The sequence below is a fragment of the Hippocampus guttulatus genome, chromosome 13 (assembly GCF_054856545.1).
Source record: "Hippocampus guttulatus isolate MCC_2025c chromosome 13, RoL_Hgut_1.0, whole genome shotgun sequence".
NCBI lineage: Eukaryota > Metazoa > Chordata > Actinopteri > Syngnathiformes > Syngnathidae > Hippocampus > Hippocampus guttulatus.
In genome coordinates, this window is record NC_141273.1 from 5,412,492 (window position 1) to 5,477,448 (window position 64,957).

At 43.5% G+C, this 64,957-nt stretch overlaps 1 protein-coding gene across 1 annotated transcript; it reads left to right on the plus strand.

Moving 5' to 3' along the window:
* The first annotated feature begins 28,817 nt into the window (after window positions 1-28,817).
* runx3 (RUNX family transcription factor 3) lies at window positions 28,818-58,780 on the plus strand. The gene is made up of 6 exons (XM_086127204.1): window positions 28,818-29,749; window positions 30,189-30,345; window positions 31,587-31,691; window positions 44,627-44,770; window positions 51,655-51,729; window positions 56,000-58,780. Exons 1-6 carry the CDS (start codon window positions 29,492-29,494, stop codon window positions 56,467-56,469), a joined length of 1,209 nt encoding a protein of 402 aa, XP_085983330.1. The 5' UTR covers window positions 28,818-29,491; the 3' UTR covers window positions 56,470-58,780.
* The last annotated feature ends 6,177 nt before the right edge of the window (window positions 58,781-64,957 follow it).

Here is a 64,957-nt window from a genome sequence, read left to right on the forward strand (position 1 = left end):
CCTGCACCTCTGCACTGTGAGCCCAACGTGCTAACCACTCAACCAACGGGCATTTTCAATTAGTCAAATACTCTCAAAGGCCTTGAGTTGTGAACGTGAATTATTGAGTTTATATGTGCCCCGTGATCCCTGAACAGGATAAATATAAATAGATGGATGAGTGCTGTTTTACTGAAGCAAATGGCAATAAAATGTTGACAAAATTAACCAAGTACATTGACTGAAAATCTACTTTCTAACATATTAAAATGATGTGCCCATCAAACAACAGCAACAAATTACATCGGGCTTCAGCACTTGTTGCAGTTGAACAGCTATCTGTTTCCCGAGCAGCCTCTTCGACTTGCGACTCACAAACGCTCATCCAACAAGACAAACCACAGTTCATTCCAATCTGTCATCTTAACTAATTATGATAAATATGTGAACCTCCATGTGTACGGTAGTTACATAAACCGTTGGCAGATCTCGGCGGCGCACGCCCCGGGGGCCACATCAGGCCCGCCCACAGTTTCTCGCCGGCCTTCGCAGTGACCATTTAGTCAAAATGAAATGTAAAATATGCAGTGCTTTTATTTTGAAAGTTGTTTTGTAATTGTGTTTCCTAATAACATCTAGAAAGGTAGCCATTCAATGAAACAAGACAATGTTCTTTTTCTGAATACACTCAAAATATTAGTTCGCTTGTGGGCTTCTTGGTCATCGGCAAGTGTTCCGGCTTCTCATGTATCCCCTTTAAAAATTTATTGCCCACCGTATACCTATGGTGAGATTGACACGGAGATAAAAAATAAATTGACGGCAAGGAAAAGAAACCCCGATGTCTTAGAAGTAACAAGCCTTGTTCGCTCCTCTATTAAAGGCTTTGGTTTAAGTCACTGGTTTGTCAGACTCAATTGGACCTGGAAACGCCACTATAGACGTGGTCATCCGAGACAAAGGAAACCCACATCCGCCAACCTCAAATAATGTTAAATAAAAATGGTAGCTTGCCATTGAATGAATTAAACGCATGCATAGTTTACAGATTAAATCGACTCAGTATCTTCTTCAAGAAACAAACACTTGGCCAGAGTCGCCAATTTTTTTAAACCTAAAATCTGATAAACATACTATGATAGCATATTATTCTTCATGAATGTTGCTGTTCATGTGAAGACATTGATCATGTCATGATTTCTCACGATCTGTGGTTCTTAACCTGGTTTCGATCGAACCGCAGGGGTTCGGTGAATCGGTCTCAGGGGTTCGGACTCAACGTGGGAATTAGTTATGACACGCCTGCTTGGTCATCACTGGCTACAGATGATCACAATACATTGCCTGTCCAATTAGTGCTGCGGGAAATTTTGTTTTTTTAGAATGTTTTAATCCATGCCAAATATGTCGAGCAAAAAAAGAAAGTGGTCAGACGAATATGAACAACATGCATCACAGAACAGGATGGGACTCAGCGTCCTATCTGCATGATTTATCATGCCGAGTTGAGCAACTCTAGTCTCGCACCGGCAAAACAGAAGGAACACTTCTTGAATCCGATTTTTATTCGGTGAATGTGCATATGAACTGGTTGGGTTTGGTACCTCTCACAAGGTTAAGAACCACTGCTCACGATACACATCCGCAACTTTAGTCAAGATAAGTGACATGTAAAATGGATAGATGGAGGTATTTAATGAAATTGGGAACAGATAGAAAACAATATGACGTTCTCACGGCATTAAATTGATCGCAATTGGACTTCTCTATTTTGTCTTAGATCCAAGTAGGCTTCATCAGTTCAGGCAACCTCCGGCCGATGCCTTGCCCAACTCCGACTGATTGGATGTCATCGCAATTAAATGGCCTGTATGAATGACAATACCCACAAGTATGAATATGCAATCCTTTATTTCGATACATTTCGGCCAGTTTTTAGATTTTGAACCGACCACGTCTACAACGGTCTTGAGAAATGTCCCATTTTTTAGAGAAGGTCCGCAGGCCTCTCAGGTGGTCCTTGAGAGTTACCTCGTGTCTGTCGGCACCATGTGAGTGACCCCTCCCCTCGACTCAAAAGTCTAAGTAGTAGTCTAAGTAAAATGCCCACAGGTGTGAATGTGACTCAAAGTCAACTGGCTCCTCGTCACCTTTGACCATGAACAGAATGAACATCCATCCATCCATCCATTTCCCGAACCGCTTGATCCTCACTAGGGTCGCGGGGGGTGCTGGAGCCTATCCCAGCCGTCTTCGGGCAGTAGGCGGGGACACCCTGAATCAGTTGCCAGCCAATCGCAGGGCACACAGAGACGAACAACCATTCACGCCCACACTCACACCTAGGGTCAATTTAGAGCGTCCAATCAGCCTGCCATGCATGTTTTTGGAATGTGGGAGGAAACCGGAGCACCCGGAGAAAACCCACGCAGGCCCGGGGAGAACATGCAAACTCCACACAGGGAGGCCGGAGCTGGAATTGAACCCGGTACCTCTGCACTGTGAAGCCGACGTGCTAACCACTGGACTACCGGGCCGCCAGAATGAACATTAGATACTGTAATAGATGAATGTATGCGAACACTCAAATATTTTCATTCTGAGTGGAAGCGTCATAATCTGACGGCTACTGTATCTTCTAATTTGACAATTACGAAACCATCAAGTGGTAAGTGAGGGTGGAGGTTCTGCAGGCCCCAAACCACTGGATGTTTCAAACACAGCTGCGCCGTTAGTCAGAAACACATAAAACTTGTTCAAGAGCTACAGTATATGCGCAGCCAAGAGCAACATTCAGCCTATTTCCTTTATCATTTGCTTTTGTTGTGCATTTACCCTCAAACATTTCAAAGTTCCCCCAACCTGTGGCGCACTGATCAGGGTGCTCTGTACAAACCTCAGTGCAACCACAATGGCCGCCTGATTTGTACTGAAGAGAAATGTTTCCAAAAACTTGGATGCCGGATGAAAAGTGAGGGTGCGCAGTGCAAGAATGATGCAAAGGCCGAAGTGAAAATGACAAATGATAGAGAAGAAAAAAAAATCTAGCAAAAGATGATAGGAAAGGAAGCGAGTGAGGGAAGAAGGGGAGGGAGAGGCCCGGTGACCTCACGTCACATGTGACGCGGGCTCCTCCACTCACAGAGGGGGAGAGTTTGTGCCTGTGTGTGTGTGTGTGTGTGTGGAGGATGGCGAGAAGGATGCAGATGCATTGTGGCTTTTAGCTTTTTACTAGCACTGACGCCTTTGTCAGGATACCAACATCGGGCGAGAGAAACAAGGACCACGCGATCAGGGTTCCTTGCTAACCTCAGACTTCGCAGCCCGTTGTCTGAAAGAGGACCACAAACCCAACACTCGCCGCCCCTTGAGGTCAGTTTGGAGGGCCTGCCTTCATCTCCAGCTCAGGTGAGCCCACCTGAACACTTGGCCTCAAATAGTTTCTGTTGCTTCCTGCCATTTCTTTCACTTTCTTCATAACTTTTCCCATCGCTGACGTCCACCGTCTTTCTCCAATGCGTGCTGGTACTAACACATGCTGCTGCTCTGTGCTGGCTTGTGGCTTTTCAGATTCCTGCGGTAGCCACAACCCCCAAATTCTTGCTTGCAAACAGGCAAAGGAGCTGAATGACTGCTGTCCTCCCGGGCTGACATCCGTCTCTTCCCAAAGGTTGGTGGAGGCCAAGTGCTGAGAGACATTCGCTCTCATGGCATCCAACAGCATCTTTGACTCCTTCTCCAACTACAGCAGCAGTCTGCTCAGAGGTGAGTGCTGATCCGCCCCCAATCTGCAAACCCCCACCCCTAACTCCTCAAACCCCCTCCCCTGCAAGAATTCCCCTCACTGTCTTCTTGCTCTGATCGTTGCATTTCTTTTTGACAAGAATGCATGAGATACAAAAGTCGAAGGTTGTGTCCATTCGTGCACCGTTGGATACGAGAATATCATTTGCTCACTTGGCCCCGTCTAGCTGTGGTCGCGACAGAGCCTCTCCTCCTTAAGTTTTACTGCACACTTGATGGAGTAGCACCATTATGGTATTCTCGCCACAGAGAATACAAACTCCATGCGATTGGTCTCTTTACCGGAACACAGCAATACAATAAAAGAGAGAGTGGGGGGGGTGGGGGGGGGGGACAACATAGCAGGCTGCTTTACTTCCAGGAGGTACTTTTGGTCTGTGTGGTGAGGTGAGTGCACTACTACACTTGGCACTAGCCTTAATGAACAAACCATTTGTTGCCATGGTAATTCCAATCACTTACAAACAAGATAGCATTTGATTGTGAGTCGAAAACAAAGAGGTTCAAAGTATGTGAGTATTTTTTTTTTATAGATGCAATTTCATGATACGTTGTTTTTTGTTTTTGTTTTTTTAAACAACATGTAGCTGGTACAGGGTTCAGCCAGTTTGTCAAGTCGATAAATGGAGGCAGGAGGAGAAATCAAAATCACCATCCAATTAAGGCCTCGCTGCAGTGTTAATTACAGACAGCCACAAGAGCTCCTAATGGTTTGCAGAGTGTATGTTCAAATCTGCAGAGCCTCGCACGGTCTGTAAATCAGTAAACAGTACATCTGTGGCTCACATGAGATCAGTCCGTGTAGTCTCGGTGGAACCACAGTGACAAGGGATGATGTTCTAATGTCCGCTTAAGTTTCTCCAGAAACTTTTAGAACCTCCTCATGACAAGTTCCTGTCTATTTTCACTCTTTGTAATCTAAAAGCAATGCATCTGTGCTTCCTTGACACTGTTTTCTGCCCACTGACTTCAGGCTTCACATACAATCTATCAGGATGTTGTAACTTTGACAATATTGTGCTCTGCTGGCGCCTGATTTTGGTTTTCAGGCGTTCCAGACGGGATATGAGACCGTAAATACAGTAAATGGTGGCCGGGGAATGAGCGGAGCATGTAAAACTGTAATCACCAGTGGAAATCATTAGCGAATATGCAATATCCTTTTACAATTCACAATGGCAGTCGTCTGAAACTGAACTGTGTGAGAACAAAGGCCAAGAGTGATTAAATCCTCCAGCTCAATCTGAAACCATTTCAAACGGGAGGGACCTCGTGTAAGGAGAATACTCTGGTGGTTAGCTTAACAACTTGCATTACACTGGCGGTGCAATTTGGCAAAAGTTCTATGTTTACAGGCTTCAATTAAACTGAAAGTAAGAGAAATGCCTGGCCTCCCAAACTTTGATTTTAATAAGGAGCAACATGCAGCATGCATGGAAATCAAGCCATCATCCAATAAGGCATCAGGAAATACCGAGGTACGGAACATTTCTCGGATTTGGGCCATGACACGAGTTATTAATGAAGACTGTTTCGACTAAGTAATGCCACCTCGTCTAGTATTGGCGGCAACCATTGCACATCTCACAGAGCAGACATGCCTGCATGTGATAGGCAACATCAGATGCGCTTTGCGTGAGAAGCCAGAGGACGCCTCACCTCAGAAACCTCAGACCTTTACTAAAACTCACACGCGTTAACTGGCGCACGTAAAACAGATGACACAGGCGCATCAAGGCACTCACAAGCCAGACAGTGCAGCTGTTGTTCTCGTGGCATTGTGCCGCAAGACAAAGTGACCAGTCTAACCGTTGGGATGTTATGAGGAGATGGAGAGATTTGAGCCAACAGGGCGCTAATCTCATTCAGTCTTCCAATGCTGCTGCTGCAGCTCACTGATAATAACCACAATGAGGTTACACCTGCGATGATGAAGCGTACCCAACATTTCATTTAAAAAATAAAAAAAAATAAAATGTTGCAAACACGAGACGCATGTTCCCTTTGTTCAGCATAACAGTAGAATTCTCATTAGTCCAGTCGTCAATCACAGTTTGAGATGGCCCCGCACAATCGAATTAAACCGATTAAGTAAAATCCCGTCTGATTCCCAAAAAGTGTTCAGATCTCGGGTCACCAAATAGTGAAGGGCCCCAAAATCGAGAGAGCAGTTTTAATGGAACTTGACGTGGAACGTTGAGAAAATCTCAATGTGTGAAAGGGTGTGTAACGATTTATCGTTCACTCAGTGATTCTGTAGCATTTGTCAGCACGTTTTGTTTTTGTCTTAAAATTGCCGTCCAAATTGCAATTTTGCATTTCAATGGCATCTTTTGAGGGACAATATCCATAAATTACGTCTCAAACAGAAATGCAAAATCGCTCGTTTCGAGCTGTTGTGTATAGAGGGACCTGAGGCTTAAATCTCTCTCTTGATATCCAGCATTGTATATCCATCCATGCATTTTCTAATCCACTTATCCTCACAAGTGTCGCGGCACGTGTAGTAGCCTATCCCAGCCATCTTCGGGCAGTAGGCGGGGGACACCCTGAACCGGTTGCCAGCCAATTGCAGGGCACACAGAGACGAACAACCATCCGTGCTCACACTCGCACCGATGGACGATTTTGAGTGTTCCATTAACCTTCCACGAATGCTTTTGGAATGTGGGAGGAAACCGGAGTACCCGGAGAAAACCCACGCAGGCAAACTCCACACAGGAAGGCTGGGGACTACAATCTATTCCTCTGTACTTTGAGGCGAACGTGCTAACCAGTGCCCGGGTCAAGTCCGACTTCTTTTAGGATCTCCCTTCATTCTGATATTTTTTAAAGATTATTTGTCCTTTTTTTTTTTCATCCAGAAGTTCACTGTTGAGTGTGACACTCGTGGGAGCCAGCTCTCTTTGTGGCAGATAAAAAGAAGGAGGTTGAAAGGGTGGTAAAAGTTGTATGCATTTGCCTTATTGCGCTGTATGAATAGCAGAGTGAGAAATACACACGAAATGTGTAAAATGGTTATTTTTAAATGATTTTGAGAGGTGCCCCGGTTAGGTTTGGAGAGTTTAAAAACGAGTAGACACATAGAGTGCGATAAAAGGATAGTTTAAATGCATGTCGATCATGAGCAGTGGAAACATTTCAAATCATAAACCTAAACAAAGCAGTGACACATTGAAACTGTACTGGGAAAAAAAACGGACTACATTTTCAACATGTTATAGCTGGCAAATGGCAAAAAAAAAAAAAAAGCAATAACAATTTGATTAAGATTATTTCTCTGACATAAATAAATGGGCTTGATTGGAGGTGCTTGAAAGTCTTGCTGAGCGTGAGGCCCCCGCTAGATGCCAAGCTGAGCAAGCCGAAATCTGTAACTAGATATTAACAGTTTCAATATTTTAAAGTGAAAGCAAATAATAGAAAACTCATGTCAGCTCGAGACAAGCAAAATTCTGTCTCCAATTTAGCTGGGTATAATATCTATTTATAAAACTCTGAAGGCATATTGGATAGAAGAAACATTCTGGACTTGATTATGTCTGTAAACGTTTTGGAGGTACTTATTTACTTTTTTTGGTCTGTCTCGCCGTTTTCACTGTCTGTCAACACAACTTTACGGGGAGCACTTTTAAGGTTTGCTCGTACGATGGTTTTATGTAGGGAGTACAGAGGGGCGCTCTGATTATGTGGTTGACTAATGTTAAAGCCGCCTCCACCCCTCTACACTTTTGGCTCAAACCACCATGGTGAGCCTCGAGTGGGTCAAGGTTCGAGTCGTGCTAAGTGTAGTAGTAAATACAATTTTCTGGTGGTCTGCAAAGCAACCACGGGGCAAAATTCCTTTATGCCAATCTGATAAAGATTTATGCTCTCAAGATTTTTCCCAATGAGAATGATGTGTTTTTGGAAACGCAAAAATCACTAGGCATTCCTGCGTAGTGTAAAGCCAAGGTAAGGTCATTTTAATGGGAGTGTGCCACATCTAGTCAGGGGTCAAACTGCTACAGCTTCGTGCACGGACATACTGGGACCAAAATTCAGCCCGGGAATATTTGTGGATGTCAGACGTCATGGGAGTACGGTGTCATCAAATGCTGAAATGTAATCGTTGACAGCGGGTGGGATGGGGCGGCGGACGCAGATGGGAATTAATTGTCGATGGGTGCAGACGGCGGATGTCACGCTCAGAAAGTTAATTGTCGATGGAGGTGGTGGTGGTGGTGGGGGGGGGGGGGGGTGTCAATCGTCACGCTCTTTGACCAGCCGTGATACAGAACGCCCGTTGGGGAAAATCCAGACATTTTTCCAAAATTCCTGATGGCCACCACACCCGATGCCTGCAGTCAGAAGGTTTATCGACACAATACAGTACATTAAAAAATACATGCGGCCTAGTACAGTACGTACATGCTGGAGTCAATTTTCTTTCATCATAGCATGTTGGTAGCCATCTTTAAGGCGGGGGAGCTAATGTTGCTAATATTGCAGGAATTTAGTCGGATTTTTGAACACTTCACTTTTTCAAATAAATATTATTTTTCATTTAAGGGATAGGCGAAGACCACTTTGAGAAAATGTGTTTTTACAACAAATGCATGGGAGGTCAATCCCCCGACATTACAAGTGTTACAAGTTATTACAGCATTTACGGCACTATGTATTTTTTGTGATGTCTTTAAATTATACATACTTACACTCACAACAATGATGATGATGAAGCTGCTGTAAACGACTAAAATAATAAATTAATAACAGTTACCCCAAAAAAAAAAAATGCACAAAATACCAGGACCGTGAACCAGAAACCAGCGATGAAGGCGGAGGGAATTTTACGGTAGCAGTGGACCAGATAATGGATGGATGGTTGGAAATTTAAAAAAATCTGCGTAGCATTTCCCCCGCAAATAGTTACAGCCGGATTCACTGTTGATTGCAGCAATGCTTATGCTGCACCAGTTAAATGATTTATAATTTCAATCTTATATCTTAACATTAATGTTTGACTGAAATTTAAGCCCTACACAAAAGCTTAATTGGAAAAAATGTACACTAATTACAGTAAGTATATGACAAAATGTAACAATATTTGGTGTTTTCGTTGATTTTCTTTTTGCACTGATATGAACTGATATAATTTGAGTACCAAGCAGAACCATTTCTTTTTTCTTTTTTTTTGGGGGGGGGGGTTCACTACTCCTACTAATAATAGATTTATACCGTGCCTTTCAAGGGAGTCCGTTGCTTAATACTGTAAAGTGCCTTCGACATCGTCATTTTTGTGAAGGGTCTTGCAGCATGGCATTGTTTTGGAATGTGTCACTGTGGGGTTGTATTAACTGGAATATATTCTAGTAAAGAAGGTTATAGTTGTGGAATTTTATTTATGTATTTTTTGTGTGCAAAATTCCCCATGAGTGGATGTTGAAGGGAAGGGAAATGGTGCTCAGACAGAGTTTGTTATATTTTCCAATGAAGAACACATTTTTACATTTGGAGTTTTAGATGTGACTTTTTAATGTCTCAAAATTTTTCTAAAATGAAAGATTCAGGGACTTGTAAAAGAGAATTGCATTATTCGACTGCTATATGAAAATCCTCACATCATCATTTGATTTGTAAAGCACAACCACTGGACGAGATGAGTCATCTCTTTGTGGTCGATTTGACTCATTTACAAGTTGTTAATCTTTCCTAAACCCTCAAGATGATGAAGTAGTCAGGACTTTTCTCGAACTTGCTCCTTGTGCAATCGAATCCACCAAATCAAGGAGCAGCCTTTTGTTTTTGAACCCTGTCACACATCTCGACAAAATATTGTCAAGAAACATCCATTTCAAATGAAAATGTAGTTCGTCTTAAGTAAAGTACAGTCTCGCTTATCGTTTTATATGGAAAATGCAACCTGAAATGGTGATTTGCTTCGGGGGACATTTTCACCAACCACGGCCTCTGAGTAATGGCCTTATCATGACACACAACCTCAAGAGCGGGACAGGCAAAACCTCCTTGTGACTCGGCTCAAATCTAACAGCATATGCTTTGCAATAATGTACTTTGTATTTCAGTAAACCTGCAGTTGTGTTACTTGGGTTGTTGCAGGATTTTTAAAGATTCAGCTGTCTGTGGGACCTCGGAGGTGTCTTTTGAGTGATTTGTGATTGGATGCCTAAGTCAGTGGGTGGAGCAACTTAAAAGAGGAAGAGATGTGTGTGTGTTTGTTTGGCATTCAAGGCTTGAATGGAAAAACTAGTTTGTTCGTGATAATAACCGTTCATTATCACAGAATTGTCATCGTTTTGTCATCTAAGCAGACACTACACTGTATCGTCTGTCTTTTCTCTGTGACGTGAGGATTTTTGGTCAAGATAATAATAAGATATCCTTTATTTGGCCCACACTGGGGAAATTTACAATTTGCTAGCGTTTGCGGATACCTTTTCAGTGGACTTGTGTTTTGTCATATTTGAGGGAAGACCTATATAATTCGAAAGCTACCGGTCTTATTTTTAGTCAAATATTTCCACACCTGTGAGGAATTGCTGCAAATTTGTTGCAACGACCGACCGACCACCTGTTGATTTCAGCAAGGCTGTGTCGTAAATGCTAAAGCATGTGACCATCGACTACAAGCTATAACCGTCATTGCGCCATGGTAGTTGTCATGACGATAAGTCGATTCAAGGAAGGGAAGAAACAATTTTTTTACTCACAAGAGGAAATTTGAAAAGAACCACATCACAGGATTCAATTAACCTTTGTCACAGACAAAAATTTGTCTATCACCCTTGATCATGATTTCATAATTATAATCTTTAATTATGCCTAAAACACTATCACAGGCAGGCATTGGTCCTGTAACCAGTAAAGAAAAATGTAATTACAGTTGCAGAAGAATGCAGATAATTATAGGATGTGAGAAGCTGCAGACTGTGAAATCATTTCATACTCTTCACTCAGTTTTTCCCCAACTTGTTTACACAGTGTTAACTGTTATTCTGCAATAAAAATGTTTTGGGATTCCAGCACTCTTCCCCTCATGCACAATACTTCCACAGTAACTCTTTTGTTGCTCTTTAGAAATGTCCTTGTTTTTGACCTTTACATTAAGGGACGGGCGGCCCAGTGGTCCAGTGGTTAGCGCGTCGACCTCACAATGCAGAGGTTGTGGGTTCGATCCCGGCTCAAAACTTCCTGTGTGGAGTTTGCATGTTCTACCCAGGCCTGTGTGGGTTTTCTCCAGGTGCTCTGGTTTCCTCCCACATTCCAAAAACATGCATGGCAGGTTGATTGAACACTCCAAATTGTCCGTGGGTGAGAGTGTGAGCGCGGATGGTTGTTCGTCTCTGTGTGCCCTGCGATTGGCTGGCAACCAGTTCAGGGTGTCCCCCGCCTACTGCCCGAAGACAGCTGGGATAGGCTCCAGCACTACCCACCCTTGTGAGGATAAAGCGGTTCAGAAAATGGATGGATGGATACATTAAGGATAATCTGTAATACTACATCACCACAACGCAATCGATAATCATCATCAAAATACCACGAAACAAAATGCCCAAGGTAGCAATGGCTAAGGGCAGCCGACCAGTCCGGAGTGTACCCTTCTTCTTTTCCAAAATCATCCGGGTTAGGCTACAGCTTCCAGCTCAGCTGTGACCCTAATGAAGATAATCACTACAGAACATGGATGGATGGGTGGATGGATAGGTTATTCTACTTTGTAGATCAGGGGTATCAAACTCATTTTTGTCGTGGGCCACTTTGGAGTTCCGTCTTCCCTCGGAGGGCCGTTACGAATAAATGTTTACATAATCATCTCATTGCATTTTTACTTGCACATAACAAATTGATGGACTACTGGTTTTGTAATCACTCAAGTCAACTATCTGTTTGTTAAATCAAGTTTAAAGTTTCTTTTTTTCAAGACATTGGTCTCGTTTGGTGAAAAGAAAGTTTCGGCTGTCACTTTAGCCTTCGTTGATCCTGTCACTGCTTCCTTGTGACGCATCTTAACTAAAAAACAGCTGTTTGTTTGTTGTTTGTTCGATTATTGCTCCAGTGAGTGTAAACAGGGTAACAAAATGATTGCAAAATTTTACATTATTTATTACACAATGACAATTTGACATTTCGGTACAGACTTTAGCAAGGATCATGGAAGTTGACACATGAATTGCTTTTGCGGGCCACATTAAATTATGCGACGGGCCGGATCTGGCCCCCGGGCCTTAAATTTGATTATTATATTGAACTTGCTTGACATATTTAATACACTGGATGGATTTTGTTCTTTGACGGATGAAGGGAACATGTTCCAAATTTCCTGATGACAAGAAAAACTGAATGTCTGGTGAATGTTTTTGTGAATGTTTGCGACCTTGAATGAATCTTGAAGAAAACTCAACATTCGCTACCTTACCATAGGCCTTTGTTACTCATTGGGATTTGGGCTTTATTTTTCAAAATTCCTGGCGATGCTCATCAACTAAATGTTTCCACAACTATCTGCTGATGGTGGTGACTACCTTTTTTAGTTGTCAGGGGATTTCTTGATGAGCATCTGCCGTTAGGTGTTTCTGCCAGTGGTCTGCAACGTCACGACTGAGACATATAGAGCAAGGCGTATGCATTTCCACTTTCTGCAATCCTGGATGAGCTGAAAATTTGTGCTACTGAAGCAGTACGCATAATCATGAACAGAGACAGACAGTTGCATCGATATTTGCAGGGTAATCAAAGGGGTGCACGTCGGGCGTTTTCCATCTTCTACCCTTTACCGCATGAAAATGTATGAAATAATGCATCTGTCGAGAGAAAGTGTGAGTGAATATTCCAATGAAGTTACATCTTGTATCTGTTTAAAATCAGCTAGTGTTCTGTGGGCATTGTGTATGTTATTAACATTAGCCATGTTAACTTAATTGTTCAATTAAGTTATAAATAAAACATTTAATTAATTATTTTTTTAATTGTTTCCTTTTTTTTACATTAATTGTAATTAATTAACTAATTTAAAAATTCCCGACTGAATTCATTGTACGTTTTGTTTTTTTTAGTTGTTTTTATTTATTTATTTATTGTTATTTTTATGTCAGCGCATTATCATCACTGATTAGCAGTTTGCTGCAGTGTTGTACTTATTATCTTTTAGGTTTGTATCTGATCTATTTTAAACTAGCGTAATCGGTTTGCCCTGGATGTTTTGCCCCAAAGTAAACTCGAGCTTGCTGGTACTTTCTCTGTTGTTCATTTGTTGTTGTTCAGTCAAAGATACTATGACGGGACTTCCCGTCAGCTGTGCAGACCAAGTGTCCCCTCCTTGTCCACTCCAATGTATGTCTAGTAGTGTGAGGTCACGTCGTCTGCTGTCTGTGCTCGTCTCATGGTCAGAGTAGTCACAAGCACCTTTATGCTATACGTCCTCATAAACTGAAAATATTGTTACACCCACACATGGCTTCACCATCAGTTTTTTTATTTTTCCTCATGCTGACTCAGGGAGACGCATGTCAACATGATGACTGTGATGTTTTTGCCGCTTTCTAAATCCTGCCTGACCAAATCGTAATGGCTAGTCAGGACAAACATATGGTCTGCTCATGTGTCAGTCCGTCGGCATTACCCACAAAAAAACATCAGAGGTCTTAACCCAAAACTATGAGGGACTTCCCTCTTAATGTTACAAATCTGAGTCTTCAGTTTTGATCCAAGTTACTGTATATGACTGCTGTCCAGTATGCAGTCATTCTTCAAGAAACAAAAGTTTTGAGTTCATCAGGAGGTTCAACAATTCACTCCTTGTCAATGAAGACTAATCTAGATCCGCTCTCCGATCGCAATTTTTAAACATAATATTAATTCTGCTCTCGGTTGTTTGTTCACAAGTTATTTATTTGCATTCGACTTAAGATGGTAATTTCAACAATGCTCAGTCAACACATTGATCAAAATGACAAATGACTTGACTCCGTTATGTAGCGACAGTTGAATGTGCCATTCTTTTCCTGAATGGGTATTACACATTGGACAACACAAAACATGTGTTGTTCTGTTTTGTTTTTTTTGTCGTTGCTTTGTTTTGTTTTGTTTTTGTATTCTTAATCTAACAAAAATTATATTACACATTGGACAACACAAAACATGTGTTGTTCTTTTTTTTTTTTTTGCTTTGTTTTGTTTGGTTTTTGTATTCTTAATCTAACAAAAATTCCTCAGTCATTGTTTGTTTCATAATTTACTCAACATGCCCAAAACTGATTACAGTCAAAAAATAAATTGTTTTCACACACTTCATTTAACCATGAACCCATACATTTTTATACCCATTGGACGTGTTGCTTTATTTTGTGATTGAAAAAAAAATTAACGGCATTTCAGGTTAAATGATCATTTTAAAAGTCTCTTACTTTTAACCCTTTGAAGTACACATGTAGGTGCAGAATGTTGCATTTTGTGTCTACATTGCCACTCGCCTATGTCAAGTAAGCAAGGGAAGCTCCAACTCAAGTGGTATTAAAATTGGATGGAAGTCGCGTGGCTATATTGCTGAGCAGAAAGGGGCATTTTGAGATTAGTTAGTTATTCACTGATTTCTCCAAAATAAATTGATGAAATGGAAAATCCAAGCTTGTATCATTTTCCTGATCAAAAAATACATAAAGGGGGCTTTGGAGTGAAAATCTTTGCTGGATCGTTCCTTAAACGGCAATGACAAGTACTATTTTTCTAATACTTCGAAACATCACAGTGATCCATGGACACTGCCAAGCTGGCAGAAAGACGTTTGTGTGAGAGTGACTGACGGGCTCTTTAATCACTGTGATGACATAAGAGGCGCAGAGCGGGCCAGTCGTTCAGTCAGGACAGAGTTTGATCAACCTAATCACCAGGCAGTCAGCCTCCATGCTACTGATTGGATTTTGTAAACGCTCCTTGTCATCGTCGTGTCATTAGCTTGTCGTTAGCTGTGGCCGCCTTGACGTGGACCAGGAGGGAGTGGGGCCTAAACACTGCAATCAGAGGATTAGTGAGCAGTCACAGAGAAGCCTCATGTGGACGCCTCAGGCTCTGAGTCAAAGAGGGAAAGTCCTGCCCTCACCATGTTCGAGCTCCATGTGGCCTGGGTGCTAACGGTACACAGGGAACGCCACGGCTGATTAGCGACAGAGATGATGAGAGGAAACATTTAGTCACTTCGGACACATGGGTGGTTTCCTGGAATCCAATGAAGTCCGGTCCAAAGCTATTGCAGTTTTAAAAGGAGGTATTCCATTGGGTGGGTGCAGATTTGGGAATGGAGCCCAGAGTTGTAAATTTAACTACTGCATCATGGGCTGTCGCTCTTTGTTCTCACTGCAGAAAAAAAAAATTCTCTGACATGTGGAGATGGTTCATTTTCCTTATGAGGTTTCATATAGAAGTCGATTGGAATAACCGACAATCATCGTTTGCTGCCAAATATTGCTTTTGCGAGGCATGACAGTATCATGTGTTTGAGTAGGCTCTGGAGCTCCTTGACATGCAGGCTGAGAGTCGCCACGCCTTTGTTTCCTTACAATTAAAAGCCCAGAGGGCCTGCCAAGTACTTTCCAAGAGTTGTCTTGGGCCCGCAGAGAAAAGTGGCATGGACGTTTGTCAGGAAACCAGCATCGGGCTTGCTGCTGAAATCTGGATGGATTCTGCGGTGAGTCAGATGGCGCTAGGGAAGCTCGGGAAATTAATGCAAATTCAACATTTAGTGAGCCCTTTGAAGTCCTTGTGCACTTCAATGAATATGACAGAACCTGGAATGACCCTGGAACAGTAATGTAAGGATCTGAAAGAGACAAACGCTGATGACGATAGGTGAAATGCGGGAAATACTCAAAAAACATCCAACACAAGAAAAGTATCCAATTCTGCCTTTACAAATATAACACTGAAAAGAGTTTCTGGGTTGGTTACGAGAGTGGCAAAATACTGGAGCATAACAACAACAACAACAACAAAAATCAACTCAATACCTCTTTGATAGTGGCAATCAAAATGTGTTTTTGGATTGGATTGGATTGGATTGGGTAAAACGTTATTGTCAAATGTACTTTATGTGTAACATGTAACATACAGCACAGATGAAAGGGTGCAGGTGGACCTTCACGACTTTTCATGCCAACCTCAAAAAACACGGTACTTTTTCCTCAAAGAGGAAGTTCATGAGCAGTCATCCATCTACAAGTGCCAAAAGGAAAATGCAGTCCAAAGATGCCTCAACTGACATCCACTCCATTGACCCATACTAAATACCGCCACTCATTTTCATTCATCCGACACCATCCATCTTCCTTTCACTTCTCTGGACATCTTCCCTCTCTTATCTCGATACTTATTAAAGCTTTTCCAAGCACAAAAAGGCATTGTCTGCTGGTAGAAATGTGGTTTACAGCCTCCGTTTTAATGACTTGGTGGTTGCAGGAAGCCAAGCATGCTTCCTAATATTTGGCTCACATGCGATTTCATTCGAGGAAAGACCGAGTTGTGACGGCCTTGTCTTTGTGCCCCCCCCCCCGCCCCCACGCCCCCCATATTCTCCTTTCTAGTGGCATAACTACATTTGTGTGGAATCTCGAGCGTTAGCAGAGTAGAGGCCGGCTGCGTTGCCAGTCAAATGTGTTTGGGTTGTCAGACTGAATGGCTTCCAGCACTGCGATCTGTCTCCTCTCCTCGTCAGTGAGAGCTGTTTGATCTGACAGAAAGACTCCATTAGAGACAGGAAAGTTCAACTGCTGGGAGGTTGGATGGCTACAGCAGCCCAGAGAGGAAAAGCTTTGCACACACAGTCTGGTTGCAATCTTGGTGTCTATGACTGTGTTTCTATAAATGTCGCTGAGCATTACTGATCAGTTGGCTAGGTTGTGTGTGTGTATCTGTGTCTTGATAAAAGTTATAGTTTATTTCCATACACAGTATAGTTTATGGACAAATTGCCAAGACACTCCTCTTAATTGATGAACTATGACATTTTGGACATTTGCTTTTATGTGCTTTCAGCTCTGTGGGAAAAGTTGATGAAGGCCCATTTCTCCAGCATGACTATTAGTAGTCAGCTAAAGGTATGGTTGAATGAGTAGGGCACGGTAGAACTTGACAGTCATGACATAAAAATGAGGAAACAATCACCTTTATGATGAAGTACAACCCCTGGTTTAAAAAAAATGGAATTACCGTTCTCAGAGGATCTTCATTCGGTTTTTTAAATTTGTGAGATGCAGCAGATCAGAGACATGACACAAAACGAAAATCATGTCAAATGGCAACTTTTTGGCTCAACATTTAAAGTGAAAATGTGTGAAAATCACTCATTTCTGAGGAGGAAAAAATATAAGTCCTCTTATAAATTTACATTCCCAAAACCAACACAAATTAGATCTCCTTGCGAGTCTGCAGTTAAACAGGAGTGTTCACACCTTGGAGAGCTGTTGCACCAAGTGGACTGACATGAACCATGGCTCCAACACGAGAGATGTCAATTGAAACAAAAGAGAGGATGATAAAACTTCTTGAAGAAGGGAAATCACCACGCAATGTTGGTTTACAGGCAGCTGTCTCCAAAATCTGGACCAAGTACAAACAATGTGGGAAGGTTGTTAAAGGCAAGCATGCTGGTAGACATCAAAGCGGTCAATACGGTAAACCTAAAGTGTCTTGAAAGCAGAAATTGCACAGCAAAACCAATACAGGAACACATGGGAGGAAACCGGAACCAACATCAATGACAAAGGGCTTCATTAACACCTGGGAAAAAAAATTAACTGAGCCCTTAGTAACTGTGGCAAAATGGCCGCCTCCTGAGATGATTAAACAGAGCTGGATTTTGTTGCTAAATTCATACTCCACAAATGTAATATCAAGAATGTCATGTTTAGACAATTCATTGTAAAGAAACATTTGGAGTTGACTTCTCAGTTAAGTCCATGCCTTTCAGATTGTGAGCTGTTAAGAAACCCAGAGGTGGTGTGTTGAAGTGTTATTTTGTTGATGTTTTTTTTCATGATTATATAGTTTTTCCTCAAAATTGCATGATTCCATATTTTTTTCCCCTCTGCTTGGTCTAAAAAAGTAACATTTACTGACCACGTTAATATTTCTTTCTTGATTTCTTTTAGTATTTCTTAATGCCAGAAAGTTGGCACTTGAAATGACACTAGTTTTGTGTCACGTCAGTGATCTGCATATTCTACAAAATTAAACAATTGAATGAACGTCCTACGAGACTGGTGGTTGTATAATTGAGGCATTGAGCCAGTCCTTTCTTTCGTTCAACTGATAAACTCCAAAATCTTATAGAGAGTGTTCTTTGAAAATTTGCAACTATTCTGGCTAGATGTATAACAACCCAAGATTTACTTGGCTTTCCACTTCCTGATCTTGTAATGACGTAATGACCAGTTGTACTGTTATCGCTACGTGTTAGACACTACGTCTGGTGAAACATGGCGTCTGCTACCCACAATGCACCACGATAACTAAATGAATATTCTAAACAGAATTACTATTAATGAAATGGCCCGAAACTTTTACTGTGGGCAGAACACCAGTTGTTCTAAAACTTCCTCCAGAGTGATATTATTGTGTGGGTTTCAACCCGCATTTCTGTCCCCCTTGCCACCACAGAACGCAATCATATATTCAAGTCAGTAATCCCCTCACATATAAAACACATTCACATGTGTCAAAAGCGGTCTTAAAGACGTTTACTGCATGCGTTCTATTTCATTTGGCTTCAACTTTGACTAATCATGAGGAACTTTGACAAATAAGACTCACTTCTCCAAGGGAAAAAAAAATCTCTATCTGTTCTAGTGGTCGGCCTCACAGTGCAGAGGTGCAGGGTTCGATTCCGGCTCCGGCCTTCCTGTGTGGAGTTTGCATGTTCTCCCCGTGCGTGTGTGGGTTTTCTCCGGGTACTCCGGTTTCCTCCCACATTCCAAAAACATGCATGGCCGATTCACGGAACGCTCTAAATTTCCCGAGGTGTGAGTGTGAACGCGGATGGTTGTTCGACCGTGTGTGCCCTGCGATTGGCTGGCAACCTGTTCAAAAAAATATTCCAAGGTTTTTAGCACTCACGAAAGAGGGCTGCTCCAGAAAAACTGCGTGTAGTTGCTGTCTCAAATTGAGTTGTCTTCCCTGAGGTACTACTTGGCTTACAATATGTTTGTTTTGTAAATCTTACCCAGTCCTTGTTTTGCGGTTCAACACCTAAATCGCCTTGATTTGATGGTTTAATCACAGACTTCCCCAACAGGTGATAGGCTTCTCTTTCATCATTGTGGTCATGAAACTGTGTTAAAATGTACAAAACAGTGACATTTATCTTCCCTGGCGAGGAGCTTCACATCCCAAGAACCTTTGATCCTAGATTTGCCCGTGGCATGAAGTAGCTGTTTAAAGGTTAAAGTGAGAAAGCAAGTGTGAAGCACCATTCAAACATCCGTCCCCTGATCTTTGTGTGGGAGCTGGCACTACGTCTGTATGGCAGTTAAACTGTCAACGGCAAGAACTTCAGACTTTTCGGTGAAGGTGAATGCAACACGGCAGTGTCGCAGGTGTGTGTATGTGTGTCTGTATGAGTGCCCATACCAAGCCAATGATAGTCACAATAAAACAGTTACTTGTCTCTGTTTGTGTCTCTGGCTTGCGGCCATCCTGAGAAATGGACTCCAAAATTTTCATTGGACACATTCGGCAAAGTCAGAGTGAGTCAGGATCCTGTGTGGCGTGAGTGTGTTTATGTGTAGGGGGGTGGGGGGTGCTGTCACTTTGGCAACGCAACTGCACATATTGCAGCGATTACCACAGCGGAAAAATGTTTTTCTGCAACATGCAATTACTACAGATTACAGATTGCCGTCCTTGCATCAGAAGCTCTCGCCAGCAAAGGAGAAACACTCCGTGTGTGTGTGTGTGGGTGGGTGTGTGTGTTGTCACACACAAATACACAGAGAGACAAAGGGACAAAGAAAGATGAGAAATGATTATAGCTTTCATGAAAAACCACAGCTGAAAAAAATGGGGGACTTGATGTATTTATGGTTGCCATTTGTATGAATGTAAAAGCTATACGAACTCTCACAGTGTAAATAAAGATCCTGGAGGAAAAAAAAACATTCGGTCCTTCACAAAAGGAATAGAATTGTTTTCATTTTCAAACATTTGTTCTTATTATGTGCACAACTTCAAATTTTTTTACTTACTGTAATATTTAGCGCCAGGTTACAAACCAGCGTTGATACCAAATAGTTGCCCTCGCTTGAAACAATATGGAAAAGCAGTGGCTGCAATAAGGCGGGGCCTTATTTACAAAACTCACCAGATCAAAAGTCTGCCCAAAGTGCTCCTATAATAGCATGGGGGCCTTTTGGTGAGCTTATACTCAAGTGCTACTTTTAGTGGGTTTGCAAAGAATAAACAGGCCCAGGAACCACATCACAGACTGCTAACTGTCATCATTGGGTGAGTGTACCCGATGGATGATGTGAGGGTGGAGCCACCGTGACACCAGGCTTGACAGCGAGTGCGTGTTGAGAGGGGGCAGGCGAGCTTGGGCTAATGAGGGCTACCCGATATCTGAGGGCATTTCACGGCACACATCATCGCTGTTTATTTGCAGCTTTCATTGTACGTATTAACAACACGACGCCTGCATGATGTAAATGAATCCGGTGCTGTATAAGAATATGTTTACATTATTAAGACTGTAATTCGAATTCAATCTGTTGTGGATTCAGACAAATGTCGTTTTTCAAGAGAAACAGACACTCCGAGTCAATAGTTTTATTTTTACTATTCAACATTAGTGCGGATGTAATCCAAACCCGTTTTCCAATGTTTGTGAACTGCTCTTACTTTCAGAAGTATGATTTGGAAAATTTGGGTCCTTCCACTACAACAGTGCAGAACACAAAATCGCATTACACTAAACACAGCAATGATGTCATCGCTAAATGCCCATTTAGAAATGAGGCACCGTCATGCCAGGGCTGCCTTGTTCACTGTCTGCCGCTGTTTTATTATGTAGTATGCTGTCATCACTGTTGCACTGAAGGATAGTATGCTACTGTTCTCTCTGGAATAGTCATTTACCAGCTATGCGTTCACTTTGCAGATTCAATTCAGACATGGCTAAATTACACAGGTTTTGAATACTGTGTGTAAATGCTATGGATTTTTTTTCTTTTGTTTTGTTTTTTTTGTTTTTTAGGAAAACTGTCTCGATAATCATTTGTGCATCATTGCCTATTTGTGGAACATACGACAGCTAAAAACAATCCTCTTTGAATTTCACTGGCATTGGACAGAATCGCCACATGCCCCAAAGCTTCACTTTTCATGGAATCAAAAACGAGAGCATGTTTTTTGAGCTATCAACATTGCACATTAAAAAACAAGAGATCAGGAAAATTTCAATTGGTCAATAATTCGTAAATTAAGTGACCTATATTGGGACTGACCAATAAAATGGTTTTGTGGGGGGGGGGGGGGGGGAATCATGAAATTACTAAATTTGGACATAGGAGATTTTGGACAAACAGTAACAATTTATTATTGTTTTGTGTGTGTGTGTGTGTGTGTGTGTGTGTGTGTGTGTGTGTGTGTGTGTGCGTGTGTGTGTGTGTGTGTGTGTGTGTGAGAGAGAGATTGGGGTTACATTTCCAGTACAATAACAGAGTTATTATTCACACTGTTGATAACAGGAAGCATTTTCTTTAGTATGACATATTTAAGTTTAGTCTTTTAGTTTAGCACAGTGAGGCAGGCGTACAAGGTCCTTGGTGAACATCTCCTGAGGTTTCAAAATCGAGTCCTTTACAGATAAAGAATTTGTTTTTTTTAAACGAAAGGATTTTGCTTTATTTTGTGTGTGCATATGTGTGTGTGGGGGGGGTATTCAGAGGAATAGCAATGACCTTGCTATAATGTTAAAGGCCTTCTCCCTTTAACAGCAAAATTGCAGTCAAGCATTCAGACAATAACATGTTCGACACGCAGCACAATCAAAATTAAGCCCTTAAAAATCCATTTACGTTGAAGAGCGAAATATAAACATAGGTGGAGTTGTCCCCCAACAGCCATTATTTTGCTCAATTGATTCAGGAGGCTTTAATAAGCCCTCGGCTCCACTCTGCACCTTTTATAGAACGTAAGCAGAGTATTAAAGATGCATGAGGCCGATGGGCTCATTGTCTCCTCCGGTGTTTTGTCTCATCCCAATTCGACAAGCATCCAGTGTATTGGGCAGACGGGCTTTGAGATGTCAACAACATAGTTTCTAGATGTACAGATAGACTCTTCAAATATGGTGTCATGATAGTTTTTCACTTTCAGAGTGAACAGACAATGGCAATGTCCAGTAAAATAGAGATGGAGGTTATCTAAGTCTTAAAAAAAATTACAAGAAAATAAGAATCGTAACTCTACGACAAAACCTGTGTCATTTTATCTTTGGTAGAATATTTATTTTTTTGTAAGTAAATTCACTCTGTTCGGAAACCTGTTTATCTCCTGTCATAAATGTGAGTGTGAATGCTACACTGAGTGAAAAATAAAGCCACACCGTGCACAGAAGTCACTGCATCATCATTGACAGACACGGTGCCATTAAGATGTGGCAAAATCTTTTATTTTGTTGCCGCCGTTGTGTCTGGTTTTGAGCTTCTGATTAGCGCCGGTGTTTGGCAACTAGATGCCTGATAGCTCGGAATACGGAATATGTGTGTACAGCATCAAGTCAAGTGAAGTCAGCGTTATTGTCAAATATGCTCGATGTGCAACATACAGCACAGATGAAATTGCTTTCCTCTCAACCACAGTGCAAACATGCAGTGCATTGCACACAGCTAAAATGAAGGGCAGCAAAATTGAACTGCATAAAAAGACATGTAGACATAAATATATACATAGAAACAAACAAATAAATAAAGATGCATCAAGTGTTCATATGTCCATCGATATGCCATGTTTGCCTGATCTTGACAAGGCCTGTGGAACAGGGCAATTTCAAAACAGTCAAGTGTGTTGGAAGATGGAAACTTCTAAAAACAAGCAGGACTGAGGCTCTCTAGGACCGGAGTCATCTCACCTAGACTTATTAAAAGGAGCATGTCAAAACAGACACAAATGACATCCAAAAAATCCAGGACTCAAGAAGATTCAAGAGTTCAATTCCAGCTCCGGCCTCCCTGTGTGGAGTTTACATGTTCTCCCCGGGCCTGCGTGGGTTTTCTCCGGGCACTCCGGTTTCCTCCCACATTCCAAAAACATGCTTGGCAGGCTGATTAAACACTTAAATTGTCCCTAGGTGTGAGTGTGAGCGCGGATGGTTGTTTGTCTGTGTGTGCCCTGCGATTGGCTGGAAACTGGTTCAGGGTATCCCCTGCCTACTGCCCGAAGACAGCTGGGATAGGCTCCAGCACCCCCCGGCGACCCTTGTGAAGATAAGCGGATCGGAAAATCGTTGGATGGATGGATCTATTCAAGGTTTGCGGACAGACAGACTCCCATTGGTCTCCCGGTAGGCCTGCCGCGGCAACTGGGCTCTTCACCGCCAAGCCCGTTTGCGCTGTCAGCACCCACATTAGAAAGCAAATTTGACAGCGTTGTTACATTTAGTTATAATCCCTGAGAATACCATCGAGTCTGCCGCATGGATAGGGTAACACCATTCGGTGGAGAAATTGTGACAGTGAGGGCGGCATCTCCTGAGGCTTGTCGTTGTCCACAATTTGGGATTCCAAAGAACAGAGTGGCCTGCCAACAGTCCTGACCTCAACCCAAGTGCACACTTGTGAAATCCGCTTGGGCGCAATGTTCGTGCTGAAGTGACCAACACAACCATTCTGCCTGATCTGAACCACGTCTTGGTTAAGAAGTGGTGTACCATCTCACAGGAGTGTCTGACTCAGCGGGTGACCAGCATGAGGAGGTGGAAATAAAAAGAAATGTGAGGAAATAAACAGATTTTTCAAATGCTCCGGCAAGAAATATTGTCACAGCTGAGAAATAATCTATCACCCATTACGGGTCGAGACTTTTGGTTTAATGATTATTTTCAACTTCTGCACAGGTCTGTAGAAGCAGGTCACAATTGGATTTTCTTCTTCCTTAGCGCTGCATCTCGTGCAGCAGCAACTTAAGCGTTGTCTCCGCAACAACCCACCATGACTTGTCCAAATAGTGTTTTTGAAATCAACCAAGAACAAACCGGAATTTACTGAGCTCACAAGCTCACAAAGAAAGGCGTGGACAGCCCGTCCAATTTTCGTCTTGCAAACCGGAATTTACTGAGCTCACAAGCTCACAAAGAAAGGCGTGGACAGCCCGTCCAATTTTCGTCCTGTATTTCCAGACTTTGATCGCATGACCGCAGCATGTCGCCTCGACTCGTATTTGACACATTTATGACAATTTTGAAAAACAAAATGCCGCTTTCACCAACCTGAAGGCAGAACCAATCTTGCCAAACTGTTCACAGGAATGACGATGTGCGTATGTTGCTGCCAGCCTGAGCGTCTGCCAACTCTACTGAATTATAGTAAGCTGGGCAGAAATAGATGTACAGTAGGGTCCATTTCTGTCCCCTAATGGTGTGGTATAAATCCAGGTTATTATTATCATTATTAATGTACCGCATCGGGCTCCACTGGAGTCCAACGCAAGTGGTGCATTTGTACTTCCTCCGGGGTGTAAAGAGTTACATATGTTCCCAAATGTCAAGGATACAATGGCAGTCAGTTACTTTGAAGGTACCATTTCTTTCATTGAACCCTGAACGTTAGGAATACAAGACTGGACTTACTTTGAAGAATATAAGTCCAAATACTGTCAAAAGTCTGGAACACAAGGCAAACCAACGCTTTTAAAAGCAGGCTCGGGACTAAAAATTGGTCCGCTTTTCAAGGTCTGCTCGATAGAATTATCGAAAACAGACTTGTGATTCAAACTAAACCAGGAAGTAGAAGTAAACAATTATTAAACAATTGTTAAAATCACCGTTGTGGAATCAAAACACAGCAGTGATCAGAGCAACAGGAGTCCAAAACAACAACTTAGTCATTCCTGTCTAAAATGTATGAAGTGGCTTCGACGGAGCCGGTGCAAATGGCTTTGATGAATTCCATCATCTAATCACAGAGCCATAGTGGAGAAAAAAATAAATAAAATAAAAATCCGATCCAATAGCATACCGGCTCACAACGAGGAGGAACGGGTAAACAAGCTCAACGTAGCAATATCACCGCAGAATTCATCATTCATACAAAAACAACCCAGAGCCCTGAAGTGGTCCTAATTTAATCCGGAGGAATAAAACTCCATTTCATAGTTGTCCATTCACAGCACTCATATTTCCACTGAGCACAAACCTCCAGATGAAATTTGAGCAGACACTTTTGGGAAGGAATGTATTCGGTGGGTTGAGGGCCAAAGCCTGCCCTGTAATTTGTGAATGTACAGAAATGTGTGATGGCCGCAGCTTCTCTAAAGATAGAATCTTTGTCTTAGGTCATCACCCAACCTCAAACGAGGTCTAATTGGCTCCACAGCCCCCCTTTCCAAATGAATAGCTACCCTTCCAAGGGCTTATGTCTGAAAATAGCCCCAAATTTGACATAGGTGAATAGATTCTATCAAGCTAGAAAAAGCACACCAAAGAAAAAAAATGAATATGAAACTGGAAGAGGATTCCCATAGCTGAGGTTTCACCCATCTTCAAAGTGACTTTTAAGTGGCTCTGAAGCAGAGTGGGTGGCATATACAGATGCATGAACCCAAATGATTCCAGTGTCTTGGTCAAACTGTATTCGTCTTCCAAGTGAATCAGGTTTCAGTCCTGTTAATCATGACTGGACCTTCGACTTATGCCCAGCCAAAGGACATGAAGTTTGTTTTTGGTTTTAAGCACCTAGTGAGAACAACAGTGCAGTTGACCTCTATGGTTGAACACAGTCCATTGCGGGATGTTGTTTGACTTCTGATTTGTTTGAATAGTCGAGTGGTTAGCACGTCGACTTCACAGTGCAGAGGTACCGGGTTCAATTCCAGCTCCGGCCTTCCTGTGTGGAGTTTGCATGTTCTCCCCGTGCTTGCGTGGGTTTTCTACGGATCCTCCGGTTTCCTACCACATTCCAAAAACGTGTGGCAGGCTGATTGGACACTCAAAACTTGTCCCTAGGTGTGAGTGTGAGCGCGGATGGTTGTTCGTTTCTGTGTGCCCTGCGATTGGCTGGCAACCGGTTCAGGGTCAGGCTCCAGCACCCCCCCCCCCGCAAGCCTAGTGAGGGGATAATATATATATATATATATATATATACAGGTGTGCGTGCGTGCGTGTGTGTGTGTGTGTGTATATTGCTGGGGCCTATCTGAGGTGAGTTTGAGGTTTTGCATGTCCTCCGGCAGTTCTGTCTTGATTTCAGGCCTGACCCACCTAAATCATTAAAAAGCATTCAGGGCCGTGGCGAGCTCCATCCTATGTTGGCTGAAACTGTAGAAAGTGAATGGTGAAATGCAGAGCTCTAAATGTGACAGTGCACATTAAAGCCGGGCCAGGGGATATAACTGCAGTGTGTGGTCACGATTTAATAATGAACCACCTCATTGACTAACATATCACAAGTATCATCATTGTCCCCAATGAGCATCACTAAAATAGAGGTTGTGTGGTCATATCATGTTGGGGTGGGGCAGGGTGGGGTGGTTGTTGATCATTGGCTCGTCTGTGAGGACTTGGGGTTTGAAAATAGAGGTTTGAGTCTTGCTGTGAACCAAACAATAGCAGTGATTGTTGGAGAGCCGCGACTCTGCACTCTGACTGTTGTCGAGGTGCGCTTAAGCAAGGCACTGAACCAAGTTTCAGCTCAGGCCTCTGTTTGCGGGTCCATTTCCTCCTGACATCTCTCCTGGTTTACCTGCGTGTGCATATGTGTGTGTGTGTGAGTGTGTGTGTGTGTGTGTGTGTGTGTGTGTGTGTGGTCTGCTTCTCAGTGCAGTGTGCAGCAAAAATATACAGAAGTGTGTAAATTGAATTTCTTCAGGATGAATTAAAGTCAGTCGTAGGGAATGTATATATATATATATATGTATATGTGTGTATGTGTGTGTGTGCGTGGGTGTGTGCGCGCGAACGAAAATGAAATAACAGGGGTAGCATTATGTTGTGAGTGGGAAGAGCTGGACATTTACACCTTTTTCCCCAGGGTCCTTATGAAGTAATATTCTCCATCGACCCGCCCTTTTCGAATTTACACTTCAAAGCACTCCAAAAAAAGGACAAAAATATATATCGAATAAAATAAATGAATTTATCCAAAAAATCGAATAGTTTATGGATTTGTATTTTTTCTCAAGCTTCTGCAGTTCTCTCGAAAACTGGAGATGAATTTAAAAAGATACAGAGTAGAGAGATACTTGCATTAAAAATGTCATGTAGACATATTTTGTTGGCATATATTTTATTGCATTTAATTTACATCTATTACAATTGTAAATTAAAGCATTGAAATAAATGTCAGTAATTGTTTCTATTTTTGTAGCTTCTACACCCAAAATGAAGTTTGCCAATTGCTGCTCGATGTCGATGTCCAATACACTGATAAAAGTCACTGGCATGTGCTGAGACTTCTTTCTTTCTTTCTTTTGGGGTGGGGGGAGCGTGGCTGTGACTAGTTAGTGAAGACGACAACGTACAGCACTGACGATATTTATCAACGAGTTTAAAGATGGTCAAATAATTAAAACGGTTTAATTTGTATGCTATTAAAGGAGTCGATTTTAAATGCCTCATCGGAAGCAGATTTTTTTTTGTAAAATACGGCAGTTTCTATTCGGTTCATTTAAATCGTAACCTATTGCATCATATTGTGTATTAGTTAAATCAGATTCCGTTGTTCATTTTACATTTTAATAATTGTAATATGTAACACGGGAAACGTACAGTAAGGGGAAAAGTACAGGTCATTACACGACCGCTTTAATATAATATTGCTTGGTGTGCACTTTAAAAAATCTTTGCTCAAATTGGTTATTTAATAAGATAGTCATTGTAGCAGTGTGAACATAAACATATTTCTTTTCTGTCTGTAATGTGCCACGACTGAACGAATACGTGTAAAGGATTCCAGATCATTTTACTTGTCAATATCGCGGTGGGTTGATTTTAAAATAGATGGCATCATGCAACTTTGCGGGATAAAGATCTTGAAATCAAACATCATTTCGTTGAATTTCTTTAGATTACCGGGTATTAGTTTGGGTCATTGATCTATTTTAGAGAAGAGATGAAAGTGTCGTCTCCGCGCAAACGCCGCTTGAATTTAAAGGCAAATGCGCCAACTAGCGTGTGCAAGAAGAACCACAGGCAGGTTTGCCGGCTGCTCTCTCATCAAGCCACTTTTCCTTTGATTCCACCAAACACGTTTGTCCAATTCACTTGATTGCTTCAAGTGTAATCAAGTATTTATGAATACGGTTCTGTTTTATTTATTTTTTCAGCATTATTATTCATGAACAATATATATACACATTGATTATAAAGTGATGAACTCGCCTCACTGAGAAAATTGGACGTATAAATTGTCCATTATTGCCAGCTCACAATTAAATATACTGCAGCAGATGTTTTGCTTTGAAACATTTGAAAAAATCTGTAATGCCTTATATAAAAAATAAAGTGATTTTTGTCAGAGTTTCAGAAATGTCAGATGCTATATTTGAAATAAATAGGTGCGTATGTAATGTACAAGTCGCAATTCATTATATGAATACAAAGTAATAGAATTTTAAACGGAATGGTTTTCTTTCTTTATTTTTTCTTCATAAAAAGAGAATAAGCACTGGTCATTACAGAAAGGGAAGAGATGGCTCAATAATTGAATTTGGGGCAGAAGAAGCAGCGGCGGCGGAGACTTTGATTGGTCTACTGAAAGCCCAACCCAGAAGATTCATTGGTGGAAAGCATCTCCACACTCCCGACCACTAAAGGCTAAAATGACTCGGGTAAAATAATTCGCGGCACTCTTGAGCTCTCCATTCAGCCTCGCGACGTCTTCGCGCGTCCTTAATCTGCTCTGCGGTGGATAACTTGGACTGAAACATCCGTGCAGGCACCCGGCAGCCCCTCGATTGGGTTGTTTTCCTTTTTTTTTTTTTTTTTGGTTTTTGGGAGACGAGGACCTGGATAAAGTTTGACGCACGTTCTACGCGCGGGAGGACAATTTGTACAGTTTCACTGTTGCTCCAGCTGATTTTTTTTTTTTTTTTTTGCTGTTGTTTTATTTTGGAGTCTTGCAAGATCTGAAGTGACTTGTATTAAGTGTTATTTTAGGCATTTTGCTCTCATTTAGACGTGAAAGTCAGTCGGCTGGATTTTTCATTCTTCAGTTTTTCCCCCCCACGACTGGATTTCTTTGTCGCTGACAAAACTGTTTTCATTCACTGCTATTACGCATTTAACGAGTGTCACAAGACATTCTTAGTGATTCAACACCAGATGACCTAGCTCTCAATCATCCCTTTTTTTGAATAATCTGTGGTCGAGACCCCCCTCTTTCCCATCGGTTGCTCCGTCGCCTCCATCCTCAGCACTCAAGAAAGAAGACAGCAGACTTTCAAGAGCCGTGCAAACTTCTGCACCGACCCCTCCGCCAGCTTGACACTGACCCGAGCTGTTGTTGTGATGCATATTCCCGTAGAGCCGCCCACCACCAGACGGTTCACGCCGCCCTCCGCGTCCTTCACCTGTAGTAAACTCGTAGACTGCAACGGGGCCATGGCCACCCCGGGCCCGCTCAGGGCGAGACCCGACACCAGGAATGTGGTGGACGTCCTGGCGGACCACGCCGGCGAGCTGGTCCGCACCGACAGCCCCAATTTCCTCTGCTCGGTCCTACCGTCTCACTGGAGGTGCAACAAGACCCTGCCCGTCGCTTTTAAGGCAAGATATTGTTGTGATATCGGAGTTAACGTGACGCGAAAAGCGCCATTGAAGAAATTGACGCATGCAAAAAAAAAATGTTTTTTTAAATACAAGTATTAGAGTTAAACAATTCTGAGGCAACCGTGACACACATTTAAATATTAAAAAGCAGCATGCAATTCTAAATGGATGCAAAACGGGATGTCCTTTTGTAGAATTGTCGCCTGTAAAAGAGAAACTAAATTGCCATACATCTGCATCCAGAATCATAAATCAGCATCATAGAATCATGACGCGCACATATTTGAGGTTAGTACAATGAATTGGAGCTGCCTTTTCAGGAAAATAATCCATGTGTAAACATGTATGATGCTGGGGAAAATATTTACAAATGAAGATGGGTTTTGGGGCTCCGCGGTGACGGTCCAGCCGCTTTTAATTTTTTTTTCCCGCACAGGTTGTGGCCCTCGGTGATGTCCCTGATGGTACTTTGGTCACCGTCATGGCCGGGAACGACGAGAACTACTCGGCCGAGCTGAGGAACGCGTCCGCCGTGATGAAGAACCAAGTGGCCCGCTTCAACGACCTGCGCTTCGTTGGGAGGAGCGGACGAGGTGAACACACACACACACACGCGCGCACACAAATACTGTCACAACTAATGAATTTTATTGAAGAAATATATCAAATATAAAGAGGAAAAGAAAGTGTAATTTCATAAGTGACTATTTATGTTTTCCACGATGTCTCTTGCTTTTTTTCTAAAGATGAAAAATTCATCATGTGGAATAATTTGGTTCAGGGCGCAGCGCGCCCCCGCGTTTGGCGTGTGGCGCAAAAGAGGGTGTCAACAGATTTTCTGAATCTGTGGGGTGAGCAATTTACTGTCCACATGATGCTATCCCGAGAGATGGGTCGGGGTGGCGCACGTCATCTTTTAAGTTTGTTTTCGCAGGCCCCCTTTTTTGTCAATATTTATGCGTGAGCTTGCTCTACATTGTTCTTTTGCCATTTTTTAAAAATGAAAATATTTACGAGGATGGCTCTGTGTTGAGGGGTGCCGTCGGGGGCTAACGATAAATAAAGGTTCATCACTGACTTTGGGCCCCAAAAAGTCAAATAAAATAAATACATATGTTGTAATGTAGATATTTATGTAAAGAGGCCAAACCTTCCCCCCCCCCCCCCCAAGTGGCCCTAAATTCCTGGCGTCCATGCCTTTGTAATAACATATCAAAGGCTGAAATAGTTTTAATGTTTGCATTGTCTGAGAAGTGTCCATCTATATTACTATATATTTTTTTTTAATCTCTAAAAGTATTTCTGGCCTTTTTAGGGGCCTTTTATTGTGCATTTTATGTTCACGAACAATAGAAGCAGCCTATTGTCTTTGAATTATAAGGTAGCCCATACATAGGATTTAGGCAGTAAATTAACACTGCACCCCCCCCCCCTTCATCCGACACTCTCTTTTTAACACGAGATGTCTCTCTCGTGTCTGCATGGGACAAGACCCCCCACTTCTCCCCTCCACTGATTTGGATGCAGATGGGAGTACGATCCCTCCTTGTTGAACAATAAACGATCACTGTGAGCATTTTTAGGCAATCTGGAGCGCATTCTCTCAATAATCCGAATCATATAACCGCTGTCAGGCCCTCAACTGAGGTGGTCCCAAATGCTCTCCCTCCCCACCCTTCTATTTATTATTTTTCAATGCCAAAGGCCTCAGTCACACAAAAGCTGCCAACGCTTCGAGGCTTCAGGAAACAATCAACTGTGAAAAACAAAGAATAAGTTTTAATAAGCGACATAAAAGTCAGAGATCTAAGTGCCATGCGATGCTGCTTTGCAGGAAAAAGCTTCACTCTGACCATCACTGTTTTCACCGGACCGCCTCAAGTGGCCACTTACCACCGTGCCATCAAGGTCACCGTGGATGGGCCGCGTGAACCACGCAGTGAGTACACACAACACACACACACACACACACACACACACACACACACACACACACACACACACACACACACACACACACACACATTGGGGTATGGGCTGCTGTGGTCCAGACACCATTAAAAGTAGATACAACACACTCTGTTGATTTGTCATCAGAGAATCTGCATTTCCGAGTGGCTCCTGATTGTGTGTGTGTGTGTGTGTGTTGGGGGGCACACTAAATAAGGCCTTTCTAATCAAACAGGCACAGGCTAAAATTAATTTAGCACTTGTTAATAAGAAAAAAGTGGAGTTAGATATTTTAGTTTTCATTTATCAGTGAATATCAAGACTATTAGATGCATTTTTAAAAAATTTACAGTAATTTAATTTGGTCCACATAAAAAGAAAAATCTCACAAAATTCTGAGATCTTTTTAAGATTGATTCATGTTTTCATGGTTCTAAGGAGGAGGAGGTTTAGCCCCAACGGCACTCAAAAGTGATTGCACAGATTTGCACCGCGATTCAAGTTTTCATGCAAATCACTTGAGTAGTTTTTGCTGAGACTTTGACGATTGGTAACAACGACACTAAACAATAGCTTTCGTCTATTGTTGCCCTTCTGCGATTCCTCAAATTTGTTCGATTCACTCGTGGGTTGCATTGCCTCGAAATGCAAATTTTCTTCTTTCTCCGTAATTAAGAGTTTTACGGCCTGAACAATACTGTGGTATGTTGTACTGAATTCTACCGCTTGGTGAAAAAGTGGCTTTAGGTAACTTCCCTCGACCCACCAGACCATCTTTACCTCTTGGTCAGACCAAAGGGTCAGACTTGACGGGTCATAAACTTTCATGAAATTGGTGACTTAACACACAGCTTGATTCCCAGCGACTGTCATCTCCTGTAAGGGAAGCTGTGACTTAAAGCTCACAATCTCATGTGCTTTAATGCTGCTGGCTGCTGTGAGGGATAAAGCAGAGCGGCCGTTCGATGAGTCAGGCCTCGATGGCTGCAGCTATGCCCCACATGCAATGTGTGCCATTTTTCATGAGCTCACGGTGCGATAGATGCGATAGGTAGGATTTCATGACCATTCCAACGGAGGGATCCAGTTTTTGATCGTTCTAGCGTGCAGGGTTTCCCAGCGGTCCAAACGGGTAGATGGCTGAGGTTTGTGCTCATGTCTGTGCACAAAGATATTTGCGACAGCGGGGGATTTAGTTCAGTCAAAACAGAGCACGGCGAGAGAGGTATCAAGTGCCACATGTGGGGGTGTACGCCTGGCAGAGGGGCCGAGGGGCACTCAGAGAGGGCCTTCAGCACCCACGATACCCCCCCCTCCTTTTCCCAAACCCCCCCGCCAGTCCCCGACAAGGTTGCACGCTATTTGCAGCGATGAGAGAACAGTGAGTGCCAGTAGGGCGGGACCAGATAATAATAAACAGTGAATACATGCGTGTGGATGGTTTCAATCTGATTGTGTGTGTGTGTGTATGCGTGTGAGTGCATTCACATGTGCATCTGCAAGCATCTCAGCTTGAAATAACCGTGCGCATAGAGGACGTCTCCTGTCTGTCTGTCAAAATGTTACTGCTCCAGCTGAGGCGTCAGAATGGCCATGCTTCTTTTACACTGGCCCGGTTCTAAAAGGTGACGCTGTTTAATATAGGGCAGGACTGATTTAGGTCCTTGCCGAAGCTGATGCACGGGGGCTCACTCAATGTAATACAGTTTAAGATATTCAAATGTTTTTGGAGGCTAGGTGACCGGGTTAATAGCACCCAAAAGATTAGGTTCAACGGCACAATCGAATGCCATCCAGTACAGGAGTTGCATCTACCTTTGAGTTTATAAAGATAATAGGAATGCTTCATTTAGATCGAGAATCAATTTTTGAGACACCTCTCCGTATGAGGCTTTGAATTTCTGCCGGTGCAAAACAAAACCACAAAAAAAACATATTCGCACCTCCCAGACAATGTCAATAAAAAAAAAATTAAAAGAGAAAATGAATATCGTTGTTTTAATAAAACGCCTGTGTTGGGTTTAAGTAGATTTCTAATAAAAATTTTAATCGAATATTTTATTATTCATTACTTCAAGTACCCGATAAATGCCCTCTTCGGTGTTGCTGAACATCTTTGAACTACAAAAGAGAAATACAAGTCCAAATAAAAAAAGTCGTACATTGTAAGAATATACTGTCATCACGGTCAAAGCACATGACATACACACGGCCATTCACAAATTATTCGAACCATAAAAATTATCAGATTCTTTTCCAAACCACAAGGCACCACTTGAAATCGTCTGCAACCTTTACAAGCAAGGAAGACAGAGAGGCGCTTTTGCCAACGCATAAAACAAACGGTATTTTGTCATTTCAAGTCTGATCCCCAGGGACCGATTTTCCAGGGTTGCCTCCCTCCCAACTTTTCTTGCCTTCGCCCATTGTGTTGCGTGTGCTCCTCATTGCACTTCAGGGAAACCAGCCTCGGCTAGACTTTGCTAACTTGTTCACAGGCATTGAAGGTGTGTGCTTGCATGGCACCGAAGGTTTGTGTGAGATTGTTCATTCGAGTGATGATTCAGCATGTCATTCCACACCATGTACAAAAAAAATATCATATTTAATCTTCTGAGGCAGAAAGTAAGGCGCATGCTGCTAATTTTTTTTTACCATGCTGTGAATTCACATAGACTAGGTTCAGCCAAGTATTTTTGTCTCCCTCACTGCCGATTTCCTCATCACACATCCGGCATGCGTCACCCGACTCGATCTATCTGTCGTATTATTATCAAACTTCTGCCCAGGCCAAACTGGAAGCTTAACTGTCGCAACTGAAAGCTCCCCCTCTTCTACTTCTCAGAAGCAGTTTGTGACCAAAAAAACAACAGACGCTCCAAGAAGTTGGTTGTCGTTGCTATCAGTTCCCTCACACCACACGCCCCAGAGTGCTTCCTCTCACCGATGAATCCTCCAACTGTCTTTTGGATGCACTTCTCAATATCACATTTATGCATGAGATCAGCCGCTCCCGATACACTCATGATTTTGGTGTTGCGCTGCGCTGTGCTGTTTGTATTTCTGTATCTGCAGCGCTCTTTGCTGTCAGATGAATCAGAACCTTCATGAAGTCATCGCGCTTGAGTTTGATTTTTAAATGGCCCCTCGACTGACATCACCTCCTAAATAAGAACAAATGTTGCATGCGGACACTCGGTTAAATATTATATGAGATATTTATGGAAGGTTCGGTTTTGGCAGTGTCAGAGAGGCATTTATTAATACTTCTAATCGTGTGTATTGTCAACTTTGAGAGGTAAAATACTACAAACACACCTCAGTATGATACTGTGTAACGTAACGTATTGAAATGTAATGGTACCGTTTTTCTCTCGCGCCAGCAATATTTTCTTTGTATGTCAACTTCAGAGGCAGCGCGAAACGTAAAAGTGAGTGGAAAATGTCAGTGGTCTGTGAATCGCCTTTCACTGTGAGGTCAGTGTTGAAAAATAAACAGTTCCTAGTGATTACCTTATGTCGGTGAACTCACAGGCTCACCTGACTAGCTCGCAATCCTCTGAACATCCAAATAACCTTTTAGAGCTGTTGAATACAAATCTATATCGTAACTGAGTTGAAGAGATAACGTTTCTGAGAGATAGCAAGCAGTGACACTTGAAATCATTATGAATACACACTCACTCGTGCAAACATACACATACCCCAAGTCCGCCTCCTGGAGTTGTAGGTAGCTGCACACACCCAGTCGAATAAATACGGGCAACAAAACACCACTGAATGGGTGTGTGTGCGTGTGTGTGTGTATGTGCGTGTATGTGTGCTGCTATTTGCATTTGGCACACATACTGTACAAAGTATGCAAATAGACACACAATGATATTTGCTTCTTTTTCCTACGATATTGCAGTCCTTCCATAAAGTCCACAAAAGGCTCTATGGTTGTTGTTGCTCCCCCGTGCGTATGTGTGTGTGTGTGTGGGCGTGCGTGCGTGCCACTCATGCACCTGCCAGGTGCTTCCATCGCTTTAAGTCGGCTCGCCGTGGGCCACGCCCCTGCTCCACAAATCACATGAAAGGCTCGGCCTCGGTGCGAATTGCTCTCTCAAAGGCAACTTTGATGTTTGAAAATGGAGATGGGTGTCTTTGAAAGACAGGCCTGCGGGTGTATTAGTGCCAGGGGAGGGCGTGTGCTGGGTGTTTTCCCGACTGCTAATGCCTTGCGCTGTGACTGGCTGATGTACTGTATAACCTGGAGGTATCGTGGCCTGCACACGCTGCGGGCTTCTCTGTGTCTGGTGTAGCGAGCATTCACTCATGCACAGAGAGGAGGAAAAAAAAAGGATGATTTTCATCCAGAAACCCAATCACGCAGTTGGTTTAGCTGGTGGCCAGTTCTTTCTAACTGTTGGGTGTACTATTTGGCCTCAGTGATAAATAAGAAACAAAGCAAAACAAGTGGAATGTAGTCGGATATGTTCAATAGAATGTAACAGCATCTCAAAATCACATTCCTGTCCAATCATGTGCGAATGCACCTTCAATTGCAGGGGTGTCAAAGTCATTTTTGTCGCGGGCCACATTTTAGGTACCATTTTAATTGGAGGGCCATTATGATTGAAATCAAATAAAGAAGTCAAGAATAATAGTTGATGGAACTGTTGTTTAAGTGAGTGTAATGGGGTGTTTGGCAACAAAAAAATGTTTCATTACATATGAGAATTTGAAATTTTGGTCCATATTTTAGCAAGCTTCATGGAATTTGCCATGTTTGAATTGCTTTCGCAGGCCACATAAAATGATGTTGCGGGCCAGATCTGGCCCCAGGGCCTTGACTTTGACACCTGTGTTCAATTGGAATAAATTTTCACTGCAAGTTAACCCACAGATTCATCATAATAATTGTTATTTGCCCTACATTTGTGTCACATAGCGATTGGGAGACCGAGTCTTTTCCCGGCACAGACAGCAGTTGTCACTTTCGTTGGATAATTCAGCCTAAATGCTTCCACCGAGGCGGCCCGGTAGTCCAGTGGTTAGCACGTCGGCTTCACAGTGCAGAGGTACCGGGTTCGATTCAAGCTTCGGCCTCTCTGTGTGGAGTTTGCATGTTCTCCCCGGGCCTGCGTGGGTTTTCTCCGGGTGCTCCGGTTTCCTCCCACATTCCAAAAACATGCATGGCAGGCTGATTGGACGCTCTAAATTGTCCCTAGGTGTGAGTGTGGGCGTGGATGGTTGTTCGTCTCTGTGTGCCCTGCGATTGGCTGGCAACTGATTCAGGGTGTCCCCCGCCTACTGCCCGAAGACAGCTGGGATAGGCTCCAGCACCCCCCGCGACCCTAGTGAGGATCAAGCGGTTCGGAAAATGGATGGATGGATGCTTCCACCGAAGCAGTTATCTCAACAAAAAAAAAGACTAATTTGTCTTTTAACTCATTCAGTACCAGCCAATTCTGGACCAAGTCTGAAAAGACGTTTAAAAACGTCTTTGGGAGTGAATGAGTTAAGAGCACTTGCAAGTTGCAACGCAGAGACAAAGTTTTTTTTTTTGACCAAAAGGGGGAAAGAAAGATAGTCAGAGTGTAATATGTGCTCTGTGCTGATGTCTGTGAAAGCCACAATAGCCTGAGGCTCAAGTGCCCTCTCTTTTTCCACTCAGACTAAAATTTCCACCCTATATTTGCTGACGCCAGATAGAACACCCAGACACACTATGAATTACCAAATTATTTACAGAGGCCCCAGACAACACTATGAATTCATTGCGATCATTGCAAATATGCCGCCAAGGAAGACGCTTGTGAGTGTGAGAGAATGACCGAAACACGCCGCCAACGCCGCCGCCGGCCTCCCTCCGTCTCCCCTCGAGCCGCTAAATGCACCAGCCAAGCGTCTTTCCTGTTTACTTACCTACGAGGGGAAGTAAAATGCTCGCTCTGTGTGTCCTCGCTCTTCCATATTTACTCGGACCCACACAGGAGGGACCCATTACAAGCTTTCAGGAATAATTCAATAAAAGGTCCGATCTGCATTTACAAAAATAAATGGCCCATGAGTGAGGGAATATTTTCTCCTCGGCTGCATTATGACAATAAACCATTTTCTCCCGTTGAGGCATCAGGCACAGGGGTGAAGTGGAGTGTGTGTGTGCGTGTGTTTATGTGTGTGTGGTGCGGGTAAGCACCTGCTGGTTACTGGAAAGGACTTTGTGTACCACTACCATGTGGTTTGGATGTTTATTTCTTCAGGCTTTATTGGTTAGGAACAGTGAGCAAATAATAGGTGAAGCAAGGTCTTTTTTGTCATTCCAGGAGTACAGAAGGTTGTAATCCTGTAGGTAAACACACAGGGAAGCCTTGGCATGTGAAACCATACTGGAAATATCACCGAAGAAGAGAGCCTCATTCTTTGTAACCACGCCTCTAGTGCCAGTGTGAAAATGACACGTCGTGTGTTTGCATGCTAGCACGGTGGAAAAAGTCACACATTTTAAATTTCACACTTTACTTTGACTCAATTGTCATGAGCACAGGGGGTGGGCAAATGTGTGATATTGGGCGTGAGATAGTATGCACTAACGTGAAGCTGTTTCCCACGTCTACTAGCATTGCATTTACGTGACAGCAACAGCAGCTCTTTCCCCTTTCCCGCAGCCCCGCGAAGTCCCGCTTTTCGCCCGATGCCCCAACACTTCAACTGCCGCGTACAGTATATGCACGGACAAACACGATCCACATTTTAAAGCGATACAATATCACAGCCAAAAGTAGTACGGCTTTTCTAAAATGTGTCACTCGAGTCCAATGGGCCTACTCTGCTTCACAAGCACCAGTGAGAAAGGCAAAAAAAAAAATCCTCATCTTATAATAACCTCCTAAATGCCTCAAGAGTATTCCAGAAGACAGTGTCACAAACGTGCCCACACACACACACACACACACACACACACACACACACTCACACATATCACAGAGCAGCAGCACAAAAGCAAGCTGATTGCTCCGAAGCATGCTACAGGCCCTATTGTGTTGGGCGGGAATCCGGGTGCATTTGGCACCCCTTGCTTCTCTTTGCCTTGCCTCAACTTGCCTTCTTGTAGGCATGCCCTTGTGTGGCAACGGCACTCGCTCCCCCTGCACCCGCACACACATACGCGTTTAGCAGACACACGCAAGGAGCGTTATCATTTTATCAGAAAAGGAAGGCTGCGCTCTCTGCTCAAGCGGTCTCGTGTAGCAACTTCCGTCGATGCGAGGGGGGGATTTTTCACACTGCTCTCATCCCCCGAGACGAATCGTGCATCTGCCCGAGGGACCGGAGCTCTGCGGCAAAGGAAGGAGGAGGTAGTGATGAAAACAGACAGCAGAATGTTTAAAAAGATAAAAGTTGGCCTTCTTGCGCATATCCTGCAGCCCTACTTTTCTATTATGTGCAAAAGGTGTGTTTTTATTCTCAAAGTCTTACAAAACGCTGATGGAAATGAGATTCCAGTTGTGTAACGTCTGCGTGTGGCGAGCGCCGGACTCATTTATGGCCAGACGAGACAGCCACAATCACCAACCAAGGGTAAAAACCACATCCTTCAGGGTCAGCCTCAAAACAAGAACTTTGATTTGCCCCAGTTGAGAGGCCTCAACGTGTGATTGGCGGCCTTGGGAGCACCAAGCTGGATACCGCTGCGGTGATCCGCTCCGATCGGTGTGTTTGTGCAAATTAAAAGAAAAAAAACCCCCCAAACAACAAAAACTAAAAAACAACAAAGAAAAAGGGAAGTTGAAGAAAAAAAACGGAGGAACGACAAGCTGGGTGGCAACAAGGCTGTTAGTGGCTCAGGAGGAAGAGAAAGACAGGTGTGCACGATTTTACTCAACAGATGATGAAACCTTGTCGAAACGGAAGTTTGCTCACACCCTCCAACTGTTGCTCCACTTTAACAATTTAACAAGCTTCGCATCGTGTTCCACAGCTGAGCTTTTGCCTCACTGCTCCGCTCGCCACCGACTTTCATTGAATGTCTTCAAAATGGCGCGCTGAGGTCGTTCCCATTAAGGCTCGATCACGCCAGCCACCGACTTTACGGTTCCGACATAGCTTTCATTTCAATGTGTGATTCACTTCAATTGTAGCCTGTTATCTGGAGCCTATCAAGTCCATTTATATCGCAAATACAAATATTTACACTTCAGATATACTCGCTGCAGCCTTGGGTTCGGGCCAAAGCACGTATTGTCCTTTGCTGTCCAGATAGAGTTTCAGATTGCCCCCTGAAAAAGCACCAAGGCCTTTACTAAAACGAGCTTGTGTTAAATGTGTCTCCCGTTGGATGGGTACACGTTTCCTTCTTTCAAGGCAGAGAAACACTCGTAGAGGGAACGAGTGGAGAATGAAGGAAGGAAATAGGTCATCGTAGCGGATCATTCAGCGGCCCTTGTTGAGGGCCGGGCGGTCGCGGCGAGCGAATGCCGTCTCCGTGTCGGGCTGATACAGGCTTTGTGGAGGGAAAGTTGGCCACGACTCAATCGGGTTTTCTGTTGAATACGCGGGGCCTTCAAAAACTGCCGCGAGCCGATCTTGTGAAAAACAACTTTTCACAGCTCCGCCACTAAATGCAGTGAGAGTGCAGAAGTGCACGCTCGAAGGGAAGTCGTTTTGCAGTCAAGATAAAACACTATCAGGAAATAGAACACTCGCAACACACGCCCATTCCGCTCAGTACATTATTAATACCAGACATTTTATATCAAGCATTTTATTTGTTCTTCATAGACTTCCATAATGCTTTCGGATGATTCAGAAAGGAGGTTAGTAAATCGACAGCGTCCATTTCTACTTGCCTGCATATTGAGCGCCGCTGTTTAGGCCTCATGTGTGCACCGGCCCCTGTCTCCCAGCTCGATCTTGTGGTTATGATATCATAGCGAGAAAAAGAGGGCATTCTCTCCTAAGTGCACCCTGACACATAAAATATTCATCCGACCACAAAAACCCCTCTGAAATGGGGCTGCAGTGGATCTCCGGCACCCCTCTGGCCTGCAGAGTAGAAGTCAAATGATGGGGGTCGCTCCAGACGCGCTGCTACAACTGAGGTCAACGAGCCAAAGACGCAGTATTAACACGAACGTGAAGGTTAACTGGGAGATACGGGCGGACAACGTGCCGTCATACTCAAAGCCAACAATAAAAACAGTACAACCTCTTTTGAGTACGAGTGTAGATTTGAACTTTAAAACAGGTTCTTCAGCAATGTTTTCTTTTGCGGCAATAGCAGGCATTATTTTCTGATAAAAACATTTATTTCACAATAGACAGTACCGATCAGTATGATGTGGCGCACGGTTAAAAATACGGCATTTTACGAATGCTCGCAAATCAGCTGTTCGGAACTTGGGGACCTCCTACATGTATAGAAAATAGAAAACCGTCAGAGGTAGCCACAGAGGATGAAACAATTATTCTTACATTAGTTGCAAGTAACCGCAAGAACCAAAAGTCCATTAGACCTAAGAAGAAAAGAACTGATCATCATCAGTGCCAAGTGTGTTTCGGAAAATGAGTGCGTGAGTGTGCTGCCCTCCGCCCTCAACTTTACTCACCTGGGAAGTATCCAGGTTGGGCGAGAGAGTTTCAGCAAACGTTTGAAAAGGTGAGGAAGAGCGCTTCACGCTTCCTCCCGCTTGATTAGAGGTGTTAACGGCATTGGCGGCCCCCGGTGTTAATGAGCTCCAGGCGTCATTCTAATGAAGCCCCCTCTCCCCCTCAAAATAACCTTCTCACCCGACTATAACCTTCCTCTGGAAGCAGGATTCAAGTGTGTGTGAGTGTGTGCGTGCTTGTGGCCAGCTTGAATAATCACTATAAAGAGGCACACTATTCCTCTTGCGGCCTTCAAAAAACTGGCCAATTATCATTTTTTTCCCTGCCTGTCGAACTTTTTTTTTTCTTTCCAACCAGAGATCGGTGGGATGTATCATTTCCCTGACCTGATCCTTTTGAGGTGGTGTAAATCTCTTAATAACTACACAAGGACATATATAGGGGCTATATTTGGAGGCTCTCCTCCCCCTGGCAGCCCCCAGACCAGACAGTAGCCTCAGTGTGGCTGACTGACTGTGTGCATGTGTGTCATAATGTGTGTGTGAGAGGGAAAAGGAGGGGGAGGGGGGGGGGCGAGAGAAGCGGACTTTCATTCCTTCCTTCCATTGTGGTTAAAGAAGAAACGGATCAGAGGTCAATCTAATAGTGTCAAATAAAGTATTTCTTAATCAGTCATATGCTCTAAAAACTGAAGGGGACAAAGTAACCCAATGTTGGTCAAAAAGGGAATCACAACTTTGTGGGTTATTTATGTAACCCCAAAGGTTAAGGTACCATGAAATAACCCAATTTTGGGGGTTGCCTCATATTTTTTTCATGGACAAAACAGGTATTTTGTGAGTTATTTATTTGACGTAACTCTTGAGGTTAAATGAATAACCGAAAACGTTGCATTGGTCCCTTCCCCCACGCCCAACTTTTTTTTTTTTTTTTTTTTGGCATAACTTGGTCCATCTATCTATTGATCCATCCATTTTCTAGAATATTTGTCCTCACTAAGGTTGCAGGTGGGCTGGAGCCTATTTCAGCTCATTGTGAGTGAGACTGTGGCACACCTTGGACGCCAGTCAATCGCACAGCACTCAAACAACCATTCACACTCAATTCACACATATGGTCAATTTAGTGTCTTCACTTAAACCACGGTAAAAAAAATTTTTTTTAAAACATCACCCAGGCTCAGGAAGAAAGTGCAAAATCCACACAGGGAGCCCCAATCTGACATCCGAACCCTCACGACTGTGAGGCAGATGTGTGAACCATTATTCCATCATGGAGTCCTCCCCTAAATTCCTTTGAATCCTAATCCTTATCTCTTCATCACACCAAGACCGTTTTTGACAACATTTTGCTTCCGGCTTTGTAGGAGGCACTGTTTGGAGAAGGCCCTTTTCTTTTCCAGCATGACTGTGCCACAGTGAATAAAGCAAGGCTAGTAAAGGCACGGTTGGATGCGTTTTGCTACAGAGGCACTTGACCCTCGTCCAACATTGGTGACCGCTGAGCATGCAATGTTCTTCTGGAAAAATGGCCCAAAAAAATTATGCTAAATACTTCCAGGAGAATGGAAGCTGTTGTACTTGCAAAGACAAAAACAACAAACAAATTTCCTTTCCGGTACATGTAATGGCCAGTTGTCCCATTAATTTTGTCCATGTAGTGTATCCCAGTGTGTGTTCACAGCATGTTCCAAGGGAACGGCACAGGCTGCCCTGGTGGGCGGAATAACATCCCAAAAAATAAACACAACTGCTGTGTCTGCTCAGACAGATGAGTCATTAGTGGGTCCTTTTTTTTTCCACACACGCACTCTTTGTTGCTGGGGCACTAGAGGTGATGTTTAAAAGATTGCCAGCGTGCACTTCAGATCATATTATCCCTATAATGCCATTTGTATTGTATTTGATACATGCATTTTCATTATGTAACTCATTCTTTATATTTCAGTGAATCATCTGTGTAATATTTGATACTGCTGGTTTAAAATATGATTTTCCCCAAATTTTCTTTTTCAGATGTAATCTACATAATGCTTATAAATGGGATACGACAAATATCTAAAACAACATGATACAGCAAAAATATTTTTGGGGGATTTTATTATAAGGGTTATTAAAGAACATCTCAGTTCCCAGAAATCAGATTTTTCTGGCTATCCCTTGATTGGTCAGGCATTAAAGGGTTAAGTCAGAACACACACACACACACACACACACATGCACACACCATTGGACCTTGTGTGTCATCTTACATACGTGTGTTGGAGGTGATGGGGGATACAGAGGTTGATATTTCTATATTGTTGGTAAAGAGGGGATGGAGGGGAGGCGGCGGGCACAACCAAATGGACAGAGCGGTAAACGAGAGCAAACTTTACCCATGGGTCAACCTTCAAGTGAAGATATATTGCCCATGGGTCAGGGAGAGAAAGGACGGGCAAAATCCATATTGGTCCGTCTGCCTTGCCCCCTTTATATAGTGATAAAATATTCAAATCCAGCCATTACTTCACATTAGGGTAGTCTGCAGAGATACCAATGAGAAAACCACAGAATGTATACATGCTGGTTCACACGCACGGTTTTGGTGCATTGATAGTTACATTAAAATCTCTTCCTCCCATTAGAGGGAATAAACCTCAACCGGACGCGGACGTTTAAGGTGTGTCCAGATAAATGTAAAGTGCGTGATGTGTGTACATGTTAGCGGACATGTGAGTGTCCACATAAAAGCCACGATCAGAGTTTTTGTTTTTTTAATTGTTAACATTAAGCTAAAGGGTTGGGTTCGTCATCTGAGAGTGTACATGGAAATGAAGGTTGCTAAAAGTGAGCTCATGTTCACACAAACACAAAATTCTGATGACCGCATGCTCTTCGAGCTCGATAGGGAGTTTCCCGATGACTAAGTGCTGCGTCGGTCGGTTCAATATTTCTTGGGCTGACAATTCAAGGAAAATAACATTTCTCTGGAAATAATTTTGAGCACTTTTACCGCTGTTATCTGCGGATGACACGACAGCAGGTGCAGCTTGGGTATCGCTTGAGTCTGGCCCATGGATTTCAAGGTCTGCGAACATTCTGAACAATATTTTTGCACTTGGAGGTTGAAAACAGGCTTACATTGGCCCCTTGGGTAACGTCATCCAGTGTGACTGATTGGGAAACTGTGAAGCAACAACGGTCCTCGTAGTCCCAATCATTGAGAGAGGCACATTTATTTTCTGCATTTATGATGTTTTGTGGCATTAGATGACAAGAATCTTCTCCGTGTCGTTTTTTGAAATGCGGCTGTTGCAATAACGTTCTTTCACTCTTGTTTATCTTTCAGGGCACAGAGTGAAAATGGAAGACTCTCAAAAGCAATTTTCGGACAGGCTGTCAGAAATCGAGCGCTACCAGCGAACTATGCGAATCGGTCCGGTGAACAATAATCCTCGGCCCCTTCCTCAAAGCCACCTCAGCACCACACCAGGTGAGCACTTTTGACATGTTTCGTTACATCTACCCATGAAAAAAAACTCACCATGTGACACAGGCAAGGTTGCAGTTTGCCTTTTAAGGAACCAAGTGGGTGTGACTGGCTTATGCTTGAGCCCCAGTAATTCTGCCCGGCAAAGAGCATTTGTTGTATCAGAACAGTGCTAGAATTTTATTTTATGTTACCCACCCATTCATTTTCTATCTATGATGCCATTTTCTCTTAAAATCGGTTCTAGTCTTTTAGTCTGAGAAATGTCCCTTCAAAAAGCGTTTTCCTGGTACTGCATGTCACTCGGGGGGCCCGGTAATTTTTTTTTTTGTTCATAGAAACGTGCCACAGGACTGAAACTAACCGAAATGCAGTGTTGGGCTGTAGTTTAAGTCAACCCAGTATGCGGTGCAATTAGCACAAAACACCAAGCCTGCACCACGCCTGAGCATTGGAAAGGGGTTTGAGGTGTACCCCACTTTTGCGAGCACGGTTTGTCTGAAAGCAAGTCCATGTCAGCTCTGTCCCCGCATGCCCTGCGTGAGTGGGTCCAAGGCCCCACAGCGTGCAGCTCTGCGGCCAGGTGCCGCGGCGGATGCTGCCAGCCCCCGACTTGGCGTGGGTGCAGAAGTTGGCCTCTGCGCTCCACACACGACAACCTCAGGAATGTAACAGCTGCCCGCTACCTTGGCAATCACGTCACTCTCAGACTGGCTGAATACTTGGGGGGCGTATAAGGGGCAGCGGGGTAGTGGGCTTGGACTCAGACTTAGGTGGTGTGATGTGTGCATACACTGTGAACAGCTGCGTGGGTGATGGCTGGAGTGAAGATGAGTGTTCACTCGCTGTCATATGTCAGAGACTTTTTTTTTTTTTTAACAAGATTCCATGTCTGGACTCACGCAGACTAAACACACACAGTTTGCTCCCCTCTTCTTCCCGCCCACTCTTTAGTTCTCATGATGGCTAATGAATCTCATTACCTTCATATCAACATGTTGCTGTGTTCGGGGGTGCTTGTTTGTGAGCCCTGGATCATGTGTGGGTGCAATGGGTGCAGGATTATCAGTGTGTATCACAACCATTCACCACTGTTTGGCCTTGGGTTCAGCTTACCCAGCGCTGAGTCACCAGAATGGACCTACACGGTTGGCTCTATCGTATCTACCAGCTGACTAAGGATCACACAAAGGCTTTTATCCAGCTCCCACATGTCTCAAACTCACTGTTGATAGTCATGCACATCCTTTGCACAGTCTGTACTGTACGGAAAACATGAAAACACACAGGAACCTGCTAACATAAAAATAAACATCGATTCACGTCTACAATTCGCAAAGTGCCAGAGTATTCCATTTAACTTAAGTACATAAATGGCGTGTACGAAGAAAACAAACAAGACATTTTTTTTTCCATTTGCACATCTCCCCAAAAGTCATATGCACACCTGGAGGACTAATACAGAATTATGTTTTAGCAACTGATATTTAAATGTACCTTATTCTATGTCAATGGTGTTGTTTTAGTTTTCTACATCATTTCAAACCAAATCGATTAATACAATTGTGACCATGAGTTTGATGAGTAACTTTACCTTTTTCTACACACTAATGGGGAAAGACATCCAAAATGTGACCTGAAAACTCACTCGCGACAGCTTATCCAAGATAATAACCAGTTCTCTAAATCTTCACATTCAGTGACAACATAGGAAGTGCTCAAGGTCTGGTAGAGACAGTTGTGACAGTAATCACCAACATGTGCACTCACGGAGTACTGTAGAGGCCATGCGATGCTCAATTGTAGTGTACAGTTGGGCATGAGATTTGCACGTTGTCTGTAAAGATATCAGACGCAAGTACATGAACATTTTCCAGGTTGATTAAGAAACAGAAGGCCCGGAGAGATAGACAGCGTCATTTTTCTGCCTCATTCAGAATTAGTTCAGGGATTGGAGCATCAGGGTCTTATGAAGAGCCTTGTTGCCATTGTGAAGTTGCAACTGTACACGTACTTAGAGCAGACTCAAGGCATTATCATCATTAGAACCTAACAGCCTGGGTAAAGGCCTGTGCGCTGCCAATGGCCGGAGGCGTTTTACAAGCGGCGTGTGTGATTAAGACAGAAAAAGGGATCGGCTGCAAAAGCCACACACCTTAATATGCGGTATTAGCGTCACGATGGCATACCACAGGGCAAGCGCTGAAAATAATTAAATTGCAGATCTGCGGCCTCCCACCTTGTCTGTAAGCACTTACACAGTGTGTTTGTGGTGAAACTACGTTTACAGCTGCAATATACATTTGGCTGTCCCTCCCGGACATCAAAGTGTGGGTTGCTTCATTAACATAATTTGAGTTGTGGTGACAGAAGTGCAGTTGCGCTATCAATCAAAAGAAATGTGGACAATGGGTCTCAGGTGTTGAAATTCACACGTTGGTTTACGACTGCTGGCATTTCTCCTTCGGTACACCTTTGATACAAGGTCAGAAGGCCCTGATTAAAAATAAACAACCTATTCCGCATATTCCGCAAAAAAAAAAAAAAAAAATAAGATGGGGAAACTTGACTGCGAAAGAGGCTTACAACTTTGGAGTGGAAATGACCATTCAGCACCCGCAAACTATCACATGAAGGAGTCATGCTCAGGCAGGGGTTTTACAAGTTCAAACAAAAAAACTGCTGCTTTCATCAAACCCATTTCAACGAGGCGTTTACATATAAACAGACTTTAACTCCAGCCAGAGACTGTCGTAATTTGCAGATCCGATACCTGGAATCCTCACTCGCTCTTGGACACATGGCAAAACCTCCCCATTACAACACCTGAAGATTTGCGACAAAATAAGACACCTCAAGTCGCCTTGCGTCATTTCCTCGCCTGAAATGTTTTGTTGTTGTTTTTTATGTTTTTCTCCGCTGTGAAATAGTGGCTCGCTTTTGTTGCCAGCAGACTCGTACAGTATCGCGGGCATCTGCTCAACACACTGGTTTCATGCGCACACTTAAAAAAAAAAACTCAACATACACACACAGCTTCAAGCCAGTAATGCAAATTCTTCACAAGTGTCCCAGACAGACAGAGTAATTAAGAGCTCATTACGGTGCATGCACCAACAGGATTCCTGCGCTTTGGCAGACATTGCGTTCACTGCTTGTTTTTGTTCTTTTGCGGTTACAGGTAAGCCTGCTAGACATGTAGCTCATTCCCAAACTGCGGAGGGAGTGTTTGTGTGTGTGTGTGTGTGCGGTTTAAAATTCAGGGTTTGCCTCGTGCAGTCAGGCAGATCTGACGCTCGAGATCTCTAAATTGTTATTCTAGATTGTCTGTGTGTGCACTGCATGTGTCTGTGGGTGGCAACTGGCTGTCTTCCTGTGATATAGAACGTGTTCATCCTTTTGCCATCTGACTGTGACCTCGCCTTCATATATAGACACTTGCCTCGCGTAAAGAGCAACTGTAATTTCACTCTGAGCTTCAAAGGCCTTTTGGAGATTCGGAACTGAACCGGATGAGGAGAACCGGCTTATTTTGAGCGGCATTTTAACAGCCGTAAATGTCATAGAAGTCTTTGAAAAAATGATCAATAATAATAGGAACAATAAAAACAAAACACAAAGAGCAAAGGTGTGATTTGAAGGCCACGTGTCAAATACGCATTTCTCACTGTTTAGTTAACCAGTGCAACCCCCCCCAAAAAAAAAAATCCCTACTACTGCATGTTTAAATAAACATAAACAATAGATATAAAATGTGATATTCATCACGGTGTAAATGATTGCGATTTTTCCTTTCATGTTAAATCCAGGGAAAACTCAACCCGCCTATGGCACAGCCCCTAAATGATCAGAAAGGAATTTTTAAAACATTTTTATTTTTATTTTTTTTACAGCATATCACATCCAAAAGAAAATCCTGGCACTTTTGCGGCCTTTTCACTTTGCATGTTTTCCGTCCAACCTCTGTGCGTGTATGTGTGTGTTCGTCTCTGAAGTAGAGTATCAGATACGTTCTGCCATCAAGTCACTTGCTTTGATAAGAACTTGAAAATGTGTGGGGGGGTTTTTGTCTCAGCGAGCACTCCGGATGATGATGTCGATAAAATCAGGATTGGAATGAGGCAGAAATGATCAACCTCAATTTGATCATGTACTCAACCTTGACGTTCCAAATCCTTTTTGCACTGTCGCCATTAATGAGACTCAGGGGCAAATCCCCCAACTTCCTCTTGTTCCACGCCACACATCTGCTGCAGCTGTGCCTTCTTTTCCTGGTCTGGTCTGGGCTGGAGAAAATCCCGTTTGATGGAGAAGCAGCCTAACATAACCAGGCCCCTCCCGCCCCGTCCACAGTGACCACAGTGTTTACTCCACATAAACAAGCCGACTGGCCCCCCAAGTTCGAGGTGGCGTTCTGCTACCGACACAGCCAAGAGCATCTGAGTAATTCGCACATCCAGAGTGACATGATCAGCCAATTAGGTGCATGAGCGAGACAGGAAATTTGCACCGCCAGGTAGCTACGGCGAGGATGTTAAAGTGTGGCCGTCACCTTCTAACAAGATTGGTGCCAAACCTCAGAAGGAAGCTGGCCCTCTGAGGCCAACGCAACCAAACTAGGCCTTAAAACACGACACTATTTATACAACATGTCAATGGCCGCCATGAAGTTTATTTGTTACGGTTCCTGTAATCTTCTCCTGTGGTTACCCTCTCTTTTTGACCCTGAAAAGAATACTTTGGATTGAAAATGTTTCAAGCGAAACAAAAAAAACAAACAAACAAAAAAAAAAAGAAAAGAGGAAGTGAGAGCAAATTGTATTTTACCGTCCTCTATTGTTTGTGGACGTTACAATTCCACATCAGCGTTCGGCTGAGTTTTACATTTCTGCAATTATAGAAACTACATGAGCACCATGAACAGTCTCTATTGAGTCTGGGGGTAAAGAGGAAGTGCGGGGGGGGTGACAAGCCCTCGAAAAGAACTTCAAAATTTTCAGCCCATGTGTTTGTTTTTGCACACATTATAAGTGAGGGCTCAAAAGACATATCAAATGTCCAACATAACTGAGCCAAGGCCATGTTCCTCACGTCTCTCGCACGCTCTCTCTATTCTCTCTCTCCTCTCGCTGGCGTCTTTCTTTCTTGCTGGCTTGTGCTCTCGCATTCTCTCCCTGTTGCGGTGCCTAAGGCCTAAGTGAAACAGGAAGCCGGCACAAGGGCCCGCTTTGACTGTTTCTCAATGACACACTTCATTTTGTCGAGCGCATCACATCTGAGAGGCGTCGGAGAACCCGGAGTCACGGGGACGGACGCCATTTTGGCTCAAAGGTCTTCCTGGCCACTGTACATAAACTTTTTTTAAAAAAGTATCTTGTGTTTAGTTATTTCCTTCTCAATACTGCACAGCCAACCCCCCCCCCCCCCCCCCCATGCCTCCAAAGCGCGATACAGCCGTCTCGTTCCCATTTACAGCCCCCCAGCCTCACCCACTCCCCCAACTCCACCCAGGGGTGGGCCTTTTTATTAACAGGGGTAATCTGTGCTTCTGGTATTGATGTTGTCTGCTGGCCAATCAAAATATTTGAAGGAAATGTTTATTTTCTTGAGCAAATCACACCAGCTGCTTGCAAGTCAGCCTGAATAAGGCCATTTATATGTAAGAATTTGCCATTGTGAGCCATAGTGCAGGACCTCTCGGGGACTGAGTGCTGATTTGGTCCTTTGCAGAGGAAGTGAAGGGGAAGCGTGGGTCTTACGCATGCTGAGCCCAGTGTGGCGATAGGTGAACACCAGGTTCCATCCCTTCCTTGCTTTTGGCATCCACATTTGCCCAAATGTACATCGGGTTTACTCACTTGCAGTAGTTGATCTGCAGAGGACATGACTCCATGGGAGTCGACTCTGTAGAGTAGACGCATAATTTCAGCAAGATGTTTCGGACAATTCTACATAGATCAGTTTGGCGAAGGCCATTTTCTGTTGCAGCATGACTGTGCCGCAGCACGTAAAAGATCCCCGAAAGGCACGCTTGCTTGGCTGAGCGCGGAAAAACTTGGATCCTTCATCGCGACACCATCAAACAGCCGGGAATTGACTACAACAAAGATGATGTCTGAGTCAACCCTCAGGGGACTCTGACCTCACAAATATTCTTGTGGATTAATAACGGGAAAAAAAATCTCAGTGGCATGCTCAAAAATCTGGTCGAAGTCTTAGAAGGGAGACCATCTATCTCCACCTTTTCCAGTGCCTATGGCGTTTAATAACTTAACACTTTTGTCCGTGTAGTGTATCGGTTGGGTGTCGAAGACATGTTGAGTGGCCCGTGTACGTCCATGTGTCGAGATTTTCAGCGAACTCAGTGCAAGCTGACTTGAGTCTAGCGCATCATTTCAGACCAAGCGCAAACAGAGCCTGTTTGTGTCAGCCCTTTTGCGGTGTGGCCGTTGAGTGCGAAGCAGGGTCCCACGCGCTGGGCCAGCGGGTCCGCGACCTTCGCTTGCTTCTTGACAGCTTTACTGGCTGGGTTGCAGCTGCCTTTCACAAGTCTCCACTGCCCCACCATTGTCTCGCCTGCAAGCGACCCATCAGGTCTGTTTTCTCCAAGGCTGCTCTCACTCTGGTGAGAAAATCAGTCGTCACTGCCCACTGCTCAGTCAGCAGAGGCCAGCTTGTGACAGGAAGACGCACCTCCTAACCGCCACATGCCAAGACAGTTTGACGGGTCTGCTATGAAGGGGGTTTTTTGGGGACTGAGCTTTATTTATATTGCGCACTTCCTGACCCTGCACGTGCACCACCTACACATAGCTCTACCCGCCACAAAATACTGGAAGTAGAATTTACCGTCGTGTAATGGGGATGCAAATTGTGTTTTTCAACAGCCCTGTGGCAAGATCAGATGGACACCCCTTCTCTGAAGACATGCAAGGTGGAGGAGGATCTCAGACCGTGGCCCGGTAAGACCTTGCCAAGACCTGACATCTCTATTGGTTTTACGAGACAGACCTTTTTCCATTGTCCTCACAAGAGGGATGTCTCTGCAAGCTTTCACTTGAATTTAAAGAGCCTCGTGTGTTTTGTCTACTGTGCACACACATTGGTGTCTGAGCGTGTGCGCGCGTGCGGTTCATTTGTTACTCATAAGGTAAAGGGCAGCTAATGACTGGTAAGGTGAGTTCACTTTAGTGCGAGGTGCCTCGAAACTGATCTGTTTGCACAGCCCAGGAGCACTGCTTATCAAAGCAGAGAATTTAAAATAAATGTGTATTCTGTCTGACTTGAAAGAAGGTAAAAGAGTTATCATAAATTAGAGTAGAGACTGTGGAAAAGCGGGCACAACACAGGGTGTGCCATTCTGACAGTTTTGGAGCCTGTTTCATTTTGCCCGTAGGGCCCTTGAACAGCCCAGAACATTCCTAGGACGCCACCACCCTGCTTGACTTTTCTTCATCTTCATCTTTTCCTCCCACTCCTTCTTTCTTTCATTTGTTTCTTGGCAATTTGGGTTCTCTCACTTGTCAAACAGCTCTCTTATTCTCCTATTTGTGCCCGACCCACCGCAAACCACCACGCCACACAACAAGCAGTGAGTCATCAACGCATACGATGATGAAAAAGCAAAAGCAAGGATCACAATGACTTTTACATTGACCCAGTAACATCGCTTTGTTTTGGATCACTTTCTAAAGAACAAACATGACCATTTTGACCAACTGATTGACAACAAAGAATAAATAAAAGTATCAATACAGAGACATGGAATAGTTTCAGGTCTAACACTTGTGTAATGTTCAGGGGTTGTTTGAGAAAAAAAAAGAATGTAGCCAAACTATTCCATCAATGTTGGAAGCGTCCAATTAGCCAAAGGGCTAAACGAATGCGTTACGATTCCGGGGCAACAAAAGGGTTTGTAAGCCTGGTTAATGAATTCCCACTTTTGGTGTTTTGCTCTGATTGCATGCGACAAAAAGGGCACAAACAAAAATGTTTGCAGTAACGTGGAGCACGCAGGAGAGCTGAACGTCATTTGCCTTCAACGTGACGCATTGACCTGTAAGCATAACAACTTGAATACACAACTGAAGATCATCTATGTTCACTCGGGACGGCGGCGGCACTATGTCATCCACACCCAGTTATCATCATTAATTGCATGCGTTATGGCATTCAAGTTTCTCGTTACCCAAACCAGTTCTTCAAAGAGAACCTGCCAACCTCACACAGGAGGTTTAGCCAACTTCAAGGTTTAGCCGACTTTAATAAAACCTCAGTGCAGTTTGTCATTGTATGTTAAGGAAGGTATGAGGAAAAAGATCAGAAAACGATTCCCAGTCCAACCCATTTCTTTCCCTTTGCTCATTTGCCTGAGGCAACAGTGCCTGTGTGCTGGCCGTCACAGTTTGCATCAAGCCTATGTAAACATTTCACAGGTGAGCACCTGGATTTGCATCTGCGCTTTACTAACCACCTGATGCATGCACAGTCAACACACACACACACACACACACACACACACACACACACACACACACACACACACACACACACACACGTACACCGCACCGAGACACGGTCGTTTCAAGCTTGCCCTCGCGTTGTTAACAAGCAAAATCCGTTTTCCCCATAAGCAAATGAGTCAAACCTCCTATCCAATCTGGGTTACACGCTTCACTGTGGACTAGTGGTCTTTTTGAGCTCAGCCAAAATGAGGCGAAGGACTCCACCCCAGAATTAAATAAGTGTGTGCCGCTACGCTTCAGAGGGAGAGGAGGAAAGAGAGCAACGGAACACTGTGTTCTTATAAAAAGTTCTGGTTCCCCGTTACTCGCTTTGTAGCCTGTGAACATCAGAGACTTTGGACTGTGCCAAGCGAGCCCTCTGGGGTCCATCTCCTCTCCTGTCCTTGCAAACACATTTCAGATGAGCCTAATGGAGATCATGTGTGGTTTGGGGATGCAGAGGTTACAAGCAGCTACTACTAGTCTCAGTTTTTCTCTGCCAGCGATACACCACAGTTACCACAGCCACAACAGTGAAGGCTGTACTTATGATGGGTGGGGGCAGGAAAGTATGCTCCGTGGTTAGGAGAGAGAGAAAACAGCCTGCAAACGTTTGCTTCTCCATGACAGAACAGTTTGTGTAGCCCTCTCCTCTAGAGGGAGCTACTGTACCGCTGAGAGTTTTGGGTGGTAACAAAGCTCTTCTTGGACACGGGCCAAGAGCTTTGAGACTGCACGAGCCCATTACGATGTTGTGATATGTGTCCAGTCGAGTTTCCCCTGAAAGTACACAGGAGTCGATCCCCACCGCAGTTTAGCCAACACGCTTCCACCAACTCCAATAAAGTGGGGAGTATGTGTGAGGCGGGCCGCGCCGCCGCCACACCGCGCCACAGCCCGCAGGACCCCTCCCCTCTCGGCGGTACTGCACCCTGAGACCTAAAAATAGCACGGACACAAGAAGAAGAGAGACAGACGGGGAGAGAGAAAGACAGACAGAGTTCTTTGGGGAGTCCGGCAGGAATTAGTGTGCCGACTCCACTTCACCCGAATGAACAGCAGCTGAAGGCTCGAATTTTCCTTGCGTGAAATCAGATATGAACTCCAGCGCCTGGTAGACTCTGGAAAAAGAAACAGCCCCCACCACCACCACTAGACTCCGTCACCCCCAAAAGAAGACCAAAAAAAAAAATAAAAAGCACGCAGCAGGACCAATGGAAAGTGCAAAGGAATATTTTTTTAAGTTGAAAACGGAGCCCAGTTCTCTAGACACAGGGAAAAGACATTTGAACAAGTCTGTGGCACGCAAGTTTGGCATTTTCCCCCCTCAGGGCTATAGCATGCAACTGCTTGCTTCACTAATACAAGATCCCTTTTTTCTGCCATCCAAATCCATATTTTACACTTGCAGTCATGTGGGCATGTTGGACACATGAAAGCCACAAGCAGTGAAACAAATGGACTTGTGTGTGTGTGTGTGCGCGCGTGCGTGTGCGCGCGTGTGTGTGCATATGTGTGTGTGTGTGTGTGTGAGTGTGTGAGTGAGTGTAATCAGCAGGTGTCACCAGGTATGAGGAACTCTATTATGAGCGTCAACTGGATTGAGGGTGTTTACGGTTATGGCTTCTGGCCTTATTGCCTCCATCCAAAATATGTCGGCGTTCTGCAGCATGACAAGTAAACACACTCAACAAGTCAGGCAAAGCTTCAGTATGCATTCTGGGTTCGAGGGATACCTCGCCTGAGCTCAGGTTGGAAGGTGGATCTGGTCTTACTCTATAGGAGCTGAGATTACAGTGGAAGCTAAAACAATCCCTGCAGCTCTGCTTGTTTTTCATGTTTTCGCTTGAATAAATATTCGCATGTGTCAAGTCAGACCGCAGGCTTTACTTGGAGGATTTATCGATGAGGTTGAGTCAGGACACTTCTCGCAGGTCTTTGACTGTGACACACGTTAATTCATATGATATTGCCATAAAAGCTTTCTTTGTTCTCGGACTTTCCCTTCTCCTTTGTCTTTGTTGTCTTCGTGTCTGCCTTTTGAGTACAATTTATGATGAGTTACACAACAACAGTTCGGCAAGTTGTCCGTGGTTGCACAAAGCACCCATCGGGGCTCACAAAGCTTCTTTTCATTGCACTGACAAAGACAGAATCTTTTATGTTGTTGTGTTTTTAGAAGAGCAATAGGTGGGCTGCGGTGAGGGGGGTCTCTTATGGCTGTGGGAAGATGACGTATTAGTATTAAGACTATTGCTAAGAAAACATTTCGAACTGAGACCCAACCTGTTTAGATGTGAAAGATGTAGTAGACTTGGGCTGAGGACATGCGTATTATTAAAAAAAAAATTATTTGACTCATTTTGGATGGTTGAAAAAAAAATCTGTCTCTATGTTGGTTTTCAAGTGCTTTGAACTCAAGCAAAAGCCTGAATAAGAAACTGAACTGGTTACAATTCCAAATGCCTCCATTGCTGGGTATATTGTTGAACTAAAGGTTGTACTAGGTAACAGCACACCGTTTAAAAGAACATATGAAAAAAACGCTGGAGGTGCAGTCTTAAACCTGGCTAGATTTTTCCGCAAAAATGTCCCTTTTTTCTGTGAACCAATGACAAAATGCGAAAATCAATTTTTTAAATCCGGTGTGTAAAAATGCTGTGCAAACAGCTCATTTCCCACTTTTCGAAATGCTTTTTGACCCTCCGACGTTTGTTTCTGCCATCAGGGACAACTGATCTATTCCAGCAGAGGACCACTTTCCCGTCTCCACTGACTGACCCGCGCTTCTCAGACCCCCGCATCCATTACCCAGGGGCCTTCCCTTACTCCACCAACACTTCCAGCACCGGCATCAGCGGCCTCAGCATGTCGGCTCCATCTCGATACCACACCTACCTGCCGCCTCCTTACTCAAACAACCAGAGCCAGAACTTCCAATCCAACTCCTACTTGTATTACGGCACAGGATCTGGGTCCTATCAGTTCTCCATGGTGGCAAACGCCGGGGGCGAGCGCTCCCCCACTCGTCTCCTCTCCTGCTCGGGGGCCTCGGGCACCGGCGGCGCCAACAGCCTCATGAATCCGGGCCTGAACACCCAGAGTGACGGCGTAGAGGCTGATGGCAGCCACAGCAACTCCCCCACGGCCATGAGTGCCTCGGGCCGTCTGGATGAATCTGTCTGGAGGCCCTACTGACTGGCAGACGTCTCGAATCCGATGATGCAGGAAGGGTGGAAAAGTGAAGAGAATGATGAACAAAATCCTGAACACTGAAAAAAAAAATGAAACCAAAAAAAAAAAGAGAGATACATGATGCATGTTTGTCTTTTATTTCCATGGCACTCGCTTCTTAAGACTTTCCGCATTTGACGCTGACGAAAGGTCCACGTATTTTGTAAACTGCGTGAATTTTTGCACTGTGCTAAGATATGTACCCTTTAAGCCTATAAAAAGCCACATGAGCTGAGAGAAGCCATACAGTTAACAGCAGGCGGTGGACAGACTCTTCAGACTGAGTCAGCCCTCATGAGGGTGGAGGAGAACAACCAGACTGAATGTTTGCCCCATGAGTGACTCAAACATCCCTCCAAGGCTTGGCTGCACTGCTGTAGCAATCAGTCTTTCTAAGCTTCCATTTGGAATTATGCAAAAACATATGATGTCAAATATATCTTGAAAAAACAAAAAAAACAAAACCGGTTGCATCTTCAAATGCGCAACTGGTCCTAATTTATTATCCAAATGGACACCTCGGCCTTGGTGATGCTCTACGCGGGTTGGCTTCAGCACAATGGACGTCCTCTGCTGTGACACCAGTGAATCAAGTTGGAGCAAGATGGTGGACAATATTTGGAGAAATGTACAGAGGAGAGTTTGTTCTGATTAAGTCGGTGCAGGAATAAGCCCTTGACTCTTTGCCTATTATTCAGGCATTTTTTTCCATGAAAGAAAAAAGTCTGGCGTTTTGAAACTGGATGACACGATTTACTTTTTTGATATTTATTTGAGCCAAATTCCGAGGAAATGTGTGCGTATCACCCCACATCCTTAAAGCAATTCTCTCCGTCGTTCCTCTTTATATATATATATATATATATATGTATAATTTTTTTAAACAGTATATGCATATGTTTTTGTTTTTAAATATACATCTGGAATTCGTGTAATATATTGCAACTAAATTATGAGAGAAAAAACACACAGCTTTAATGTTATTATTTTGTCTTCCAATGTAGCTTTGATGCACTAAGAATCTTTATTCTCTTTGAACCACGCCCGACAGACTTTGTTAGTGAGATGGCTAGCCAAAGCTTTTTCTCTTTTAAATTGCCCAAATTTGCCTTTCCTGCGCTTAATAAGCCATTTGCTTAATTTTTTGCACTATCCAATTATAATTCCCTTCCCCTCACCGCACCTCCCGCATCCTATTCACAGACATCTACAAACCTTTTTGTTGTGTTCATTTTCATGTAGATATTTGCCGAATGCACACATGCACCGCTCCTAATGTAACATCCATGTACATACCGATATCACAGATGTGTGTGAGTGTGTTCACACTTCCCCCGTCATGACCCTTATTATCCTTCAGTCGCTGAAGGAGGAAGAAGAGAGAAGGTATGGCTGCTGGGGGGGGGTCACAGTGGTGTCTGCTTACCAACACCATAGGCAATTACGCCAAAGAAGAAAGCTGTTAACTGGTCACAGGCCCTTTGTTCTGGATAATCTGTCAAAACCTCGAAGCCCTTGTGGCCCTCGGTGTTGCTTTTGGACGAATTTACAGATCACTGGATCCAGGGGATTCTTGACTCTGGCACCAATTCATACGCCCACACAGGATCATGTTCTTTGTATCAGGGTACCTAGCTAAGAGAAGCTCTTCCATAGCATACGTCATGACCAAAAAAACGGAAAGCATTTGCTCCAATTTATGCACTCATCAAAAATGTGTCAATTCCTCGACCATCCATCCATTTTGTAGAGCGCTCATCCTCAGGGTCGCAGATGAGGTGAAGACTATCCCATCTGGATTGGTTGCCTTATTGTGTCTCATTCCTCCCTCCTTGCATTACAAAGAGCACCGTCCCGACTCCCCCTTTTCAATGTGGTTGAATACTTTTTATTATCGCAAAAAAAATCATGCAGCTAGAGAAACCAAAGATGCTTTTACAGGTGTAAAAATATGTGGTAAAGGTTCTGTCATTGTTCATGCAAAACTAGGAAGCCAAATTGTACAAGTGAATTGTATTTTAATGTATATCGGATTAACCGATTCCTACTTGTTTGTTTCTTTTCCAATAGAATTCCAATTCTCTTTCAATGTACCAAAAAAAAAACCCTTAACTTCCTTTCTTCCTTTTTATGCTCAAAGCATGTACATCTGATGTTAATTTAAAGAATCCCTCTATGTATTAATATCATTCATGTTTCTGTATGAGTGCTTGTAAAGTTTGCAGATAATGTAGTTTTTAATAATTGTAATTAAAACAAATGTGTTACAGTTTCATTTGCGGACCATCTTCATCCAATTCACGCACAATATACAGTACATACGGTATACAGTCTATCCAGTATCGGTGTCATACAGTGCATATACAGTATACAGAAATACTGTACATACATATATATATATATATACACTGTATATAGAGTATAGACATATAGTACAAAGAAAGTCCGGGAATATTATGACAAGTGGTCACGGCCCACTTTGAGGGAAATCCCACCCAAGTTCGTTTTTTGGATCAGTCTTTTAATGGACACATTCTTCAATATTATTTTCTTAGCTCTTAAAACAATACCATCTAGGTATGGCTCAAATATTGAAACTCGATGCTGCCGTGTCTGGATTGTGAGGCCGCATATAATTGAACACAGGAAGGTGTTTAAAGGAAAAATGTTCAACATGATGACAGGGGGTAGACTTCTCGTGCAAAAACAGACACCATAATGTTGGCGGAGCATAAACCAAAACATCATTAAGGTTAAGGGTAATCGGGTACAATTACATGCCAGCACATTCTAACGCACGCTAATTCTACAGCATTTATCTTCTTTATTTGCACACATTGCATGCATGCCACCACCTCCATAACGTGTGAAACCATTCCCGGCAAACCTCTTTTATTATCAGCCTCCTCTTTTCTATTAGTGAGACACACAATTAAGCACGATTATAAAATGCCTTGACTGTCAACTCACTGGCACCAAGGGCATAAATAAAGCGCAAACAGCCAATCCTTATTCTACCCTGGCAACTTCAGTGAGAGCACATAAATCATCTAGCACAAGCAACATGTCGTAACCTATGATAAATGTGAAAAGCTTCAAAATCATATACCCCATATAGGCTTTTGTTAAGGAAAATGACATCTATGTTCTTGGTCGTAGCAACCCATGTGCTTTTGGGGTCTATAATAAAGTACAAGCTTGGCACTTCTCTGCAACATTTGTGGAGTCAAAAAATAAAATATTTCACACTACAGCTCTGGGTCAAGATGGGGGGAGGGGGGGGGGTGATAATACTCTGCCAGATATTTTGTTTCTTCAATTTTAATCCTTTCGGGGACAGTGGTTACTACAGTGGACACCCTATCAGGTTACATGAAATATTACATGTAATATATTACAGGTGCATGAAAGGGTTAATACATATTTTATATTTCAGGTAACTGCTTATGATTAAATGCAGGAATTGCCTTTGGAACAGTAAGTACCGGTTAGTGTTTGCTCAATTACTCACACCAAGAAAAAATCTCAGACTTCTTTTTTGTGTAAAATGCACTTGACATACACTGAAATGCATTCTGCTTTTTAATGGATTTCCCCCCTAAATTATGATATACAGGGAGTGGCTATTCTGGAGCACCGTGGAGAGAAACGCGAGTGTTACTTCTAACTGCAACAAAGCATGCTGGGAACGATGAGTCTCCAATGCAGCATTGTAAAGCACTAATGATCTAAAAACTCCTTGGTTGTCTCATTCACAAACTGCCACACATACGCTTGCATTCGTCCATAAGATTTGCCCACACTTGACATCCCAGTCTAATTCACATGCAGGCAAACACATTATTCGGATTCGCCGTCGTCTTTTTTCACCACAATATTTTGAATATTTTGTTTCAGTGTTTTATGTGACGTTCTTCAGTATTCCTGTTGCTGCATGATAGTCAAGTTAGCGTCGGTCTGCTCAGATGTTTGAGGGGATGGTAAGACATTTTACATTGATACGTTCATAAGTAATAAGGGTAAGTTTTAACGTTTTATTTTAATCATCATTCAAATGTTGGAGCTTAATATCATATTTTTATTCCCTGTCTATTCTTCCCACTCAGCATGGGCCATTTTTGAACACACTTAGTGTGTGTGTGTGTATTTGAATGTGTAATAGATACATACACAGAATACACAGAGATGCTTTGACTGTGCAAATTGAACACAGTGTGTATCAAGGCTCAGTGTGTGCATCCTGAAGCTTTGTTGCTCTGCCAACAATGCCTCAATGAGCCTGACACATGCACCCCGCGCCCCCACACACACACACACACGCACACGCACACAGGCCACTGCTGACAGATCTCACACGGCCCCAGAGTCCCGACAGTCTACTTCCCATCGCATGACAGATGACAGTCCTTTTCAAGGCTCCTGACTATGTTCTGCGGGTGCCTTCCCTGTAGCAGGCTCGGCTTCTTCCTTGCCAACCCACCGCCCACTCCCCTCTGCACCCACACACCCTTCCCTGACGCAAACGCTGCTCACCAAGCACAAAGAGAAGATGATAAGCTTTCAATTAGGCAGGGCTCAGGGGGATTTTCCAGCTGCCTTTGGATGTACTGTGAGAGCGGGCTCTCTCGTCCACATGTGGGGAGCAGAGAAGAGCTCTCATCTGGAGGTATACTGCACATGAGCTTCTTTTTATAGCCCTTCTCAGTTCCTGCTTATGCTGTTCTTCCGAATATTGTAACTGCCCAGGAAGTATGGAAACATGTGCCCGGCTGAAGGGGCTCCCGTCAGGATAAGGTAGTCGGGAAAAGCTGAATGAGATGACGGATCAAATATTCAACCGTAATAAAAGCACCGCAATATCTGTCAAAGTCAATCAAGTCAAAGTCCCTTGGGAAAGGTAATTACTGCAAACTTGGGAGTAGAGTAAGAAAAAAAAAAGTGGTATTAAGGAATGAGCGCTTCACGGTGTTACTACTATGGTACCCTTATTACGAACTCAAATTAAGGCCTCAACATTGTCTGCTGACCTCTCCCACCCCAAACAAACCCATGTGAAAAAACGGGTTACAACCGGCTCGGTTTGGATGCATGGTACATGACCAGAAGTCTATTTTCTAACCAGAGTGGCGGTGGGAACACAGGCTGCAGTACAAAACCGAGATTCCCACAGATTGATCGTGAAACACAGGGGCCAGGGGCTGAGAAACCACCAGAGCTGTGATGCAACTGTTCTCACACTGACGCCTGGTGCTGCTTCGAGGACTGCCAGCGGGAAACGGAAGGAGAAAAAGAAGCACGGTTCTCCAAGTGGAGATCCCAGCGAAGGTAGTTTCTCATCAATGCCGGGTCTACAGAGACCGCTCTATATTCCAATGCAGTGGGCATTGCCTAGTTCCCACAGTGGATCTCTTCTCCATGGATTTCGGACTCATTGCACCCAGAGGACCCACTGAGAAGGGGCGCTTGCTAAAACACAGAATCACATACAGGTCAATTCAGAGAGAGGCGAGATATATTTTAGTTGTGGCGCAACGCTCACAAATAGGATCCTCTTGGTACGTCTCAATTTCGGGGCACGTCGAGACGACGAATCATTCGGACCCAAATTCACACCTTTGGATTATGTGCAGCCGTTAGTTAATTTAACGTGTTTGTTTTTTTTAATGTGGGAGAAAGCCAGCACGCCCAGAGAAATCCCATGTGTGAACATGCTGAGATTCGAACTTTTCAACTGTGAGGCAGACATAAACGCTATTACACCATGTCGCCTGCAGAAAGAAAGAAATTTCCCCAAAAGGCACACTTAAAAACAATGACCAATTGTAAAAGCAGAAATACTCCTGAATGTCAATTGACATTGAAAAATACCTGTATATTGATTAAACATACACCGTCTGCTGTGTTGGTGGCTTGAATTCAAGGCAAAATGCACGTACATGAAGTTTCTTTTTCAGAAAAGAAATATGGATGAGGCTGAAGTGTGAGGTCATACATGGGGTTTTTTTCTTGGTAAACAAAAGAATACAAATAATTCTGACCCATCTGTCCTCTCATTAATTTCTAGGAAGCCAGACAGTCAAAACCAGAAACGCCTTCATAGAACTCCACAGACCACATTTTGGTGGACCGGTGGCTGAGATCTCAAAGGGCAACACTGTAAGACCACAAAAACATGTCTGAATGCGTTTAAGCTTGTCTTGGTACAAAATGACCACAAGTATCTCCACCCAATTAGCCTTTCATTCACTTAATTAGTTGGGGTGAACCAGAACGCTGTAAAGCTCAAGAACTTGTCGTCTTATCGGATTTGTGTTAACTGGACTTAAAGTGGAGACTGCACATTTGCAACGAACCAAAATATGGTTTTACTAAAAGAGTGGGTCAGTTTCCCAGAAACAATGTGAGTGGTTTCCCATGCACGTTCATGAGAAATGACACAATATATTTTTTTTCTCTCTCTCTCTTTTCTCACACAGAAAATCTGAATAAAGATCTGTGCATGTGCACGCTGCTTCCTCTATAAAACAGGAAATTAGCATCCACACGCATACGCACGGAGCACAACGGCACGCGCTGCAGCTCTGTGCCAGGCTTTTTTTTCTTTCCGTGTCTTTTGTGAAACGATGAGGACGGAAACATCGAGTATTAGATCCCAGTGGAGCAGGTCTCTCACTTCCTGCTCGGCCCAGGGGAACACGCTCAACTGTAGTTCACATCAACAAATTTTCTATCGGTCTTTCTCCCTCACTGTTTTTATCAAGCGCGAGAGCAAATTAAAGATGATTGTTCAAGTCTGTTTTAAGTCATGTGGGAATGCGAGTGTCCGTCGCCTGGTATTGTTCCTCCAATTACTTCCCACTACTCTGTTCCCAAGCAGTAAAGGCAAACGCAGTTCAGTAGTTTCTGAAATCAATAATTTGTCAAAGGGCAGACGAGCGAACTGCATGACTCTCTCTCTCTCTCTCTCTATATATATATATATATATATATATCGGTAGGCGGCCCGGTAGTCCAGTGGTTAGCACGTCGGCTTCACAGTGCAGAGGTACCGGGTTCAATTCCAGCTCCGGCCTCCCTGTGTGGAGTTTGCATGTTCTCCCCGGGCCTGCGTGGGTTTTCTCCGGGTGCTCCGGTTTCCTCCCACATTCCAAAAACATGCATGGCAGGCTGATTGGACGCTCTAAATTGTCCCTAGGTGTGAGTGTGGGCGTGAATGGTTGTTCGTCTCTGTGTGCCCTGCGATTGGCTGGCAACTGATTCAGGGTGTCCCCGCCTACTGCCCGAAGACGGCTGGGATAGGCTCCAGCACCCCCCGCGACCCTAGTGAGGATCAAGCGGTTCGGAAAATGGATGGATGGATATATATATCAGTCACGAGCTTAAATTTATGGTCAAGAAATCAGTAAAAATTGAATTGTCGACAACTACGGAGTGTTCTCCAAGGGACAGAAAAACGATGGGTGCTACTTCATTCCATTTTCAATTGCGGCCCAAAGAATCTTTTTGCATTCTTTTTTTCACGGTGCATTCAATCTCCTGAGTGTCAAGAGTGCTAAAAAGTGATTACTGTGATTCTCTCCCCAGTATGCTGTATGCAAGTGTGTGTGTGTGGCAGTGTTACACACCCCCATGTCTGGCCCCTATACTATACAGGCCCCTCCAAACCCGTTCCCATGGTTCCATGATTCCACTACATTCACTACCTCAGGGGACACCTCCCACTCACTGGTTTGTTTTCATCCTTAATGGGAGATCATCTTACACTCTTTATTGCGTGTGTGTTTGTGTGCGTGTGTGTGCGTATGTGACATAAACAGTTTGTGTGTGTGTTTTTTGTGCAATGTGAATGCACCTGCACGGACAAAGACAAAGTGTTGCTGAAGTATGTGTGTGCGCGCGTGAACTTGTGTTCATACATGTGTCAATATGCTTATCATGGTTTTATTTTCCAGCGGTGTACAACATACTTAAGTACCTAAAAGGAATAAAAAAAATTTTTTTTTCAAAACACACATACAGTTTCACTTAAAGATATTCAATCCCCAATGTAAATTCTAATCACAGAACCAGTAGGGTTTTTTTTCAAACTCGTGTTCACCACACTTCATCCTAGTGGAGACCAACCTGACGAGTTAGTTTGTTTTTACAGATAGACTGACGAATGATCACCTAAGCCGGTTTAGTTAAACACAAAAAAAACGACGCATTTGCATGCACAAAAATTCATTTGAAAATGAACTGCACACAGTACAGAATGAAATATAAAATATAAATATAAGATATGAGCATATATGCAACTGCTCCAATGAGGATACGAGATGTACCGCGGTCATGCCGAACATGAGTCAAGCTACTCTCGCAACGCAAAGTCAATGCAGTTTGCATGGATAAGGGTGAATCTGAATAGCTACTAGAGAGTGTGCTAACTATGTCAAATGAACGGCACAGACAT

Bases quoted from the DNA above. Each gene is read 5' to 3' on its own strand.
- runx3 (XM_086127204.1), top strand. From the start codon at position 29,492: ATGCATATTCCCGTAGAGCCGCCCACCACCAGACGGTTCACGCCGCCC. The intron at 30,346-31,586 runs GTGAACACACAC...GCTGCTTTGCAG, and splicing joins CGTTGGGAGGAGCGGACGAG to GAAAAAGCTTCACTCTGACC. The intron at 31,692-44,626 runs GTGAGTACACAC...TTTATCTTTCAG, and splicing joins TGGGCCGCGTGAACCACGCA to GGCACAGAGTGAAAATGGAA.